This window comes from Hyperoodon ampullatus, assembly GCF_949752795.1.
Source record: "Hyperoodon ampullatus genome assembly, chromosome: 19".
NCBI classification, from domain to species: domain Eukaryota; kingdom Metazoa; phylum Chordata; class Mammalia; order Artiodactyla; family Ziphiidae; genus Hyperoodon; species Hyperoodon ampullatus.
In genome coordinates this window covers 41,230,120-41,298,000 of record NC_136932.1, presented here as the reverse complement: position 1 = coordinate 41,298,000, position 67,881 = coordinate 41,230,120, and the positions used below count along the sequence as shown (strand labels likewise).

Below are 67,881 nucleotides of genomic sequence, written 5' to 3'. Positions count from 1 at the left end.
CAATCTCCAGCCTCTCTCCCCTCCCCGGAGTAGTTGGCGGGGGTGGTGGAACTGAAAGTTCCAACCTTCTAATCACAAGGCTGGTTCTCTGGCAAGCAGCCTCATCCTTAGGTGAGATCCAAAAGTCACCTCCTTAACAAAGGAAAGACACTTTTAGGGCTCTCATCACCTAGGAAACTCCAAGGGTTTTAGGAGCTCTGTGCCAGAAACAGGATGAAGACCAAATATATATTTCTTATTAGAAATCACAGTATCATACTTGGTTTCCTCTGAGAAGGAGGCAGTCAGTCTGTGCGGGATTCACTGGCTGTGTGACCCGGGCCACTTCCTGTACTCTCTGAGCTGCAGACTCCCCAGCTATATTTAAGAGGTGTGTTGAATGTGATTTTTCTAACCTAGACCTCATGTGATTTCTCACGGGCTGGGTCTAGGTCCACAGAAGCCCAGCTCCAGGATCTTCCTCCCTACAGTCCTGGGGAGGACCCCTGTGAGATTCAGCTCCCAGGAGATGGGCAAGGGCTTCCCAAGAGTCATCAGCTACCCCCACCTCTCCCACCTCAGAGTCCTCAGGCTGGGGAGAAAGATCAGAAACCTCATTTATGCCAGTTCCAGAAACTTGCGTTGGTACCAGTGGGTGCCCATCTTGGTGTTGGGCAGTGACTCCAACCCTGCCCTTGGACCTCACAGCCCCAGAAGGAACAGGGAAACACTTGGCTGGGCCAAGTGAGGCACACCTATGGGCAGAAGAAGGGGTTACATCCCTCAGAAGCTTTGAGGAGTCAGCCTAGGAGCTGGTAAATAGCCAGAGAAGGTGTGGGGAAGGGAATCCCTGGTGGATAGAACAGGCAGAGGTGCAGGGGGTGAGGCAGAAGATATGTGATGAATCACGGAGAGGTGTGGTGTGGTCAGGAAGGAGGGGGTATGTGTATTTTGGGGGAGAGAGAGGAAGCAGGAGAGACTGGCTGGGACCAGAGGGCTCAGATGCCAGCTGAGGAGCTGGAGCTTGAATCCTATAATCAGGGTAGTTTTTTCTGACTCAAGTGCTTTCTGGGGTTTGGGTTGCCAGGCAGGGCAGGGTGGTGCTTTCTGGGACTGAGTTAGACAAAATGCCCCACCAGGAGTTTATACGATGTTATCATCCAAAGTGTTTTGAGGCGAGGCAGGAGCAGCGCGGGCTGGCAGACTCTGGGAGGAGGAGACCAGTATCTGTTCTGCAAGCAGCCCAACCCCAGCTGTACTCAGCTCCCACCCCTTGCCTCTCTGGGGCTGGTCACTCAGACCTCACTGTGCTGAGGTCACAGGTATAGGTTTCTGAGATCCCAGGCTAGGCAGGAGGAGTGGTCAATAGAACACACCTTTCTGGCCAACAGGGCACTTGCTGGGTGATCAGTCCCTGAAACTCTGGACTCACTTGTTGGGAATGTTGATTGGGGAACACACTGCTGAGCAGGACGAGGCCCTCTGACCTGATCTGCTCACATCATGTGTTAATTGCTCTTCCTGGACACACGCTGCATTCCAGCTCCCAGGTGTCATCCAGGTATGCAGGTGTGCTTGGTCAGTGTGCATGTGCCTGTGCGTGCTCATTTCTGTGTTGGTGTGTGAGCATGTGAGGAGGTGTTTATAGGGTCTGGATGAGAAAACTCTTCTTCCACCCTGACCTCAGGCTTGGAGGGTTAAACACGTGCATCGAGATGGTCACCCCAATCCTGGCTTGTCCCCCTGCAACACCAGACATCAGTCTGTTTCATTCCCTGAAGAGTCTATCTTTCCTCCATGCCTGGGTGGGCCTGTGAGCTTTCTGGTTTAATGCAGCTGCAGGAGGCAACCAGAGGTCGTTGGAGCCAAGGCTTATCGGACACAGGGAGGTATGGGACTGCACGTGCTCCTTCTGTGTGACCACATCAGTTAAGGTTGTAGGGTGGTGTGCAACAGAAACTGACTGATATCTTAAGCAAGAAAGGGATTTGTTGAAGACCTCAGGAGCTCACAGAATCTATGGGAAGATTGGAGATTCAGGAGCCAGGGCTCTGGGGCCATCTTATTGGGACATTTTCTCCCTATTCTTTTTCCACCCTACTCAAGATTTAAAGCCCTGGATGAGAGAGTCCAGTTGGATCCTATGCCCATGCCTTGATTTATAGCTCCATTAAGACCAGGAAACCAGGGTGCACTTAGGAAGGGAAATGGACATTGAGCATCAAAATAAAACACCAGTGAAAGAATAAAAGACCGGAAAAAAAGAACAACACAAAAACCAAAGACTGTGTCCATTACAGTGATCTTGGGCAGGCCACTGGCCTTCTCTCAGATGCAGCCTCTCATGGGACAGGGAAGAGGCTGGACTCAGTGTCCTTCAAGGGATTCTTCACTTCTGATAGTCTGAGTCCATGATCAAAGGAGATTGGAGCGTCTATAATTCAGAAAGTGTTAAGAATGTTCAAAAGAACAGGAACTTCTGTGTTAGTGGGGCTCAGAGGCATCTGTTCTGAGCAGGAGAGAGAGGCAGAGACGAGGCATTGTGAGCAGAACTCGTGAGGCAGGCCCAGGCTGGGGGGGGGTGGAGGGGCTCCAAGAGTCCCCAGCTTGGCAACAGCAGGAGCAGAGAGGAGGTGTCCTCTCCCTACCCGTGGGTGGTGAGCTGTGGAGAACGTATTCAAAGGGTGGAGGGAAATGGCACAGGGAAGTTAATGGAGGGTGGAGTCAATCAGGGAGAAAATGCCTTTACCAGAAGGGCCCGGAGAGGAATCTGGCTGGTTCTGAGTCACGCAGAGCAACAGATCCATGATGCAAATCAGCGCACACTTACTGAGCACCTGCTAAATGTCATTTACTCATTCAGTCACAAACATTCTCTGAGCACCTCCTCTGTCCTGGACAGTGGAAGTGAATCAGACAGCGTATGGACCCTTAAGGCTCACGATCTGTTGTTGGGCTGGTGGGGGGGAGTGGTGGACGCATGTACAAACATAATCAGCACAGTGAGTTTGGTGTGATGGAGGAGGGATACACAGGTTACTCAAGTAACCTAGGGGAGGAAATGACAGTGTAAACAAGCAGGTCAGGGAGGGCTTCCTGGAGGAAGTCATGGCTGTGCTGGATTTCTGAAGGACTCATGGGAGGAGTGACCTAGGTAGACGGCATAGGCAGAGCAGGACTAAAAAGCCAGGGGAGGGGGCTGCCCAGGTGACGCTCTCCGTGGTCCTGAACCACCAGTGTGTTAGTAGGACAAGAGCTTTTGTGTTGAGGGGAGAGCAGGGACTAGAGACAACTGCCCCCAATTCCTGCCACTCCTCTGGGCTCCAGGAAGTGTCATAACTATGAGCGAGTTCAGGGAGATCAATTTTCAGTGTAGACGAGTGTAATTTTGAGAGATGGGCAGTAGGATCTGAGGCTGGAGATTGGCATGGGTCATGAAGGGTTATCGGAGATCATGTTAAGGAATTTAGATATGTTTTAAAAATTTATTTTATTAAGTATAGTTGATTTCCAATGTCATGTTAATTTCTTCTGTACAGCAGAGTGTTTCAGTTATACATATATATATTCTTTTTCATTTTCTTTTCCATTATGGTTTATTACAGGATATTGAATAGAGTTCCCTGTGCTATACAGTAGGACCTTGTTGTTTATCCATTCTATATATAATAGTTTGCATCTGCTAATCCCAAACTCCCAATCCATCCCTCCCTCACCCCCCCTCCCCCTTGGCAACCACAAGTCTGTTCTCTGTGAGTCTGTTTCTGTTTCGTAGATAGCAACTCAGATATTTTTAATCCTGTAGGCAGTGGGGAGCCATGGAAAAGTTTTGTGCAAGGTAGTGGTAGGGTTGTATGTGTGATTTAGAAAATTACTGGCAAAAAATATGAAGAAAAGACCAGAGGGGAGACTTCCCTGGCAGTCCAGTGGTTAAGACTCTATGCTTCCACTGCAGGGGCTGTGGGTTCGATCCCTGGTCGGGGAACTAAGATTTCACATGTGGCTGAAAAAAAAAAGAAATGAAAAAGACTGGAGGGGAATGTTGGAACAGGCGGTGTTCATCTTTAAAAGGGTCCAAGTGAGACATGGAAAGGTTTGAGCTAAGTCCATGAGCAATTGGGACACTGGGAGATATTAAAGAGAAAAAATGGACAGGCCCTAGAGGTGGGAGTTGAGGGAGAGGAAGGAGTCCCAAATGGCTCCCAGGTTTCTAGCTCAGTGACAGTGTGGATGCCGCTGCTATTTGTCAAGAGATAAATGATCCTGGGTGGGAGCAGGTTTAGGGGAAAGACGGTGAGTTCAGTCTTGGATGTGCTGAGTTCAAGGTGCTGGGGGATATCTAGGGAGGAGAGTGCAGGAAACTGCATGTGGACCTAGTGCTTGGAGATGAGGCCACATCTAGAGATGGAGGTTGGGGTGTCCTAGGGAGGTGGATAATTGTTGAAAGCCCAAGCATGGGTGAGAGGCTGCCAAGGGAGAGTGTGCCATGTGAGCAGGGAGGAGACTGAGGCTGAGCCCTGGAGACACTCCTGTGTAGGGAGATGGGCAGAGGGGAGGTGGACTGAGCTCTCAGGTAGCAGCCGTGGGGGAGCCAGTGTTTCTCAGAGTGTGTCCTGCAAAGCTGTAGTCATCTTATGAGATGTTCTGTGGTCTAGTACACATGGGGACATGGCAGCCTATACTTCCCCATGGGAGACTCCCATGTGTACACTCCAGAGTGTACACTCTCAGATTAAACACTCTGGAAAGTTCCTCAGTTAGGAAACCTAATTCTCTGTGTTTATCCCACCATTTCCCAAACATACTTGCCCTTGGGACACTGGCCGCTAATGAAATGTGCCCCATTTGTTTTGAAATTATGGTCTAGACCTAATGAATGAGTATCAGAAGGCCCTTTAGCCATCATTGAGTTCAGCCTCCCATCACGTTGATGAGAAAGCTCTGTCCTGGAGAAGCTAAGAGCATCGCTATGGGGCAGTAGAGGAAACACTGGATTAGAGGGTAGACACACCTGGGTTTAGTGCAAGCCTCATCATTTACTAGTGACCTTAGGTAGATGACTTCTCTTCCCTGGGTCCCTTTATCTGTGAGATGAAGATAAGAACCCTACAAGTTCTATAGCTGATGGTCCCAGAGGCTCTCAGGAGGCCACAGTGACTTTCCCAGGGCCATACAGCCCAAAAGGGCTTATTTTCCTCCCCATTACCGTGCCTTTGGTGGCCCCTTGTCCCACCTAAGGACCCACTCTAGAGAGTGCCTTTGAGTTAAAATCCCAGAAAAACCCACAGACTGGGAATGGTTGGCTTGCTTGGTGGCAGCTTAGAGGTCCCCCAGATTTGAAAGGCTCAAAACTCTGCCAATTCTCCCCTGCTCCGGAGCCTACTCAGTGGTGGAAAGGCAGTGCCACGGAAAGGGAACGCTCCCCTTCCCGGCTAAGGCCTAAAACTGCTCCCTGGGCAGAGCTGTGGCTGAAAGGATGAGGAATTTTGGGGAGTGGGAAGGGGACCATGGTGTTGGGCTTAGAGCCGTGGTTCTGCCTTCTTCACTGCTGGACAGTCCCCTAGCTGGCCACATCCCCCTGCTGGGCACTGTCCTTTAGCTGGCACCATCACACAGTTATGAAAGTCAGTGCCAGGGCTCAGTCCCAATCCCATGGAGCTCCTAGGTCTGTCCTTCCCTGTTGAATCACCTGCCATCCTGGGCCACCCCGTGGAACTTCCCTCATCCAGCTTTGCAGGCCTGCGCTCAGCAAGCTGGAAAGAGGCAGCAAGGCAACTTTCAGAATGAAATCTATTTTCCTAACCCTCCCGTCACAGTCATTCATACCCAACACGTCGAAGCCTATTTTTAGTCACTTTGCAGAATTTAAAATACACCTCGAAGGCGCCAAGAAGCACCAGCTTGGGGATTAACTCTGCTCACAAGAGACAGTGGGGCGGGAGTGGGGACGGGTGCCTTGTGCTGTGTCACCCGTTGGCTATGCCATGACTCACTGTGGCCGACACCTTCACGAGATGCACCTGCCCATGAATGTGGGATCTGGAGCAGCCTGCAGTGGGATCTGAGCTCCCAGCCCAGGCCGAAGTTATTGCACCAACCTGGGTCAGCACCAGCCCTGCTGCCAACTAGCTGCATGTCCATGGTAGGGTCATTTATGGGCCCTGGAACCTGTGTGTGAATAATTCTGGTTTCCCAGGCTCTGTCTAGTTCTAACATTATGTCCTCAGCACTCTGTACAGGATTTTCATTTCAAAGCTGCAAACAAATGAATGGCGGAGGGAGCTTACCAAAACCACAGCCCCTCTGAGATGGGTGAGAGTGGAGATTGTGGCCCTGAATACAGAAACTACCTGACCACTCTGCACAGGAGACAGGGCTCCCCGCTCCCCCAAGGGAGGACCTGGGGGACTTCCAGACCCTTTAAACCCTATCCTCCTATCTACCCCCAGAGAGAGAAACTGAGACCCAGAGAAAGTTAGGGGTCTTGTCTAGGGTCATGTCACACACCAGGGCAGAACTGGGCTGGGACCCAGCCTCCTGTCTCCCATTCAGGGCTTTGTCGTGTGCTGCTGAAGTGTGATGCTTGCGGTTGCCCATTGCCGTGCCCTCAGGAGAGAAGACCCCCTTTCAATGCCCTGTTTCGGGGGTGGGGGAGGGGACCGGTTGGAGCCCTGGCTCTCTCTACCAGGGGCTGCCTTTCTGAGGGGCAGGGGTAGGGTCTCGGTGTGCACACAGGAATGGGCCCGGCAGGGGCTGGATCTGAGCTTCCCTGGAGAGGTGGGCTACATAGCCTTCTGTGACTGGTGGAGGCCTGGGTCCCGGGCCAACCCCCCACCCGTCACGCTTCTTGGTTCTTACGCAGCCCTCCCTGAACTGATTAAATCATGGCGGGTGAGTAGCTGCTGGAAAGGCCACGGGCCCTCCTACCCGCGCCCCTGACTTAACCGTCTGAGACCCTCTCTCCAGGATGTCCGTATGCCCTGAGCTCTAGCCCTCAGCTCTCTCCCAGAGTCTCCGCCGCGGTAGGGAGCGAGGAGGGCACTGAGTGGGTGCTGGGAAGTCCTGCTTCCCGGACGCTACTCTTAGCTCCGTAGCTCCCCACAAACGCCCGCCGGGTCCTCGTCAGCCTCGGCGGCCGCGCGGCTCCACAGTGACTGCGCCCCCGTCGGGCGGGAGGGGCTCTGCGGCCCGGCCCTCCCCCTCCGCCCCCCGGGGGCAGCACGTGCGGGGCGGGGCTGTGGCCCGAGCCCGGGGCTGATTGGGCGCGGGCCTGGTGGGCGGGGCCGGGCCGCAGCTGTCAGAGCAGCGGCGGCGGCGACCGCGGCGCACCGGGCTGAAACGGTGGCAGCGCCGCAGCCGGGGTCGGAGCGCAGGAGCCGACGGGGCCCGGCCGGGATGGTGCAGCGGCGGCTCCTCGGCGCACACACGCACTGAGTGGGCCCAAGCTGGGCCCCGCGCCCCCCGCGCCCCCCGCCGCCCCGGTCCCGGCCGGCATGATGTGCCTGGAATGCGCCTCGGCGGCGGCGGGCGGCGCGGAGGAGGAGGAGGCGGACGCGGAGCGGCGGCGCCGGCGCCGGGGGGCGCAGCGAGGGGCCGGCGGTGGCGGTTGCTGCGGGGCGCGGGCAGCGGGCGCCGCTGGAGTGGCGACCGCCGACGATGAGGTGCAGACGCTGTCGGGCAGCGTGAGACGGGCCCCTTCCGCACCCCCCAGCACCCCCAGCACCCCCAGCACCCCCAGCTGCGCAGCCGCTGCCAAGGGCCTCGGCGCTCAGCAGCCCAAACCAGCCAGCTTGGGCCGCGGGCGGGGGGCAGCCGCTGCCATCCTCAGCTTGGGCAACGTGCTCAACTACCTGGACAGGTACACCGTAGCAGGTGAGCGAGTGCCCCACCCAGCCCAAGAACCAGGACCCTCTGCCTCGAGGTACCTCGGGGAGCCTTCGGTCCCAGGCCCCCTATATCCAAGCCTTTCGTGGGGTCCCTAAGGGCCCTCCGTTCAGGCACAACTGGGCAAGTGATGCCCTGAGATCTACTGGTCCAATCCAGGGACCGGCCCCCGCACCCCTGGGCCAGGGGTTGGGGGAGTCCGCACCCCTGGAGTAGCCCGCGCGTCCTCGCCAGCCCTTGACGTCCTATCCGTTGTCCTCTTCTGCGAGAGAGTCTCCTTTGCGTCTCTCTGCGTTCTGGCCTCCGCGCCCCCATCCGCCCCAGCCTCAGGTTCCCGGGCCTCTCCTCCCCTTCCCCCAGCCCAGGCTGTCTGTCGGTCCGTAGCCGGTCAGTTCCTTCCTTCCTCCGCCGTCTCCACTCCCCTGCGTGCGTGCGGCGAGTGCGCGCGCCCCTTGCGGGTGTGTGCCAGGGGAAACCAAGTGTGTGCTCGCGGGCGGCGCGGATGTGTGTGTGAGCGTGTGAGCGCGTGGCTGACAAAGGCTTGGGGCTGCGGGGAGCGGAGGGAGGGGCGGGGCGGGTCCGCGGCGCCTGGGGACCCAGGATGCGGTTTGCAGCTGGCCCTGGCTAGAGGCCCGAAGACGCCTCCCCCTGTTCTGTGTCGCTTGGGGCCTGGGGTAGGGCGCGGGCCACTGGGGCTGCCTCCTCCTCTGTGAGCATCTCCGGGAATCAACCTTGGGGAGGGGCTAGAGGTAGATAGAACAACTGAGTTCTAGCCCCGGATTTTCCCCCTTGTGCTTGTTGTGTGACCTTGGGCCGGTCTTAGCCTATGTTTAGGTCTGTTTCCCCGTTTGTAAGGTGGTTGGTCCTCAGGCCCTTTGGGGATGAAAGGGCGTTCTGGGATTCCAGTCTCCTCGCTCCCCTCCCATAGTTCTGGGGCGGGGGGCGGGGGGGAGGTGGTGGTGCCTGTGAACAGGGGTTTTTCCTAAATTGAGCTGCCCCTCGGTGGGAAGGGTGCAACCTTGAGAGAAAGAGACTTTGGCCAGGCTAGCATGTGGGGGCTCTCTGCCATGGGAGAGCAGTGACTGGATACCTGACATCCTGGCATGCTGGCCTAACCATAGCTTAGTAAAATCTGGAACTAGAAAAAAAAAAAAAAAAAAGAGGGAGGAATTTTGGACAGACTCGAAAGAGAACTAACTTTGTACCCATGGAGAGAGGCAAGCTCTGGCTTAAACCATAAAACATATGCCACCTGGGTCCCCTTCCCTAGGACTCAAGTCTCCCCCTCTGTTGAATGGGCTTTTGTGTCAAGTGGAAGGAGGAACTCTAATGGGAGAGCAGAGGCTTCCGCCTTCCCCCACTCCCACTTTCAAAACCCTTTATCTCTCTGACCCTCCCTGCGGGGAGTTGGAAGTGGGTACCAGTGGCACCAGTTTCCAGGTCGAGCTCAAGGGGCTCTTACTTTGGCCTGGTGAGCAGGAGTACCCAGCACCGCCCAAGTGCACCAGCCCCATGGCACACACATGTGCCATGCTGCCTGGGACCTGGGAGCTTAGGTGCCACCCTAAAGTCCCTAAAGTGGGGAGAAGTCAGAGAACACGGGGGTGCCTGTAGTTAGTGCAACATCGACTTCTGTCCGTAGATGGGCAAGCCGAGGCCCTTGTCCAAGATGGCCCGGAGAGCGCGCGACAAAGCTGCTGTTCGATCTGCCTGTTTCCCACCCTCTCAGCTGGGCAATGAATGGCCTGCTTCTAGTGCTGTAACACACTCCAATTTGTTTTTTCATGCCCCTGACCACCCCCTCTGATATTCTTAGGGAAACCGACTCTGCTAGGGGCTGAGGTGCGACGGTGGGATCAGGGAGGGCTGGTGCTTATCTGCCCCCACCCCCACTTGCGTCCCAGAGTCAGAATGCGAGAACAAGATAGGAAATTTCTGGTGAATTGGTAAGGGGGGGTGGGGCAGTAGGGAGGAAGGCCCGGAAAGCTCTGTGCAAACACCGCCTGAGCTGTGCATCCCTCCCTGTCCCTCCAGGGTGGGAGCTCATGCACCACCCTGCCCCCAACACACAGCATACACAGATTTCCTCTCCGGATAAGCCTGGCTCCCTCCCTCTCTCTTTATGGTAGATTCTCCTACCACCACCCCCTTGCTGCCAAGTTCAGTTTTCAGGAAGATTTACTGTTTCTATGGCAACTATTATGGCTTGATGTATCTTGGGAAATTGGGGGGACCACAGGGGAATGGTCATCCCTGGCTCCCTTCCACCTGTTGCTGGCTGTCCAGCTGGGACAGAGGAGGGTAGGCAGACAGTCCACTGCTCAGTCATCTTTGATATTTGCGCCCACCTGATCCCTGAGAACCTCACCATCTGGCCCTGCCTCCCCCATCAAAAAGTGGGTGAGTTCCCACTCTCTTCCTTTAAATCTTTCCTGTGCATTTCTGTTTTCATGGTATAGACCAGCTCTGTCCAAAAGGGATATAATGCAAGCCATGGATATAATTTAAAATTTTCTAGTAGCCACATTAAAAAAGTAAAAAGACTAGGTGAAGTGAATTAATAATGTATTTTATTCCACTCAATATATCCAACATAATTCAACATGTAATCAATATAAAAGCTACTCATGGGATAGTTCGCCTACTTTTCATACTGAGTTTCGAAACTCAGTGTGTTTTACATTTACAGCACACGTCAGTTTGGACTAGTTGCTATTCAGGTGTCCAACAGCCACAGTGGCTCGGGGCCACCACAGTGGACAGTGAAGGTCTAGAGTCTTTGATGCCAGAGTTCACATCCAGGCTCTTCAACTTCCCAGCCATGTGACCTTGGGGATGTCTCCTGAGCCTTCTGGGTGATCATTTCCTCCCCTCCACCTCCCAGGGTGTGTGGCATAAATGAGAATATCTCTTAAGCCAGACTCCTAGGAGAGCTTCACAAATGTCAGCTCCCTGCTCTTCCATGGCTCTGCCCAAGCTGTGCCCTGGCCACTGTGCCCTCCTGTTTTTCAGTTTCTGACAGTTCCTTTCAGGAAGCGTTGGCAGACCCCTCCCTTCTTCACCAGGGCTGATCTCCATCCTGGGAACTCCAGGAGGTTCTGCCTCTGCCCTAGCATTCCCAGCGCCACCCCCAGTTATCTGGCTAATTATGGCATCTCCTCCTCGTTCTCCTCTCCCTCCTCCCCCTCCTCCTCCTCTCCTCCCCCTCCTCCCCCTCCTCCCCTCCTCCCCCTCCTCCCCCTCCTCCCCCTCCTCCTCCTCCTCCCCTCCCCCTCCTCCCCTCCTCCTCCCCACTCCTCCCCCTCCTCCCCCTCCTCCCCCTCCTCCCCCTCCTCCCCCTTCCCCTCCTCCTCCTCCCCCTCCTCCCCTCCTCCTCCCCCTCCTCCCCCTCCTCCCCTCTCCTCCCCCTCCTCCCCCTCCTCCCCCTCCTCCTACCCCTCCCCCTCCCCTCCTCCTCCCCCTTCCCCTCCTCCTCCTCCCCCTCCTCCTCCTCCTCCCCCTCCCCTCCTCCTCCCCCTCCCCCTCCCCCTCCCCCTCAGAACCCCCCTGAGGGCAGCAGGCCTCAGAAGCAGGTGAGAAGGACCAGGTTCCAGCTCTTGCTTTTCTTACTGAGCATTGTTTCAGTTGGATGAAAGTGATGTAGCCCGGAAACTGCCTCTAAACCCTTGCCCCATCCTCCTTGGGTGGATGAGGACACTGACACCGGGAGAATGCTGGAACTTATCCAAGGTCACATGACGGGACGGAGCAGGACCAGAACGCTCCAGTGTGGTCTTCTCTCAGGGGGAGGACAGAGCATACCCCCTGCTTCTGACCTGGAAACTCAGAGACTCTGCTGGCAGGGGCAGAAGCCCTCTGGGCAGATGAGTTTCAGCTCAGTTTAACAGCAGCAGTTTGAGCTCCCCTAGGGCACGTGGCTCTTGCACCCTCCCCCAAGCCCCTGTGAGCCTGGCAGCCACCCACTCTCCATTCAGAGCCCACTCCTGGCTGCCAGGTCAGGAGAAGGAAGAAGCCTCTCAGGCGAGGGTCCTGAGTCTCCTCTAACCAGCTCTACATCCTGGTGCCGGAGCTGCCTGTGCTCCTGGGCTCCCATTCTTCCATCTGTAAAATGGAAGCAGAGCTGAGGGTGTAGGTGGCAGCATTCTGCTCCTGGAACCAGGCCCAGCAAGAGGGAGCTGGGCAGGCCCTGTTCACGTTTGGTGAGTAACTATTTGAAAGCTGAGATCCTCCCCCAACTTCTCTGGGACACCTGTTCTCTTCATGAGACATAGTTTCTTTCCCTTTGATCCCGTACCCTGGCAGACCAGGCACTTGAAATTGGGCGGAGCAGGGGCTGGTGAGGAGAGGCAGAGCCCTGCCCTGGGGGAGTCCTTTTCTGCCAAAGAAGCTGAGACCGGTATCCATGGCAACCACTCACTAACACAAACCCAGAAGGAGAGAGGAGTACAGGGAACCAGCCTGGAACACAGGCCTGGCAGGGACTGGGGGCTTCCCCAAACACCTGGGCTCCATGCAGGAGGGGCTGCCAGGCATGGGCTTTTAGCTCTTTTTCTGTCTGCTTGGTTGAGGCTGTCCAGAGCTGACAGTTGGGGAAACAGAGGCTCAGGGCCTTTTACAGAGTCACCTGAGTGTGTAGAAGCCAGGTCAGTCCCCAAGCTCCGTGTCTATCTTTGTGGATAGACACATGTAATATCAACACCACTCCGCCCTGCCCCCTCAGGTGGCTTTGTCCCCTTGAGTGGCCCTGCCCTGGTCAACACCAAGTCAGCACTACGTAAGGTCTATAGGGCGGGGTGTCCCAGGGCCACATTCCAGAATGCCTGTCTGGCGGGTCAGCGTCCAGGTGCACCGCTGGGCTGGCCTGGAATGCCAGTGCCCCAGTGACTAACCGCCAGCAGCCCATTTCCTTGCTCCTTTTCCTCCTTGGCCACTTTCTGGCTGGTTCTAACAGCATTTCTGCTGTGCCGTTGACCTGTCAGAGAAGTGCTTTGAAACCCACTGCCTTGATTTGGGACTCAGGGCCAGTGACTGGCCCAGGCTGTGCCTTAGTTTTCCCTTTGTGAATGGGGCCGGAAGGCTGCAGGCTGCAGGGTACAGCCTGGTCTGAGAGTGAGGCTGCTCAGAGAGGAGGAGTTCCGCGTCCTTTCCCCAGACAGGAAGTGGCTTTGTTTCTGCCTGGGTGTGGGGGCCTGAAATCCTGAGGGCAGAAGGGGGATGAGAGCAAAGGAGGCAAAGAGGACACTGTCTTGATCCCCAGGCCCCTGGGGCTGGGCTCCTGGTTGGGCCCTGACAGTCTCCTGGGCTGAGCTTCCTACTGCTGGCTTTATCAGAATTGCTGTGTGACCTGAGGCAGATCCTGACCCTCTCTGAGCTGTGAATCCACAGTAGATGATTTCGTTCCTCTTTTTCTGTGGTGGTCAAGGTCTTGCTCTCAAGGGTAGTATGGGGCACATGACTTGGTCTCAGGGACTCTTGTTTTCTGGAGCTCGGCTCTGCCTGTACCTCCCTTTTCCAGGACGACCCAGGACTGTTCCCTAGATGCTGCAGCGGCCAACCTTAGTTTTGTTTTTGTTTTTCTGTTTTTTTTTTTTTTTGCGGTACGCGGGCCTCTCACTGATGTGGCCTCTCCCATTGCGGAGCACAGGCTCCGGAAAGCAAAGCTCCGTAGGCTCAACGGCCATGGCTCACGGGCCCAGCCGCTCCGTGGCATGTGGGATCTTCCCGGACCGGGGCACGAACCCGCATCCCCTGCATCAGCAGGCGGACTCTCAACCACTGTGCCACCAGGGAAGCCCCCCAAGCTTAGTTTTTGCTGCCGGGTCTCAGTGGTGTCTCTGCCCTCCTTCCAGGAAGTCTTCCCCACACCCCCCCACTCTGCCCACCTCCATCACGGCAGCTACCCCCATATAGGGTGGCTGTCTTCCTTCAGACTCACGTAGCTGAGCCTGGTCATCTCTGTGTCCCCAGTATGTGTGGGGGGCTGGCACAGGCTTGGCTCTTGTTGGCCGACTGAGTGGCAGAATTGAGTTGACCCAGCCCTGCCTGTCCCCAAAGCCCATCCTTCTGGGCTGAAGGGGCACTGGTAGGTTTGAACGACCCTGGACAAAGACCAGGCCCCTGTGGCCGAGGTTGGGGCTTCTCTCGTGGTGGCCGGCGCTGCCCTTTTGTTCTCAGTAGGACACAATGAGCTGGAGGCCTCATGTCTCTGAGAAGGAAGTGGGGGCAGAGATCAGTGTGGTCCCTGTCTGCCCAGCCCGCAGCCCTGACAATGGGGCTCCCTGGCCCCATGCTGGGCAGAATGGCTCCTGTACATGCAGGAGGGCACTATGGTGGCTTCGTCTGGTCTCTTCTGCAGGTAGGGCACTGGAGGCCAAGGGCTGGACCCAGGTCACACTGCGAGGTGGGGTGAAGCAGAATGCTGGTCTGCTCTGGGCCTGGCCCTCTCTTGGTAGTTGGGCGTGGTTGGTGAAAGGAGCCCTAGGTAAGATACGGCCGAGGGCAGAAGCATTTATATTAGAGCAAGAAAGAAGCAGGACTGATGCACTAGCCGGAGCTTGGAGGCTAGGGGTGGGGTCCCAGCCTCCTGCCTTGCCCTCAGTTCTCTGCCTCCATAGAGACCTTGCTGGGGTCTACCCTCACAGCCTGGTAGCTCCGTGGGATCTTCCAGGTCCCTTCACTGCCCAGCATGGACTTGCAAATGGGGTCCCAGGCAGCAAGGAGCACCATTATGCTTTGTAAACTGTAAAGGGCCGTGCCTGGGGAGGGAGGGTGTTACTTGGTCACACACTGTTTCTAGCACCCAGGTGAGGGCGGTTGGTGTGGATGTTGAGAGGGGGCTGGCTGCAACCTCTTTTCTGGTGCTTTTTGGGGTGAGGTGGTGAGCACAAGCCAGGTTGGGATGCTTAGGGGTCCGCTCGGCCTAGCTCCTGCCTGGTTCTGTTTCCTTCGCCTTCTGAATCTCAGTTTTCCAGCTGAGAAGCGGGAGTGGGGGTTGCTGGTGGCCTGGGCCGCTGGAGCAGCACACAGGGAGGAGGCTGAGGGCTCGTGGGCTTGAGCCGAGCCGTTCTGAGGTCTCTTATCTCTCCCCACCCTCTCTCCCCCCATACCCTGGACTTATCCCAGGTCTGTGGCCACACAGGCCACACCCTCCGTGGGTCATGATAAGGGTGTGGCCACCTTGTCCCCGGCCCCTGTTGGTCTTGGGAGTCCTTGAGCCAGAACAGGGCCGGGGAGGCTGAGATGGGAAAGGAGTGGCCCTGCAAAGCCCCCAAATTGCTAAGGCCGAGTCTGGTTCCAGGAAAGCTGGCCCCAAATGATAGACCAGAACCACAGGCCAGAGGCCCGGCTGCCTGTCCCCGCCCACTCTGGGCAGAGAGGCTTGGTGGGAATGGAGGTGGGGGGATGGGGAGGGAGGGCTCTCTGAGCTCTGGGGGTGGTTCTGCTCGCCTTGGGCTGGTGGGGTCTGTGGGCAGGGCTCTGGGTAGGGAAGGGTGCTATGGGGTGCTCTTTATGGGGACAAGTCTGGAGTTTAAGTCTTCTAGGGAGGGGGTGGGGCCTCTCTGAGGGGCTGAGGCTGTGGGCCAGGGGTCCCGTTCTCATGGTCCCTGCAGAGATGACCACTAAGCTGTCCTGACAGATGACCCAGATCTGTAGGCAGGCATGGGGGTAGGCGGGTGAGCACATGTAGAACAAACACGATTAAGATTTAGAACGGACCCAGCAGGGATGTATAGGGATCCTAGGTCACTCTCAGATGGGCAACTTGAGGCTCAGGAGAGGGGCCAGACGCTCCTGTAGGTCACTCAGTTTGTCCCTGGGGGATGGGGGGAGGGTCTTGCCCTGTGGAAGCTCTGGGGCAGGTAGAAGTGAGTGTGCTTGACAGCCCGGGTCTCTAGCTGAGGAACTGCCTTGGCCCGTCCCCCTTAGGCTTGGGAAGGAGCGGGTGGGTGCAGGCGGGGCCGGGCTGCGGTTTCCCAGCCTTAGCCATTCAGAGCCAGGTCAGCAGAGCCAGGCCCTCAGGCCCCTATAATTACCGGGATGGGAGTTGTGGCCCTGCATTGGAGCAGGGGTGAGACTTCCAGAGTGAGCCAGCCCTGAGGCCTCCACAGGGGAACCAGGGTCCCTCCAAGAAGGACCAGCCAATGGCAGGCATCACCTATCCCTTCAGATCCCTAGGCTCTGTCTTTCCAACACCTGCCCCCATTTTGGAGAAAAGAATGCTGAGGTGGGAATTCCCATTCTCTGGGAACTGGTCACAGCTGGGGCTGTTGCCCCATGATGATCTTCATGATCTATGATAACGTTTGTAACATTTATTGACTACCTACTATGTGCCAGGCACCATTCTAAGCATTTTACATGGATCAACCCATTTAAACCTCACAACAACCATGTACAGCAGATCTTAAAATTAGACCTTGTTACAGAAGAGGAAACTGGCACAGACAGTTTAAGTAACTTGCCTAAGGTCACAAAGCAGGGAAGGTGGAGAAGCCAGGATTGGAACCCCGATGGTCTGGCTCTGGAGCCCATGCTCTTGGAAATTCACCTATGCTGCCTGCTGCTCTGAGAGAGGTGGGGTAAACGTGGGGGGATGATGACTGTTTGGGGAGTGAACGTGAGCACCAGGTGGCCTGCCCTGGATGACAGGGCAGAAAGAGACCTCGGGATCATGTCCCAGCCTTGCATCTGAGGCTCGTCTGAACTGGGGGGTCCTGAGGTCAGTGTGGGTTTCTTCTTACACCTTGGCCTTTTTGAGGACTCTGTGATGTCAGCAGGTTGGGTTCTGGACCTGACTCTTCTAGGGGCTATTGAAGGACCAGTAGTGATGGGGGATCACTGTATCTGTGACCAGCCAGATGGGTGAGTCGGGCCAGATTCCATCCAGCTCTGGGGGTGCCTTCAAAGTTACAGGCACCTCCTCAACAAGAGCCCCAAAGGAGGGAGTTGGGTGCAGCACCCTGATAGACATGACCTTGGATCTGGGCCCTGGATGAGGTGGATCTTAGCAGGTGGAGATGAACAGTCCAGGAAGAGGGCATGGCTATTGTCAAGGCTTGGAGGCCTGTGGGCCATGATATCTGAGTCACAGGGGCTTCAGACCAGCCAGGCCAGTGGTTTCCAATCACCTGGGCAGAGTGTTAATAGATTCCTGGCTCTGGCTTCTAGACAGGGTGATTGTGCAGACCTGGATCACAGAGGCCTCAAATGCTAGAAGTCTGGGCTTAATTTGGGTGGCAATAGGGAGCCACTAAGCTCTACTGGGCAGCCACCCTCCATGACCTAATTTGGTTACACTCTCAGAACAGTGTCTGGCGTGTAGTAAGCACTCAGTACACGTTAACACCCATATTATTGTTGTTAGCAGTAGTATTACTGAACCAGGGACCTGGGCCAATGGATTTTGAAGACCTCGTGGGTGACTCTGGGCCCTAGCCAGAGTTGACAACCACTGTGCCACAGCCTTAGCTCCTTGAGTCCAGAGATTGTCTTGTGGTCTCTGAAACCCCAGCCCAGGACTTAATAGGAAGTTGATAAGTGCTTGTGTGATCAGGCTGCAGGAGGGATGCTGGATGGGCTAGTAGAGGCTGGAGGCAGGGAGTCCAGGGAGGAGGCAGTTGGTGAAGGAGAGAGAGAATCGTTGGGGCCCATTCATGGGAGGCAAGGGGGGTGTCATGGTCGACTCCCAGGTGTCTGGTCTGGGGAGTGGACCAGGTAGGTGGCGGAGCCGTGGAATCGGGGTCCAGGTGGCTGGGATGCTGAGAGATGATAGAGCCTGTGGGGTTGAGCCACCAGAAGGCAGTTGGCTTCAGGGGGGGATGGAGATGAGGACATCGAGTTGGGGAGGGGTGAGAACTCTTTTAAGAACTTCAGCTGTGGGAATTCCCAGCCGGTCCAGTGGTTAGGACTCGGTGCTTTCACTGACACGGCCTGGGTTCAATCCCTGGTCAGGGAACTAAAAAAAAAAAAAAAAACTTCAGCTGTGAAGGGGGGAGAGAGAAAGAGCGGCTGGCAGGGGGATGAGCCGGACTGTTTTTACCACCAGAGTGAGAGAGAGGCGAGCACGTTTGTGCGCTGATGTGCAGGAGACAGGAGTAAGGGAGATGCTGACAGCACGGCTCAAGCAGCGGCTGACCCGGGCCAGCTTCCTGGGAGGCAGGAGGGGCAGTTGGCCTTGGACAAGAGGAGAGCCCCTTGGAGGCTTGAGAGGGGTGTAATTAGGGTCAATGGGTAAGAAAATTCAGGTGCTCCTGCTTTTCCAGAATGTTTTCTTGGCTCAGGGAGGAGGACCCTGTGGGCAGAGGACGATGTGGCTGTGGATTTGGGGCGACTGCCTGGAGAGGCCTGGATCGGGAGCTGTGGCCGTGGGACAGAGGGGGGCTGTGGGTGTGGTGGGAGCCCCGCCTTGCCTGCCCCGGGCTGGTGGGGCTGGTGGAGTGGGCGTGGTCTGAGCTGGAGGAGGCTCTGCTCCTGGGCGTGAGGCCTGTCCTGTGACCCGCTAAACCTCAGCCTCCAGGAAAGAGGCTAAAAATAAGGCTGCGGTGAGGAAGGGAGGGGGTGTGTGGGTCCAAGCCTGCCTGGAGCCCAGAGGAAAATCTGAGACAACGGTCCGGGCTGCTGTGACACACGCTTCCCGTACCAGTGGCCAGTGGGATCTCACCCGCCTGCAGCCATGGCCCTTGGCAGTCCTTGAAGAGGGAAAACAACCGAGAAAGGCTCAGGCAGGGCCTGACCTAGGGTCTTACGGCCTGTATGAGGCCCCGTTCCCTGGAAGGGTTTCTCTGGCCTTCTGCCTGGAACTCAGGCCTTGGACCCAAGACTAGGTTGCTGGGGGGTACTGGGGTGGGGACATCCAAAGCTGCCCGCGCCTTGGTGTCTAGACTGCTCAGGAGTTCCCAGGGACCCTGGATGCCCATCTGGGTATGGTGAAATATTCCTCCCCTTTACGAGGAACTCTGTTCAGTAGAGGAAGTCAAGGAAGGCTTCCTGGGACTTCCCTGGCAGTCCAGTGGTTGGGACTTAACCTTCCAATGCAGGGGGTATGGGTTGGAGGCCTGGTCAGGGAGCTGGGATCCCACATGCTGCAGGGCCAAGGAACCAAAGTATGGAACAGAGGCAGTGTTGTAGCAAGTTCAATGAAGGCTTTGAAAATGGTTCACATCAAAAAAAAGAATCTTTAAAAAAAAAAAAAAAAAGGAAGGCTTCCTGGAGGCAGAGGCAAATGCTGGCCCTTAAAGTCATGGTTGGGGGAGTGCGTCCAGTCAGATGGCTAGGATGTGCCTTGGGGAGGAAGCAAGAGTGTTTTGATTTGCTGTGGACCCATGCCACCTTTATGATGACCATTTTGATATGGCTTCCCTCCCAGAAAGTGGGCCTGTGGTTGCTGCAGATCCACGCCCTCCTCTGGGCCGTGGGTGGGGACCCACAGTGCAGGGCCCAGGGGGACTTTTACCCTCCTACCATCTCCTGACTGTATCCATCCTTCCGTCTACCCAACGCCTAAATTGTGATGGTCCCTGTCCTGGGTTCTGGAGATGACTTGCCATGGTCCCAGCTCTCAGGGGGCTCCTGATCTAGTGGGGGGTGAGGCAGGCCCCTGCCCATCCACCTATGCATCCACGGCACAAACAGTCACTGTGTGCCGGACCCCGGGCTGGGGGGCAAGAGTGAACCACGCAGAGGCTTGTGGCAGAAAAACAAGCTTTGGTTTTTGATAATAGACCCGGTTTCAAATCTCACCCCTGACATCTTATGTGCTGTATGACAAGTTATTTCATTTCTTGGAGCCTCAGTTTCCTCATATGTAAAATGGGGATGATAGTCATAGATAAGCCTGGGTAGCAGGGATAGAAATACCCTCTGTAGAGCCTCACGTAGTACCTGGAACTTAGCAGGAACCAGCAACTAGTGGCTCTTTGCTCCCGGCCACAGTGGATCCAAGGAGCTCATATCCGTGTCCCTCTGTGTCTTCTCTGTAGAACAAACTAATCCTAGTGTGACAAGTGTTAAAACAAGGATGGACAGGGGAGAGTGGGGGCAACTAGCTTATGGAGGGTGGTGGGAGGGGGAGGAATTAGGGAAGACTTCCCAGAAGAGGATGCATCTAAACTAGTCTTGAACGTATGGCAAGAATTAGCTCAGCCAACAAAATCGCACCAGGGTAAGAAGAGGGAGTGTGTGTAGTCAGGGGCCCATGAGTAGTTTGGGGTAGCTAGGGTATGGGGTGCGGGGTGGTGTCCTGAGAAGTGAGGCTGGAGGGTGGGGTTGGCGGGGCTGAACCTGCAGCCCCATGGCCTGCTGAAGGCAGGGGAGCCACAGGTGAAGGTGATTCTGCAAGAGAGGGATGTGATTGGATCAGGAGGCTACAGAGGCCCTGGCTCAGGACTGGGAGCGGGCTGTGAGGCCGGGAGGTGAGCGTGGGTGGTTCCCCAAGGTCGGGCCCAGCCATGCCACCCACAGGGCCTCATCGAACTCAGGGCCTCTGAGGCCGGGTCGGGGCACCTCGGAGATCCCACTTGGTGGACCTGCCATCCGCAGGCCCAGGACCGGCCCCTGGTTTCTGCCTTCAAGGTAAAGTCACAGCCCGCCCTGGTTATTAAGTCATTAGCTGGGTCTCACACAGCCTCTTCATTATGGGTAATTATGGTGAATCCACTCTGGGTATTAACAAGGAGGAGACCAGCTGCTCTTGGCTGTCGGGCTGCTAGAACAGGAAATCCCTCAGCATCCCATGCCTGGGTCTTGGGTGGGGGGACAGTGGCTTTTTCCCCAGCCCCAGCCACTGGACGGGACCCTCGTACTGTGTTTGGAGATTCCACTTTCACCCATTTCCCTGTTGTGTGACTGAACATGTGGCTTACCCTTCTGTGCCTCAGTTTCCTCATCTATCCAGTGAGATGATAGTACCAGCCTCATAGGGTTGTGTGAGGGTCAAACTAATGAAGCACTTAATGCTCAATAATACAAACCATCATCATTTTAAATGCTGACATCATCATCATCATTGTGTGGAATAGTTCTGGGAGTCCCCCGAAGGCAGGGTCCTGGTCCCTTCCTCTGTCCCCTGCATGGGGAGCTCCTGAGACAGGCCCTGTCTCCTTTCTCCCCTCTTCCTTCTCAGTGCAGACATGCAGGGGTCAGGGGGACTCTGGCCTGTGGCCCAGCCTCCTGCTGTCCTCAGATAAGCTGAGGCAGGGGCCCTGGGAGCTGTGGGGCTGGGGGTTGGGCTTACCCAGGAGCCCTGGTTGAGGGCTGCACGAGGTCAGAGGGGGCTGGGCAGTTGCTGGCCTCTATACAACCACGGCTGGGTCTGTCCACAGCTGTCAATCGTTTCTAGTTGTTCTGGTTGCTGCCTCCGCTTTGATGTAAAAAGCCCTAACAAGAGCGAGAGCGCAGAGGTGGCTGGGAGTTGGGAGAAGGGCAGACGTGGCCTCGAGGGCTCCGCTTCCCGCAGGGAAGCAGGCCCGGAGCCCTGCCTGCTTCCCTCTGCCTCTGGGCTCCTGCATCAGAAAATTGGGAGTCCTGGTTTTTGTCCTGAGGACAGCTGGGGGAGCACGTTTGTGCACACGTGCAGGTGAGCGGGTGTGTGTGTTGCCTGTGAGCCCTCTCCGCCCTCCCCTTGGCCAGGGGGCTTCTCCTGCAGCTTTCAGTGGCTGCCCACCCACTCTCCGGGCTGTGGGCTTTGTGGTCTCCCCTGACGGCAGGGTCCACGTCTGGGGTCCCAGCACTTAGTCTGGGGCTGAGCTGCAGATGGGCAAGAGGCCCAGGCTGGTAGGAGGCTTGGCTGCCCCGCTGGGCCGAGTAACCATGGAGAAGCCTCGCCTGTCTGCGCCTTGGACCCCACACTGGCCGAGTGAGGGGATGTGGTCCTATCCCCAGTGTGAGCACCTCAGGGTAGAAGCTTGGCCTCCAAGGCTTCTAGTGGCCTGGCTAAACTCGGCGGGGTGGAGTTCTGTAGATGGGGCCAGGCTGGGCCCTGCAAGGTGGAAAGAGGGCTGGGCTGGGGCTGAGGGTCGCCTAGGCGGGGTGTGCGAATGGGGGCACCCAGGCGTCGGGCGTCGCCAGTAAGCATCCTCTGTCTTCTCCTCCCAGGTGTCCTTCTGGACATCCAGCAGCACTTTGGGGTCAAGGACCGAGGCGCCGGCTTGCTGCAGTCAGGTGAGGCCCACCTCCCGCCCTGGCCCCCCTTCTGCTTTCTAATACCTGGTGGGGATTCCCTGCCTGTCTCTTCCCTGGTCCTGAGTCGCTGGAAAGAGCGTGAGTTTTGTGTCCAAATCCCACCTGTTGCCACTCACAAAAGGCACCACTTCCCCGAGCCTCTGCTTCTATTCTTGTGAAACAAAGCAAATAACACCTGCCCTGAGGGCCTGTGGGTGAGATACAGGAATGCAGGCAACCTGGGAATCACCTCTCAGTTGCCAAAACAGGAAACTCCAGCTGGTCAGCCCCAGAGCATCTCGCAAACCCAGGGCAGGAGCCTGAGAACCGGGGTCCCAGACTAGCCCTGGTCTTGAGGTTCTCGGCCCCTCAACCCCCGGGGCCCAGCCTTGGGACTGGTGGAGAGGCAGGGCCCGAGCCCCCCTGGGCCAGGGCAGCGTGGTAGGTGATTAAGCAGTTATGCCAACCTCTGCCCCTCCCTCCAGGGTCCATGTCAACCTTGTGGCTGCCCTGCCTGCTGTGTAGTCCTGTAGGACCTGAGCTCCTGGCCCTCCACTGGCTGTGGCCCTGCCGGCTGTGCCCTCTGCAGGACTCTCAGGCCTGGGCAGAGACTCAGAGCCAGTATTACATCCCAGGGCTAGTTCTGACTCGGTCCTGACCTTGCTGTTTGGCCAGCTCCCTTGGCCCTGATTTCCCCTTGGTCCTGGAGTCCATCTGGCTGTGAGGCCCAGTTAGATGTGGCTGCGAAGGTGCATGGTCTGCATTCCACTCTGGGAACCCCGTCCCCTCCCGGGCTCCCCTGGGAGGGAGGGGCGGAGGGGCTGGCTCTGTCCAGGAGCCTGCCTGACCTGTCTGGGTGGCATTCCACCACGCACTGTGCCAGGCCTCCACGGCCTCCTTGAGCCACAGCCATTCAGCTAGGCTCACTGCCCATCCTCATTTCCCAGATGGGGCCTCTGGGGCTCAGAGAGGGGAGATGAAAGCTCCAGGGTTCAGCCCGAATACGTGAGAATTAACCGAGCTAGGACTAGGGCAAGGCTGTGCCGTCCAGCTCCTCCTAAGGGCGCCCAGGTCCCTGCCCCTGCAGACATCATCTCCACCCGGGATGTGAGCCCAAGCCCCTCTGCTGGCTCCTGCCCCCCGCCCCCCTTGCTTGGCCTCCCTGACTAGGTCAGAGCAAGTCATCCTGCCCTCGGGGGCCTGGGACAGGTTCCTCCAGCCTCCCGGGCTCCGTGCAATGCAGTGACCAGCACTTACAGCTGGAGAGACAGTTCAAGCCGGATGGAAGTGTGGGAGGGATCAGGCTGCCGAGTGGTGAGGGCAGGGCGGGAGGGAGCCTGGCTGCCCATCCCCCTCCTCCGTGGCCCCTGCGTCACTGGGGACCCAGCCCAAGCCTCATCCCCCTCCTGCTCTTGGCGTTGCTGACTGATCTGCTCTGGCCTCCTCCATTCAACTCCCACTGATCGAGGTCAGGGCCAGTGCAGCCGCCCAGGGAGCGGGTGGGAGGGCTGCGAGGGTCATAGCGCTGCCTCAATTATGTCCCAGGCTGTGTCCTTCTTATCCCTGGCGACCTGGCCGGAGGGGGATACATCATCCACAGCATCATCTTGTTTGAGTCTTCCTCCTACAAGCCCCCTTTGGTCAGCTTCACTTTCCAAATGGAAGGACAGAGGTCAAGAGAGGGGAAATGACTTGTTGAAGGTCTCATGGTGAGAGAGTAGCAGGCCTGGCATTGGGACTTCTGCGTATGAGGTCCTCTTGGCGCGGGATGGGGGCACAGATGGCCGCTGGATTGGTGAGGCTTATCCCAGGCGTCTGAGTGTCTAGCACCTCAGTGTTCTCTGGGCCGGTGCCTCTGGGCCACGGTGAGAGTTCCCAGCGCTCTCCGAGACCCTCTGGTCATTACTCTGTGGCCCTCACCCTACCACCTACCCTGGGCACAACTGGAATGGCTCCCCAGAGTGTCCTTGCCTCTCTGGCCAACTGAGCCAAGAAGCCAGGTGGGCTAGACCAGGATGTGACTCAATGGGCTACCAGGCAAGTCACCTGATTGGCCTCAGCCCCAGGCACCTGGCTCTCCTCTGATCAGGTCAGAGCCAGGTGTTGCTGCTTGCCCAGATCAAAGGGCCAGGGCTGACAGCTGGGATGCCTGCTTATGTGTGGGCACCAGGAGCTGCTGGGCCGGGAGACAGGGATGGGGGGGTGCGTGGGGTGGCTGAGAGTTCGGCCTGGGCCTGCCCCTGCTGTTTCCCCTCGGGACCAACTCAGGGCTGGGGTTCGTGGCATCACAAGGAAGTGTCAGGATGGGGGGGCGGGGACAGAGGAAGAACCAGCTCAGACTGAAACCAGACAGCGCCTGTGCTTTGGGGCTGAGTCTCCTTCTGGCCTTGCTCCCTCCTCACTGTGGCCAGCCTGGCAATATCCTCCCGCTTCGACAGAGACTCAGGTTCTGAAGGCAGAGCTGGGCGGCCCCGGTGGCTCTCCCCCGCAGGACCCTCCTGTTAGAAGGGAGGCCCGAGAACCTCCCTCCCTGAGGCCTCAGTGGCCAACCTAGGGTTTATATTCTGAGCGGAGTTTGAAGGTGGAGCAGTTCCCATTCTTCCCGTAGGGGCTCTGAGTCTGGTGGGCTTCCAGGTACCGATGGGGCCGGCTGTTCTGGGTCCTCCCCATCATCCTGCCGGCCTGCGCCTCCATCCTCCCCATCCTGTGGGTAGGGAGGGTGCTCGGGCAGAGCCTGACCCCACCCACCCCACGCCTGCTCGAGCACCCTCCCTGCCCACAGGATGTGGAGGATGGCGAGTCTCCTCCAAATAACAAGTTGGCCGGATCCGGACTTTGTAAAAATAGCCCTGGTTCAGCCCAGGCTGAGGTGGGGCTGGACATGGGCTCCAAGGCCACAGTCTGGGGGCTCAGGGCTCCCCCAGTGCAGACCTCACCCTCTTCTGCTCCAGGGCCGCCTTCTCAGCAGCTCCGTGGGTTCGGAGTGCAGGTGGTCCGGGGGCTGCCTGCAGGGGTGCAGAACTCTCAGTGGGAGTCGTTTCAAGCTTTGGGTGCTGGCCTCCTCGGCAGGCCCACGGGAGCAGGCCTTCAGCCAGCACCATGAGAGGTGGGTGGCACCTCAGGGATGCTGCCCAAGCCCTGTCTCCTGGATGACCCCCTGCCGGCCCTGTGAGGAGCGGCGCATCACCCATCTTGGAGAGGAGGGAGTGAGGCTCAGCCCCAGCTTCTCCGGGTGAGCCAGGGGCTCTGACTCCTCCCACTCGGCCCTCCGGGGCCCTGCCCCCTGCCCTGGCTCCCTGCCCGCGGCTCCATTGTCCCAGACCTGTGGGCTCAGCACACGTGAGCTGACGGAGGGCTTCCCCACACCCCGACCACAGGATGTCCTCGTGCCGGGAAAGCTGGCCCTGCTGAGACCAGGGGTGGGGCAGCCAGTCTGCCCAGAAAGCTCTCCTCAACCAGACAAAGACTGTGGGGTTGTGGGTGCTGAGCCCAGGAAGCTTCTAGGCCGGGCTGGTCTTTATTTTCAGCAGAGCTTCCTGCTGGCTGGAGAAGGGTCTGCGCCCCCATCTGGGACATGGGTCACCTGTCCAGGCCTTTGCCTGTGCTGTTGCTTCTTCTTCTTTTTTTTTTTAATTAATTAATTAAATAATTATTTGGCTGCGTTGGGTCTTCGTTGCTGTGCGCTGGCTTTCTCTAGTTGCGGCGAGTGGTGGCCACTCTTCGTTGCGGTGCGCGGGCTTCTCATTGCGGTGGCTTCTCTTGTTGCGGAGCACGGGCTCTAGGCGCACGGGCTCTAGGCACGCGGGCTTCAGTAGTTGTGGCACGTGGGCTCAGTAGTTGTGGCTTGCGGGCTCTAGAGCACAGGCTCAGTAGTTGTGGTGCACGGGCTTAGTTGTTCTGCGGCATGTGGGATCTTCCCGGACCAGGGCTCAAACCTGTGTCCCCTGCATTGGCAGGTGGATTCTTAACCACCACGCCACCAGGGAAGCCCCTGTGCTGTTCCTTCTGCCAGGAATTTTTTTCCCTCCAGGCCCTACCTAGTTGTGTTCAGCCCTCTCTGCTGGCCTGTGACAACCCTGAGGGCCGGGAGAGGCCCTTTCTCTTGGCTCCCCAGAGCAGAAGTGAGGGCTGGAAAGATGGATTGTGTCTCCCTGATGACCTTGGATTCCCTTGTCCCCAAGGGGAAGGCCCTGAGAGACAAGAGAGTCCAGGGTCGGGAGGGTTGCTGTGTCATCTTGGGCAAGTTCTTCCACCTTCCAGTGGCCCCAGCTGTACAATGGGACAGACGGTAAAACTCAGGTTGGCACTTGGTGACCTTTGGCAGGACAGGGGTGGGGATGGGGTGTGGCTACCCCAGCAGGAGTCCATCTGAAGTCCCAGGTGCCTCTGCCCACCCAGAAGAGCAGGCAGAAAGCCAGCGGGGAAAGCACTAGGGGGGCTGCCTTCCGCTTCTGCTGTGGACAGGAGGATAGGGATGGACCAGGATGGCTGAGGTCTGGCTGAGGCCTGGCTCACCTCCTTCAGCCCCTCTGCACCCACCCAGTGGGGGCTTGGCCAGTGCTCCTCCTTGAAGGGGGAGAACAGTGTGCTGTGGATCTCTACTGCCCTCTAACTAACACCAAACCTGGTACTAGGGGTTAGGGCCCCATCTCCCTCAGTGCTGTCATCTCCCACTGCTTCCTCTTTCGATCACCTTCCCAGCCTGCAGCCTCATGCATCTTCCTGCTGTCCCCGACACACCCTGAACCTTCTGTGACCTTTGGAACATCAGCTGGGATCTTCTGCCTTCCCAGCCTGGCCGCCTGTGGTGTGATTTAGAGCAAGGACTCTGGAGTCAAATTGGGGTATAAATTCTGGCTTAGCCACACACGAGCTGTGTGATGTCACTCCTTTTAGCCTCTACTGTGTCCTCTGTAAGATGAAGATAATAGGGAGAATCAAACGAGATCATCTGTGCTTATGTCCAGGGCACATCCCTGGGCCTTGCCTGTAGTAAATGCTCCATGAACGGTAACTGCAATTATTATTAACAATAAGCATTATGCCTCATTAACCATTATACAGTCTTATAAGATTTGTAATTTATATTTTAGTATACTTGATTTTAAGTAGTATCATCACGGTGAACTCCTACGCAGCCTTCAATGCCCTGCTCCGCCATCACTGCTTCTATGAAGCCTCCCTTCATTGTCTTGGTAGGATTTGGCCCTCCTTGCTGGTTTCCTGGCATTTTAACTCTTTAAGCTGGGCAACCCATGGACAGGGTCTGCTCCTTGGCCAGACAGGGGGGCAACTCCTATTCTGATTCTTCCCACTCCTTACCTAATACAGATAGGCATAGAGGGAACAATTCTTCCTTCTCCCCTAACATGTGTAAGTCCTGATGAGACTGAAATCTCTTTCCGGCCCATATCCTGGTCTGATCTCAGGCAGGTCCTGGGAGACAGACCCAGCAGGAAAAATTCTTTTTCTAGATAAGAGGAAATAATTTCTACCTTGACTGATCTAAACAAGGGCCCAGTGTTGACCAAGGCTGACCCACTCTGGGCATGGGCAGGGCCTGGCATTAAGCACCTTACACGCATTATCCCGTCCAGTGCTCAGAGCAAGCAGGGAGTTGCTATTTTTATCTTCATTTTACAGATGAGGAAGTTGGCGCGCTGGAGGTGGCTTAGGTTCATGGGAGTTGATTGTTAAATTTTCAGGAATTGTGTGAGCTTGTTGTTAAGCACAACCGTTATTACAAACTAAATTATATAAACTTACAATTAAACAAATCACAGCATAGTACAGGGAGATCGGCTTGGTGCTTCGCGATGACCTAGAGGGGTGGGATAGGGAAGGTGGGAGGGAGACTCAAGAGGGAGGGGATATGGGGACATGTGTATGCACACGGCCGATTCGCTTTGCTGTGCAACAGAAACTAACACAGTATTGTGAAGCAATTATACAATTATACTTTGTATAATTATACTCCAAAGAGCTATTAAAAAAAAACCCAAAGGTAATAAACACTCAGAATTCATTACCCCCTAATTATTTTGCTACCTTTCACTATTTACTTTCTTAAGGTTATTTATGTCTGTTGGATCTAGGTGGTAGAAATACTCTATGTACAACTCTGTGACTGCATCTCTCTTCCCAACTCTGATTAGTGACATCACATTGGTAGCTTGAAATCAGGCCATGGTGGGAGTATTTGCACCATGAAAAGGGGCAAACACTACACATCAGGGCTCTCCCCCCACTGCCTCATTTTTGGAGAGCCAGTTGCTAAACATTTATCAGCGCACCACTGAATTGAGCGACAGAGAGGTTGTGACCTTCCCAAGGTCACCCAGCTGGGAAGGAATAGAGCTGAATTCAAGACCAGGCACTGCGTCTCTGGTGCCCAGATTTGTGCACCTCTCTGCTGATTCTGCCCGAGGCCCCAATCACGCAGTTGGGATTAAGAGATTGCCCCCCACACCCATACACGCCCACCGTCCTGCTCCCTGGGATAAGTGAGGGACGCTGCACCAGCCCAGCCTGCTCTCCCCTCCTTGCCTCCTTCCTCCCCTCCCTCTATCTCTTCTCCTAGGGGCTCAGGTCTGTGAGGGAACAGCCAGACCCTGTGAATGTTTAGCTTGGCCGGCCGCCTTATCTGCCCACCCGGCCTTTGTCTGGCCATCTGCCCATCAGCTGTGGGATTGCCTTCCAGGAGGAGGAATCAGGGGCTGCCTCACCGCATGACCTAACAACTACCCTGCGTTGCTGGACTCTTTATCCCCCCTGGGACCTCGAAGTCCCCTCCCATACTGGTAGTGCCATCCCCACAGGGTCCTCTAAGACTCTGCTGCTCTATTGTTCTGGAAGAACAAAACCAGGTCACATCACTCCTCTGCTCAGCATCCTCTGGTGTTTTCCTTTCTCACCCGTAGAAGCCACAGTCACCACAGTGAGCCACAAGGCCCTACCCCATCTGGCCTTTGCCCCAGGGTCCCTCTGCTCCAGCCACTCTGGTCTATTTGTTGTTCCACAAATATGCTAAGCACATTCCTGCCCCAGGGCCTTTGCACTTGCTGTTCTCAACCCAATATTTGCATGATTTGTCTCCTCATCTCCTCCAGGTCTTTGCTGAAATGTCACCTCTGACCTTTCTATTTAAAATTTTAACATCTGTTTTCTTTTTCTCACACACTTTTCCTATCTCCTGTTTCTGCCCTTTTTCCCTCCTTAGCATGTGTCATCCCTGGACATACTATATTTTTTATTTCATTGTTTCTCACTAGAATGAAAACTCCAAGAGTCTAGGAATTTTGGTCTTTGTTGAATGGATGAAAGGATGGATGAATGAATGAGTGAATGAATGAATGAATGAACAAATGAATGACAATGTTTCCAAATGTCAGGAAAGTCTCTGCAGTCTGCTGGGAGTGAGGGTGGCTGTGTGATCTGGCAGGTATGAGACTGGGGTTTCCAGGTCCAGTTCTGTCCCAATTTGCTGTGTGACCTTGGGTAGGTCCCTTTCCCTCTCTGAACCTCTTTTTCAAGTATAATAAGGAGAGTAGCGTGGCAAAGTATAAGGGACACTGGTTCTGGAGTCAGACAGGGGGTCAAATCCCCACTGGGACATTTACTACCGGTGGGGCCTTAGGCAAGTCACTTCTCTCTGAGTGTCTCCCCATCTGTGAGGTGGGATGGGGGTCGGAAAGATACACAAGATGCTGTGTGGTGAGCCCCTAGCACAGCCCCTGACAAGTAGAAAATGTTCAGTGAATAATCTTTACTCTTTTAAAAAGTACCCGAAGGGCTCACTGCCCCTGGGCGTTGAAGAGGATGGGGTCGTGGAGTCTCCTAACCCAGAGGCCTGTCCCGCCTCCCCAGGGCCCAGGTCTGGCCGAGGTTGCCCCTCTCAGGCAGCGGCTGCTTCCTCAGCAGGCACTTGGCCTCTCGCTGGGTGGTCTGGGCGGGTGGGCTCAGCCATGAGACCCGTGTGCCACACCTGCGGCTCTTCTCTCCCCACACAGTGTTCATCTGCAGCTTCATGGTGGCTGCCCCCATCTTTGGCTACCTGGGTGACCGCTTCAACAGGAAAGTGATCCTCAGCTGTGGGATTTTCTTCTGGTCGGCCGTCACATTCTCCAGCTCCTTCATCCCGCAGCAGGTAAGGCCTGCCCGGGCTTTCCACCCGGCATTCCTGCTCATCCCGTCCGTGTGTCCTGGTTCCTCCAGTGGGTGGCAAGTCTGACTGACCTAGTCTAGACTGGGGTTCCAGCCCGTTGGGTCCAAGTATGGTGGGATGAGGGGGGTCTTTGGGTACTTCTATACACTGGCCCTACCGATTGGGCTTTCCCCGTGCTGGCCTTGAACTGAGGGACTCACAGCCCTGTATGGCATCCTGACTCTCTCTGAGCTGCTTCTGATTTGGAGAGGATGCAAGGATCAGGGGGCAAGTCTGGCCAAGGAGTCCGGACCCTTGGGTTCTAGTTCTGGCTCTGCCATCATCTTGCTGTGTGACCCTAGATACATCACTACCCTTCTCTAGGCCTCACACAGTTTGCTCTTTGTCCGACCATCAGCCAACTCCCTGGGTCAAAGTCCTAGGGAGACAAACATTAGATCAGTGTAAGGAAGATCTTTCTTTCTTGTTTTTTTTTTGGCCACAATGTGCAGCTTGTGGGATGTTAGTTCCCCAACCAGGGATTGAACCTAGGCCCTCAGCAATGAGAGTGTGGAGTCCTAACCACTGGACTGCCAGGGAATTCCCAGGAAGGAAGATGTTTCTTACTTGGCTCCCACAGTTCTGGATTTGAATATCCCAATTCTGTTGTCCACTCAGCTTTGTGATCTGGAGAAACTTAACTTCTCTGAGTCTCAGTTTCCTCATCTTTAATTGGGGATAATACTTCTTAGTATGAAGGGTGGTTGTGAGAAATAATTGAACTCATGAATGTCCAGACCCTGACCCATGGCAGGTTTCAACAAATCATTATTTCTGTTCTTTCTTCCAATGAGGAGATATGTTGTTCTGAGAGGTAGTGAGTGTCCCGTCACTAGGGGTCTTCAAGCAAAGGACAGACAATCACATGATGGCTACTATAGAGGGAGATAGAGGAAGAAGGGGAGGGACTTCCCTGGTGGCGCAGTGGATGAGAATCCGCCTGCCAATGCAGGGGACACAGGTTCGAGCCCTGGTCCAGGAAGATCCCACATGCCGTGGAGCAACTAAGCCCATGTACCGCAACTACTGAGCCTGTACTTTAGAGCCCGCATGCCGCAACTACTGAGCCCATGCGCCACAACTACTGAGCCTGAGCTCTAGAGCCCGCGTGCTGCAACTATGAAATCTGCGCACCTAGAGCCCGTGCTCCGCAACAAGAGAAACCACCACAATGAGAAACCCGCGCACCATAATGAAGAGTAGCCCCTGCTCGCCGCAACTAGAGAAAGCCTGCACGCAGCAATGAAGACCCAAAGCAGCCCCAAATAAATAAAATTAAATCTTTAAAAAAAAAAAAAAAAAGAGGGGGAGAAGACCAGGATTTGCCTTCAGGGAGCGTTCGGCCTAGGGGACAAAGGAGGACACCCTGGCCTTGGGAGCACCCAGGCCTGGGGATGGGAAGATGTGACAGGAGCTCCCATGTTCAGAGCCTTCAAGATAAGCAAAGTGCTGAAAGTCCTCACTGAAGAGAGAGCAGTCTCTGACATCCATGTGGTCAGGGACGACTTCCTGGAGGAGGTGGCAGTTGAGCTGGGCAGGCAAGACAGGGAGGTTAGGCCTTTTGGTGAAGATAGCACAGGCAGAGGGAGCAGCCCCATGGAGGCAGAAATGGTGGAGTGTGTTAATAGATTGAGGAGGAGAGTGCTTTGGCTGGAAAGGAAGGCAGGGACCAGGTCATGGAGAGCCTTGAATGCCAGGTTGGAAGGCCTGAGCTTTCTCCTGAGGGAAGTGCTGGACCCTGGAAGAGTCTGAAGAAGGGCAGTGGTGAGTCAGATTTACACTGATCGAGAGGAGGTTGCAGGTGAGGGCAGAGAGAACTGGCAGGTTTGGGGGATACAAGTTTGCTTCCTGGGGCAGCTTCATAGAGAAGGGTCAGGCCAGGTAATAAGCTCCAGGCCTAGGACTTCCCTGGTGGCGTAGTGGTTAAGAATCCACCTGCCAATGCAGGGGACACAGGTTCGAGCCCTGGTCCGGGAAGATCCCACATGCCACGGAGCAACTAAGCCTGTGCGCCACAACTACTGAGCCTGCGCTCTAGAGCCCACGAGCCACAACTACTGAGCCTGCGAGCCACAACTACTGAAGCCCGTGCACCTAGAGCCCGTGCTCTGCAACAAGAGAAGCCACCACAATGAGAAGCCCGCGCACCACAATGAAGAGTAGCCCCTGCTAGCCGCAACTAGAGAAAGCCCGTGTGCAGCAACAAAGACCCAATGCAGCCAAAAATAAATTTAAAAAAAACAAAAAAACAACCCAGGCCTAGAACGTCAGGTAGAGCCTGATGGCCACAGTCAAAAATGGGGACTGGACCAGAAGAAGCTTCTGGACCCCCTCTGGGTCTTGTTCTGCCCCTGACCAGGCTCATCATCTGACCTCTGGGGCTGCTTCTGGGATTGACCAGTGAGTACAGGACCACGATGTCAAGGCTGGGCCCCACCCTGGGTGTGTGGAAGGAAGGGAGAGATGGGGAGAGAAGATGAGCAGAGGCAGAGAGAGAAACAGACGGATCCCCCCCAGTTAATCTATGAGTTCATTGCAGTCACAATCCGAGTGCCGTGGGGGTGTTTGGTGGACCTTGGCAATGTGATTCTGAAGTAAATCTGGCAGAGAAAGTGCCCAGGAACAGCCAAGAACATTGTGAAAACAACAATGAAAGGGCTCTTGTCCTATCAGTTATCAAAACATGGCTATTCTAATGAAAACAGCAGAGGGGTAAACTAAAAGATCAAGGAAACAGAGTCGTCCTTTCTATGGGAATTGAGTGAAGGATGAAAGTTGCATCTCAAATAAATAGTTTTGGGAGTATTGACTCTCCATCTGGATGGAAGATAAAGGATGGTCTGTATTTCTAACCATACTTCAAAATAAATCCCAGCTAGGTGAAAGTAAAGTAAAAAGCAAACCATAAAAGTCTAGAACTATAATTCAACAAGAAAAAGACAACCCGGTAGAAAAAAATGGGCAAAGGATAGTGACAGGCATCTCCAGGGGAAGATCCCCCCAAAGGCAACATGTGTAGGAAGAGACGGTTCTCGGCTTCTTGAGTAATCAGGGCCCTGCAAATTGAAACAACAGTGAGTTACCATTTCACACCCCTCAGGTTGCCGGCAATTAAAAAGGCTGACAATACCACGTGTTATTCAAGCTACCAGTGGGTGTGTAAATTGGTAGAGCCTCTTTGGAGAGCAAAGTGGGGCAGGATTTTGTAAAATTCTGTGCACACCCCACAGCCCAGCCTTCTACTTGGGGGTATATGCTGAAGGGAGAAACTCCAACTCGTGGACACAAAGTGACAGGTGCACGTAAGGATGTTTGCTGCAAGTTTTGTAATAGAAAAAAAAAAAGAGAAACTAAATGACCTCGACTTGGGGGACGCCCAGATAGAATGGGGTGTATTCATACTATGAGCTTCTTAGCAGCAAATGAATGAACTAGATCTATATTAACCAGCTGAAATGGGTTTCCAAAAGGTGAGGGAAAAAAAATCACGTTGTGGGACAAGACGCATGGAATGGTCTTTTTTAAAAAATATTTATTTATTTATTTTACTTTTGGCTGTGTCAGGTCTTAGTTGCGGCACGCACAATCTTCGTTGTGGCACGTGGGCTGCTCTCTGGTTGTGGCTCACGTGCTCAGTAGTTGTGGCATGTGGGCTCCCAGTCCCCCAACCAGGGACCGAACCTGCGTCCCCTGCACTGGAAGGTGGATTCTCAACCACCGGACCAGCAGGGAAGTCCCAGGGATGATCTTTTTATGTTTATGTTTTGAGAGCACACAGGGGACACTAAATGTTGTTCCTTGGTATGTGTATGTGCAGGCAAAGGTAGAGAGGAAGTTGTGACAAATGCACAAGATAGCCAGTTCCTGGGGGAGGAGTGGGGATCTATGGGATCCCTTGTCAAAGAGGTCTTATCTGCCTGCTCTTGTACGGAGGAGAATAAGGAAATCACTCCCATTCTCTTTCTCTTTCTAAAATATAACAAACATAAAAGATAAAAGAATATTTTGTATCATTCTGGGATGGACTAGCCTTCTTGAGCAAGATGTGAAAGCCAGAAGCCATTAAGGGAAAATCAACAGCTTGGACCGCATCAAATTGAAAAACACAAAATAAAGCTTCTGTACGATGAGACTCTCCATAAACAAAGTGGAAAGAAAAATGATGGAAAATATTTGTGACCTATCTAATAAATGTCAATTCCCATGATATATAAAACACTAACAGAAACCAATACAAGAAAGACAAAGAACCCAACAGAAAAATAGGCAAAGGCCGTGGGCTGATGCTTCTCAGGGAAAGAAGCACAGGCAAGGGGCCAGGAGAAGGAAGACTCAGAGATGGAGGGTGAGAGAGTGAATGAACTATGGAAACGAGAGGCGCAGAGATGGATGGGCAGGACCAGCGACAGAGAGGGCCGGGAAAGAGATGTGCAGAAACAGGGAGACCCGGAGGAGGGCTGGATGTGGGCAGTGCTGGCCCGATGGGTGGTCGGGGTGGGGCTGGGGAAAAATGACCAGGCTTGGTTCTCAGGCCCTGGGCAGCTGGGGGGATGGAGGGGCTGGGTCCACATCAAAGGGGTAGAACCACTGGCAGCTGGCACGGCCCCACCCTTCCCAGCGTAGCTGGGCTTTGCTCTTTGATGTGTTTATGGGGGAGGGGCACTGAGCCCACTGGGCTGCCCTGCCCGCTCCCCATTTACACTGGGTCCTCAGTGCTGCCAGGGTCAGCCCAGCTGCCTGGTCAGGGGATGGGACACAGAGTAGGGGCGGCTTGAGGCTCCCAAGAGGGGGCCAGAACCCAGGGAGGAAGTCTCCCAATGGGTCGGGGTGGCCGTGGAGACACAGGCTTACGTCCCCCGCCAAACCTACAACTCTCAGCCCCTGAAAGTCCAGCTCCATCCCAGCACTGGGCCAACTAGACCCAGTCCGACCCACTATTCAGAGGCAGGAACTGAGGCCCCGAGTGGCCTGGGGTGTAGTCGTTGCTGAGGCAGGGGTTGGGCTCCACCCTCTCTCCTGTCTCCTGGGCCCTGCCGCGGGTAGGGAGCAAAGCGGGGAGCAGGGATGCGCAGACAGGGGAGCAGGCGGCCCCCCCAGCGCTCTCCGCCCTCCCCCACAGCACTTCTGGCTGTTGGTCCTGTCCCGCGGGCTGGTGGGCATCGGTGAGGCCAGCTACTCCACCATCGCGCCCACCATCATCGGCGACCTCTTCACCAAGAACACGCGCACGCTCATGCTGTCTGTCTTCTACTTCGCCATCCCTCTGGGAAGGTGAGGATCCGGGCCAGGTCCCTTCAGATTTCTGACCACTCCCTCTCCCTGGAGTTTGGCCCTCTGTGACCTAAATACGTGGGCAGGCAGCCTTGAGAAGCGCCTGGACCAGCTCCCAGGCTGGCTGGGGCGGCGGGAGGGGGCGGGGGCCTCCTAGACTGGTGAGCATATCCCCTGCCCCCGATGCCCTGCCCATCCCTGCCTGACCGTCCTGTCCTCTCTGCAGCGGCCTGGGCTACATCACTGGCTCCAGCGTGAAGCAGGCGGCCGGAGACTGGCACTGGGCCTTGCGGGTAAGGACACCCCCAGACCAGCCATTGCCCAGGGTCACCCAGAGATTCAGGGACAGAGCCTCAGCCGCCAGGCTTCCCACCTCGCGGGCCTGGGCTCTTCTCCATCAGTTCACTTGGCGGTGTGAAGGGTGCCAGACTCGCCCCACTCAGGGGCCCCAGTCTGTGAGGACGAAGGAAATTCCACGTTCACGGCGGCACTTCCTGCTGTGGCCCTGTGCTGGGGTGGGGCTGAGACGAGACCTCTGTGTGAGGGCCCCGGGGTCTGGAGCCACTTCCTGTCCTGCAGGAGGATTCGGCACAAGTCTGCCAAGGCCCCAGGACAGTGCAATCAGAGGAAACAGAGATCCCCAGTCTTGTGAAGGAGAGGAAGCTTAAGACAAAGTGTTTTTTCCTCAAAAGCAGGAAGGAAGCAGCCTCCGTGGAATTTTTTGATGGGGGGGCGGCAAATGGAGAGGAACTCCCCAGACCATGGGCTCCCAGGCCTGGTGGGGGTGGGTAGAGTTCCCTGTTCTCAGGAGCTGGTGGAGGAACTGGTATATTGGAATCCAGACTCCCAAGGTGTGCCCTTTCCATCTGGAGAGAGGCCTGGGGCCTTGGAGATTCTGTTCTCGACACTGGGCAGGATGCAGGGAAGACCCAAAGGGGCTCCTGAGCCTGTCTTCTCCTGGAACGCACACGGGATAAGCTACCTGATATATTAGCCGGAAGCTTCATGCGCAGCCGTCCCTTCTCAGTGCCCCACCCCCACCAGGGTGAGGAGCTGGCCTGGGAAACCTTCCCAGACCCGGGGAGGGGGGCAAGAGTCCCCAGGAACTCTCCTCCCAGTCATCATTCCACGTCTGCCCGCCCACCTGTCTTCCTTCTGTTCCATTGATCACCCATCATCCATCACTCGTCACCCATCACCCATCCACTCATCCATCCTCCTGTCCTTCCATGTGTTCATTCATCCACCCAGCAATCTATCCATCCAACCGCCCGTCCGCCCGCCCGTCCGTCCATCCACCTCTCTATTCAGCCATCTGTCCCCCCTCCTCCATCCATCTGACCATCCCTCCCTCCCTTTCACTTTCAGTCCTCTCTCCCCTCCTTCCCCTGGTCGGCACAGCCCGTTTTGAGCCCCCAAGCCCCATATGCTAGCCTCACCCCCAGTGGCTTTGCCCAGTCAGGAAGGCTGGGCAGATACTAGCCCAGAGGAGGAGCCCGGGGCCCAGAGAAGGCGTGGCTGGCCTGCTCCCCCTTCCAGGTGCAGCAGAGACAAAGACGCCTGGGCCCTGGTGTCCTAACTTGGTGCGCCCTGACCCACCAGGTGTCCCCCATCCTGGGCATGATCACAGGAACGCTCATCCTCGTCCTGGTCCCGGCCACTAAGAGAGGCCACGCTGACCAGCTCGGGGGCCAGCTCAAGGCCCGGACGTCATGGCTCCGAGACATGAAGGCCCTGATCCGCAAGTGAGTGCTGCTGGGAGGGGTCCGGTGGGAAGAGGGAGGGAGGGGCGCCGAAATGAGAGGGCCCCAACTTGCAGGCTGGCCCACGCAGCCTGCTCGGCCAGACTCCCTGTCCACAGTGCTGGGGCCACTAGTGGTTATGATCCCTGAAGCCAGAGCCCTCACCCCCAGAGCCCGTAGGCAAGGCATTTGAGGCCTTCTGTCTCTGGGGGAAGGAGTGAGGGAGGAAAGCCTGCCTCCTGGGCCCGACCCTGCCAGCTGCGGGGATGCTGGCCCCCGCTCAGCGTTGCTGCCCCGGCCTCTCCCCAGCCGCAGCTACGTCTTCTCCTCCCTGGCCACGTCGGCCGTGTCCTTCGCCACAGGGGCCCTGGGCATGTGGATCCCGCTCTACCTGCACCGCGCCCAAGTCGTGCAGAAGGCGGCGGAGACGTGCAGCAGCCCTCCCTGTGCGGCCAAGGACAGGTGCGGCCAGGCGGGCTCAGTGGGCGGGTGGGGATGGCGGCGGGGTGAGGGAGGCCGCCGGCCCCTCTACCCCGGCCCTGCCCCCTAACCCGTGCCGCACCGTCCTCTGTCTCCGCAGCCTCATCTTTGGGGCCATCACCTGCTTTACGGGTTTTCTCGGGGTGGTCACGGGCGCAGGAGCCACACGCTGGTGCCGCCTGCGGACCCAGCGGGCTGACCCGCTGGTGTGCGCTGTGGGTATGCTGGGCTCCGCCATCTTCATCTGCCTCATCTTCGTGGCGGCCAAGAGCAGCATCGTGGGGGCCTATGTGAGTGCGGTGGGAGTGCCAGGGTGGTGGGGGAGCTGGGCTCTGGAAGAGGAAATGCAGTCTGACTTGGGGCGGGGGGGTAGGACCCCCCCACGGGGAGGCTCCCCCAGGGCGAGGCTCCAGTCCTCAGTCTCCCCCTGCTCTGTCCAGGGCGGTGGGCCTGGCTTGAAGCCTGTAGATAATCCACAAATTCCCCGTGCGCCTGACCGCCAGGAGCCGGGGAGAGGCTTCTGGGGGCTCCCGGCCAGCAGCCAGGGTGCAGGGAGCAGCCTGGGGCCAGTGGCGGGTAGAGCGCCCCCTGATGGTTGCTCTGGTCTCTCCCGGGCAGATCTGCATCTTTGTAGGGGAGACGCTGCTGTTTTCTAACTGGGCCATCACGGCGGACATCCTCATGGTGAGGCAGGCCAAGGTTGCATCGTGCTGACTGGGTCCTCTCGACCTCTCGGTGCAGACGGGGAGGGTGGGTGACGGGGTGGGAGAGCTCACCGGGCTTGTGAGGGGAGAGAGGATCAGAGACTTGGGGGTCTGCATCGGGGCAGGGCCTGGACTCAGGGCTGAGCAGGCAGAAGGGCAGGATGTGGGGACGGGGTGCCGAGGGCGATGTCTGGAGGCTCAGGTCTGCGGCCGGGAGGCTGGCAGTGCCAGGCTGGCACTGGAGTGGTGCTGTCTGCCAGCGCTCCACCCCCAGGGTCTGAGCTCCCGGGGACTCTGCCCTCCCGGCTCAGCCCGGGTTCCAGGCGCGCCTGCCCGAGTGCCCGTGGCTGGGTCGGGCAGACAGAGACCGTCTTCACGGGGCCAACAATGGGCTCCAGACCAGGCGGCCAGGGACAAAGAGCCATCTGAGCGGCGGCAGGGGCTTGTGTCCTTGGGCGGGACGGGAGCAGCCTGGGAGAAAGCAGGAGGGGGCTGTGGCCTCGAGAACGAGCGGCCGTCTGGGGCAGGGGTGGTAGAGGGGGTGCTGGCTGGTCCTGTCCTCAGGGATCCTCCACGTCAGGGTCGGGAGAGAATTGGGAGAAGGGTATGCACGGGACCGGCAGTGGCGAGGGTGGGAGGTGCCAGGGTGGGCCCTGGGGCCAGGGGGAGGAAGGACTCCTCATGGGGCCACCTTCAGGGCACTTGCGGTTTGGTGCCAGAATGTGGGTCAGCCTAGATCAGTCTGCCTGGGCATCGGGCCCTGCTAGCTCCCCTCCAGGAAGCCTGCCTGGCCCCGCCCGAGCTTCCCTGTATCTGTGCTTCACCGGGGGGGGGGTCTCTCTCCAACACCCACCCCCCTCACCCAGTCCCTGGCTAAGGTGTGATGGGTGGGAGGTCTGAGTCAGCTCAGTGCCAGGCGGGGGTCACTGCACATGTGGGAGTGAAGGTTGGAGTGAGCTTGCCTCAGTCAAGTGCCCTTGGCAGTAGGCAGGACCCCCTCCTCTGCCCCCAGCCCCAGGGGCAGCCCCAGATGCTGACAGGGTTTGGGCCCCAGGGAAATCATGTCCCACTTTATTAAGTGTCACAGCCAAGTGACTAATTATTCTTGGAAATGGGGCCACGCAATCCAGGTCTCCCCTCCCCGCCAGTAACTGGGTGCCCGGTGGGCACTAGCTGCTCTCAGACTGTCCACAAAGGCTGGGGCTCTGACTAGGTGAGGAAGCTGAGCTCGGGGGCAGGGGGCTGTCCAGGGCACCCGCTGAGGTGGCTGCTGCCCGCCCCCTGCTCCTCTGCCACCAGCCCGTCTGACCTTAGCCCGCCCAGCTTTGGAGCTGCAGCCCCTGTGGGTCAGGGCCTGCTTGGTCTGGCGGAGGTTCCGGGGGCCCAGCAGCTCTGGCAGTCCGTGCTGGGGGTGAAAGTGGAGGCTCTGCTAGGCAGGGTCCTGCTTCACCACCATCACCCATCCCAGCCAGCCCAGGCCTTGGCAGGTCCCCACGGAGGTGAAACCAAGATGGGTCTTTAGCTTGTGGGGAGGTGAGGGCAAGACTGAGGCCAGGTTGCCACCTGCGATCCCTGTGCCCCGGGGTGTCGGTTTCCCTGGGACCGGTGCACTTGGCTCCCCGCCAAGGGCCAAGTGCAGACGCTAAGGCAGCCTGCTCTCAGGAGCTGGGGAGGAGGGTGTGAGGGCCCAGGAGAGCAACAAGTCAAGACTCCGGGGCAGGAGTGAGCCTGAGGCCATGGGAGCTTCAGAAGTGTCATGACCCCTGGGATGAGGCCAGGTGGGCACAGCTGACTCCGCTGGCCTCTGACCTGCTGCCTCTTGCACAGTATGTGGTCATCCCCACCAGACGGGCCACCGCTGTTGCCCTGCAGAGCTTCACCTCCCACCTGCTGGGGGACGCCGGAAGCCCCTACCTCATCGGCTTTGTGAGTACTGGGGGCGGGGGCGGCTGGGGCGCAGGGCTTTGGGAGGTGGCCCCGCCCTAACAGCCACCCCCTCCCCTCGTCCCCCAGATCTCCGACCTGATCCGCCAGAGCACCAAGGACTCCCCGCTCTGGGAGTTCCTGAGCCTGGGCTACGCCCTCATGCTCTGCCCTTTCGTCGTGGTCCTGGGCGGCATGTTCTTCCTGGCCACCGCACTCTTCTTCCTCGGCGACCGCGCCAAGGCTGAGCAGCAGTGAGTGGGGGGCTGGGGGTGGGCCTGCTGGGACAGGCGGAAGCGGGAGGGGGGGTCATCTGGCTGACAAGTCCCCGCCTCCAGGCCTTCCCGCCCTCCAGATGCTGCCTCCATCACAAGAGGGAGACCATGGTGGCCCCGGGGCTCTTGTGGTGGCTCTAGGGGGGTTTGTCTCCGGAATGAATGGTTTTCAGGGTTGGGGCTCCGCCCCTTTTCCCTCTCATTTTCTGACTTCTTTCTCCTCTCTTTACTCCTCTCTCTCTCCGTCTCTCCTCTCCCCACTCCTGGGCTCTCCCACCTCCCCCTGGGGCTGACGAGGTCCCTGCCCAGCACATCCGGTCCGCCGGCCCCCGCGATGCGATGCGCCAGAGCAGTGCCCGGGCCAGGCCCCCGCTGATCTGCCACCTTGACCCCCGCCCGTCTCTCCCCCAGGGTGAACCAGCTGGTGATGCCGCATGCATCTGTGAAAGTCTGAGGCAGTGAGTGTGGGACCGGGGGCTAGGGGTGAGACTCCCTGCAGGAGGGAAGAGGCAGGGTTAGCGGAGGGGGAGCACTCAGCTCGCCATGGAAGGGTATTCTGGAAGCAGGAGCAGCTCCTACATCACCTCCGACCTGAGCACATCCCGACCCTGGGTTTGGTCCTCTTCCTCATGAAATGTTGCCGGGATTGACCAGTGGACCCATGGGAGGGGGGCAGGTTCCCTCTTCCACTAAATCAGCTCCCTCTTCCTTCCTCAGAAGGGCTGGGGGCATAGGTCAGGGTGGGGACTGGCCAGGAGCTCCCTGCTCGGTCCTGGATCCTGTCCTCCCGAATCCTCCTAGAGGTGCCAGGGCCTGACTCCTACTTCGACCTTCCTCTGGGGGCTGCAGCTTCCCAGCAGTGCGAAATCCAAGGTCACTGCCCCACGCCTTGGCTCCAGTAGACCCACACCCTTCACTGCCACCAGAGCCCAGAGAAAGGCCTGTTTCTCCTCATAGGGAGGATCGTGAAAGAGGGAAGCTCTGGAATGGGCTCCACACCTGACCTCTGACCCCCTCCCTCCAGGTGCTACTGGGACAATGAAGAACCCTTGCTCCTACCTAGCCTGGGAGGTGTCCCCCGACGCCCTGGCCCCGTAGGGCTGTCCCGAAGCTTCCCATGTGACCCACAGCTGGGTGCCCACCAGCTCTGGTCTGGGACTGCTGAGTGGCCTTGGCTCCAAGAAGCTGTGTCCTCAACTAACCTGGAAGGCTGTGTGTGCTGGAACCATACCCTGGGACAGACCCCCAGGCCTGGGTCTGGGCTGCAGGGGCCCTGGGGCCCACGAAGAAGACAGCCCACTGTGGGTATGTGGGCAGAGGCTGGCTTGTCCTCAGTTTATGTGATCCTGGGGCAGTCTCTGCCCTCCCCAGACTCTGGGGCCGGGGGGCTGGACCTCCCCACGCAGCTTGCTGGGCAAGGTGCTCTCTGCAGCTTTGAAGACACGACAACCCCTGGACTGCACAGAGAAGAGGTGGCCCAAGCCTCAGGGCGGCACTTCTGGCTCTGAGGCTCCCTGAAGGGCCTGGTGTGTGAGGACTACAGCCTGTCAGCTGCGCCTCTGACCTCTTGGACGTTGGACTCAACCTGGCAGAGAAGCACACCCAAGTTGCTAGGCGCTTCCCAGCCTGGCTGGTCGCTCTGGAGGACATCTGTCTCTGCTGCCTTGGGCTGGCTGTCAGCTCGGAGATCTCCTAGGTGGGGGACCATCCTGACAGGGAGCTGGCATCACCAGGAGTGAAGGCCCTGGTGGCAGCTACACACCACCTGTGCCCCAGGCTTGAGACCTTTGGGGGTTCCCCATGCCTACAGGGCTCCTTGGATCCACCATAGCACCCCCGCCCCCCAGAAGCCAGGAGCTGACTCTGGCCTGCAGGCTGGGCCCTTTCCAGGGGCAGCGCCCAGGGGACAATTCCCAGAATCTGTGGGGCAGCAGCCAGGGCTCTGGCTGTCAGAGGAAGCAGCCCTCCATTAAGCTTCCTGGCCCAGGGCCGAGGCTGGTGGAGGCTGAGGCACATCGGGACAGGCCAACAGCCAGAGCCACCTCCACGCAAGCATCAGCTGCTTTCAAAGGCAGCGCTTTCCAGACACCCCCGCCCTCAGAGCCACACGCTGGGGCACAGCCGCCAACCTCTCACCAGCCCCCCAGCTTCCCCGGTGGAGCTCATCACATCCTCTCTGCTTCACACACTCCCTCCCGGCACCTCTGCTGGAATCAAGGTGGTTCTGGTCTCGATGGCCCCGTGTGGCCAGCAGGAGACCCTAAGAGCCAGCCAGCTTAGTGCTCTCTGCCCACAGTTGACTGGCTGGTGTGGCTTCAATGGTGGGGAAGTTAGTGGAGTAGCCCCTCCCCACCAAGCTCTGGGGCACCCTGGGCGGGGGTGGGGGCTAACCAAGGGGTGGGCTTCCCCCAAAGACCAGCCTGGCCTCCATTCCCACCCCGGCCTCAACTGGGGCCCCAGCAATGTTCTCTTGTTGTACAAGAACCAGGTCCAAGTGTTGCTTCCTCTTCCCTCCGGAAGCCAAACTGCTCCTTTATTTTTTAGAGCTGCTGATTGTGAATCTCAGAGTCTTAAGAGAGAAGCCAAATATATTCCTCTTGTAAATGAAGAAATAAAGATATTTAAGTCACTCCCCGGTGGCTCCCGCAGGAAACCAGCCTCAGGGGTACGAGGCATGGACACACTTGTACCCCACCCGCCAGACACCAGAGCCCTGGGCCTGGCCACACCGCTCGGGGAGCCAAGGTCCCAAGCGTGCTCTGTGCCTGAGAGCAGCGGCAGGGCCCAGCCCAGGGCTGGGGTCTCTGAGGCCAGGCCCACTGGGGCGGGACCTCCTGGCAGGCTGGCAGCAGACCTACCACCCCCGGCGCGGAAGGCAGAACCTCACACAGTGGCTTGTGTATTAAAATCGCGGTGAACAAACAGGCGTCTCTGGGGCGGATGGGGACACTCACAGCTTTTTCGCCTTCCTCAGCTGCCCCTTCTTCTTGGCCCCGCTCTGGAGGAGGCTGGGGCTCCTGCTGGCCAAAGACAATCTGGCCTTTCTCCGAGGCAGTGCGGACTGCGGCGACTTGCCTGAAACCCCCTTTTGGGGCAGATTCTTCTGACGCTTTTTGGCAGCAGGCTCCTTGGGGGACTCGGGAGACACGGGGGTGGCTCTGCTCACCTGGGACAGCTTCCGATTTTTCTTCTGCAGCTTTGGGGTCTTGGCGGGGCTGCTGGGGCTCGTGGCAGGGGGGTCTGGGGTCGGGCTCGTGGCAGGGGGGTCTGGGGTCGGGCTCGTGGCAGGCGGGTCTGGGGTCGGACTCTCGGAGGCAGGCATCCCATGCACCTGGGACTGGGCTGGGGCCTTGCGCTTGATCTTCCTCTTCCTCTTGCCAGTGCTGGGGGGCTGGTCCCCACCGGCGGCTGCGGGCTTGGCTGCCTCCTCCTGCGTGGCGCCCGCGGACTTGCGTTTCTTACGCTTCTTGGTCTCTGGCAAGAACCCCTTTTTCTTCCGCTTCATGCTAATGGGGCTCGGCGTGGCCTTAGGGACGTCCTTGGCATCCTTCTTCTCTGACTTGGGACGCCTGGGAGGAAGTGAGCAAAGGAAAGAAGTATGTGGTGAGGGCAGGGTTGACCTCCGCGTCCGTGGTCCCCAAGCTGCCCAAAGCTCCCACACTGCGGTGCACACATCAGGACGTCTGCAATGTGAGGGTCTTCCCAGCCCCTCCCAAGGTGGGGGCCCCCTCTCCAGGAACATACTGGACTCCGAGGAACTTCATGGCCTGCCAATAGAGATCATAGAGGCGGCTGGACCCGGCCGAGTGCGCCCCCTGCTGTAGCCCCTGCTGCAGCCTCGGCTGTCGGCTCTGCAGCACGCCCAGGACAGCGGTCAGGTCCATGGTCAGCTTCTGCAGAGGGGCAGGAAGGCTGTGGCTGCAATACTCACGTGAGGCACGGCCTCTCCCTGGCTTCTGGTCCCCGTCCTCCCGCCCTTGCCTGGTAAGAGCCTCTCTGTGAGCCCAGCCCCCTTCTGGACCCTCAGCCAATCCTTCTGCCTGTACATCCCTAGTCTCTCTAGCCTTGCAAGGAAAAAAGAGCCCCAGGTGCCATGTTCTGTTCTCTTCCCACAGCCCAAAGGCCCGCCCACCTCCGGGGTGCCCCATGCAGTGACCTCAGGGTTGCCAATGCCTTTCCTCCTATCTGCCCCTCCCCGTCACGTACTGAATGGGTTGTTTTTGAAACCCACTGGCTTCCAGAACATCCCCCTCTCTCCTGGCTTTTTACTACCCCTCTGAGCGTGGCTTCTCAGGTCCGCCTGCCGCTCTGCAAGGCCCTGGCCCTGTCTGCTCCCTGCAGCACCCTCTTGGAAGCTTGTCCCGCACTTGGGCTTTGATCAGTGTCTATGCTAAGGACCCCCAAACCTCTCCCTCTGGGACAGACTGGAGGAACCAGAGCCTTGCCCACAGCGGCCCCTTGAGCGTCTCACGCTCTCCAGCCCTGGCCCGCCTCCGAAGGCCCGGAAACCCGGGCTCCGTGCTCCCAGCTGCGTCCTCCCGTGGTCGCCAGCCCTCCCAGCCCCTTCTCACCCCACCCCGGCCAGGCACTGGCTACGGCACCCTCGCCCCTCACACGAAGCCCCGATTCCTGACCCTGGCGTCCAGAACCTTCCCCACCTGGCTCCCCACCTGCCCCCTCCCCTCTGTTCAGACTGCCGGCCCTGCCTGCACGGCGCCCTCCCTCCCGAGTCCAGGCTCACCTCGTGATGGATGTTCCTGAAGAGAACGTTGAGCAGCTCCAAGGAGAACAGCTCCTTCTGGCGCCCTGACTTGGTCTCGGCCTCACCCAGCGTCCGCAGGGTCTAAGGAGAAGGCAGCCAGGCTGAGCCCCTCGAGCGAGCTGCCCAAAGCCTTTCTGTTGCCCACATGAAGAGATTAGGGCGCCGAGGAGAGAAATGTCTCCCTGGGGGGACCCCCAACCCGCCCCCAGGCGCAGGGTCCAGCAACCCTTGCCCCTTGGTTCCCAGAGAAGCACTGCCAGCGGGTGGGGGAGCGGAGCCCCGTGGCTGTTACCTCAGTGACCTTCGCCAGGATCTGGTCCAGCAGCTGCTCCCACTCGGGGTCCTTAAAGCACAGCCTCAGCTCCTGCGTGGGCAGGGTCTTCTGGAGCAGCAGGCAGGCCTGGGCCTGGGGTGGGGTGGGGGGAATGAGGTCACCAGGAGCCTCGGCACGCTGGGCCAGGGCTGAGGGAACCGCGGGGGGACCCCACGAGCTCCAGGAGCCTGCTGGGCACTGGAATAGGCCGCGCGGGAGGCGCTGTCGCCACAGAAGCTCTGGGCTCGGCCCTCACCCGCTCCTGCCCCTTCTTCTCAGGCAGGTGGGAGAACCGAGGCCTGGGGGGCAGCCAGGGCTATCAGCCAGCTGGACAGGGTTCCTGGCCCTCCACTCACTCAGTGCGTCTTTCTCCTGTGTCTCCAGCCCCCTCGTCCCACCCCCACCCCCAGGCCTACACCCATCAGCCCGGGGCTTCCTCTCCGCAGGTCAGAGCATGGTCTTGGAGGAGCTCGTGGGCTCGGGCCACACAGGAAGGGCCCCCCCACCCCCAGCTGCTCTGGGCCTACAGTAGGGGCGGGGCTGGCCAGGTTGGAGGGGCAGGGCCCACCCAGGGCAGCATTCCTGGGCCTCACAAATAGCCAGCTAGCCAGGAGTGGAGCGGGTAGTTCAGACAGGCCCTCAGCTGGGATCTGGGAAGCCCCTTACCTGATGGCGGGGCCGCGTGTGGCTTGCCACGTGCTCGACCACGACGGGGAGCAGGCCCTTACAGAGCATCTGCGGAGGGAGGGACGGGCTGTGAGGTGGGCTGTGAGGACTGGGCCGAGCAGGGGCCCAAGGGGGCGGCCTGCCACTACAACTCACCGGGTGCCGGGAGAAGAGACTGAGGAACATGGGAGCTGTAAGCGGGCTGCTGCGCTTGGTCAGGAAGGAGCTCAGTGCCGATGAGTAGATTGGGGTCACGAGGCTCAAATCCAAGCAGCTGGCAGCCTGCACCACATGAGAGAGAGCTGGTGTGATGCCAGGGAGAGGGGGCCCTGGTATGGGAGCAGAGCCTGGGCTGCCTTCAGAAGGCTGAAAGCTGGGTCCCGGGGAAGGCACAGCCTCAACTTCCCATCTGTGAAATGGGTAGATGGTCCCGCTGCCTCCTGGGACTGGCTCCCACCGGCTTGGACTTTCCAGGCTGAGCCTTCCCAGGCCAGCGCCTGCTCACCTCAGGGCCCTGGGGCTGGGTGCCGGCGTCAGTGCCGGCTTTCTCCTTCTTCTGGGCCTTGCAGGTGGACTTGCCCACAGTGTTGCCCTTCAGGACCCGGAGCAGGTAGAGGGAGGCATTGAAGTAGTAGAGGGAGACGGAGGAATCGGCCTGGCGACCGGCCTGCTGCACCAGCCGCTCCAGCTGGGCGTACAGAGTCTCCACGCGGTCGCCCACGTTGCGGCAGTAATGCCGGGAGCGGCACAGGTGGTGCCTGGGTGGGGAGAGCCGGGGGCGGCCAGAGCTGGTCACGATGTTACCCTCCCCCACCCCGACTCCGACCCACGACAGGGCCAAACCCCAGGGTAGGGACGCCAGGTCCCATTTCACAGGCAGGAAACAAACACCTAAAGAAAGGGGTCTGACCAAGGGTACAGGGGCAGGCCCGGGGCCACGTGCAGATGGGCTCTGAAGAGAAGCCGGAGGGAAACCAGCTCCCTGGGTGAGGCTCCACCACGGGCCAACACCCCGATCTGGCCACAGCCCCATCTACACCCATCCCCCGGGGGATGGTGGCTTCCAGGCTCTTTTTAAGACAAAACCCAGGACCTATGTGCTCAGGACCCTGCGGGCCTGGGCGGAGTGGGAGGGAGAACTAGCTGAGAAAGTGGGACCCGGGCCTGCAGCGGGCGTGGGCCAGGGCTGCGCTGTCCACTGCCCCTCCCCACCTGATCTGTGCTGCACGCTCGGCACCTCAAGTCCTTAGGCCTCTGTCTCCACCACCTCCTCTGCTCTCTACCTGCCACGCTGCACCGACTCTCTTGCTGGGCTCCCTGCTCTAGCGCCACCCACTCGCCCGCCTCCTGGCTGCAAATGCCTCCAAGGCCTCCCAATTCTGCGAGGGCCAGGCCCTCTCGAGTCTGGCTGCGCCTGACCAGCTCCCGTGTGGACACACCTTTCTGCCGCGCCTGTGGCCTCTGGGCCTGAGGAGCCCCACAGCTCCCTGCACTGCCTAAACTTCTCCCAGGTGGCCTTCCCTGGCACCTCCAGCCTGGGCTAGGTGCCCCTACTGTCTCCCATCCAGCCCCTGCCACAGGCCCAGAATGTCGCCGCTGGACGCCCTGTCGGGTTTCCCAGCCTCGGTGACCCCGAGGGCAGGGATGGGACTGGGGGCCCCATGCTAAGGGCTGCAGAACACACGGGCGGGGCAGAGCTGCGTGAGACTTCCTAAATGATGCGGGTCCTCGGGGATCCTGGCTCCTACCCTTTCTACCCAGGGAACCCCAAAGGCCCAGCTCCCCGGGGGCCCGCCCGTGCTCACGTGAAGATGCGGGCCGTCTTGTGCAGCAGGTCCTGCTCCTGCTTCGTGCTGCTGGTGCGCATGCTGCGCCGGATGATGTGTAGCAGCGGCTCGAGCAGCTCCAGGACCAGGGGGTTCTCGGGCTGCTTGGTCACCAGCACCTCGATCAGGTCCAGGACCTGCAGCCGGGAAGGGTGGGCTCAGCCAGGTGTGGGGACGGGAGCAGAGGGAGACTGGACGGAGGGTGGGGCTGGGGCCGCCTAGCGGGCTCACCCTGATCTGGAAGTCCCGCCGGAGTGCCTTCTCCTTCTGGAGCTTGTTCTTCTCGTCCCTCCGGGCCTGGATGCGCAGCTTCTGCTCGGCAAAGAGGCTGGCCAAGCTCTTGTCCAGGGCCATCATGGCCTCATCCCCCAGCTCGTCGTCATCCTCGCCGTCAGCTCCGCCCTGAGGAACAGATGCCCCGTGAGCGGCCCGGCCTCGTGCAGGAGACGCACACGGACGCAGGGCCCCCAGCCCGGCTCCTGCTCACCAGCGTCTTCCCTGCCTGCAGCACCGCCATCAGCTGCTCCCGGAAGCCCTGGTCCACGTCCCCGTCCCGCTCCTCCTCGTCGCTCTCCTCGTCACTGCTCTCCTCCTCGCTCTCCGAGTCTTTGTTGCCCGTGTCTTCACCCTCGTCCGAGCTCTTGTCCTGTGGGTGGGCCACGTGTCACGCCTCTCCACCGCTCACCGCGTGTCCGCCCACCCCCTGCCCCTTGCTGGCAAGTACCTCCGCATCCCCCAGCAACTGCTGCTCGGAGGCGTCTGTGACCACCACGTTGTCGTCCTCCTCCTGGCTCTCCTCGGGGTTCAGCACCTGCAGGGATTCCCAGATGGCTGACACATCTGTTGCCCCGGCCCCTTCACCCGCCTCAGACCCCTGGGCCCTCTCAACTGCCTTCCCTGACCACGGCCGTCTGGTCTCGGCCAAAGGTCCCCATTTCAGGGAGAAAGATGGAGCCCAGGAGAGAAAGCCACTCCCCTCCAGTGCCTCCTTGATAAACCCGATCAGCCCTTGGCAAACCCAGGGTCAGGGTGCAAAGCAGGAGACCTTGAAAGAGGCCCCCGACCACACTGCAGGTTACAGTCAGGACGAGGTGGCAATGAGGCAGCCCTAGTGCAGCCCAGTGCTTGGAGAGCCCCATCCCAGGACCCATTTCCCCAAAGGCCCCAACTTACATCCAGGATGAGTTGCAGGGCACGTGGAGTCAGGTGGGAGCAGATGTGGCCGAACACACTTCGGGCCACCTGGCGCATCAGGTGGCTGGGCTGGGCCAAGAGGGCCAGCAGGATCTCCACCAGCACCTCCACCCACGGCGGCTCCTGCGGGTCTGCAAGCAGGGAAAGGGCTGAGTCTGGGCAGGGTGCCAGCGCCCCATGCCGGGTCCCTATTGCCTGCTCCCCCCACCCCCCCGGGACGATGACCCACTGGTGGCCTTGGAACGGGTCCGACGGGGCTTCTCCCCCAGGCTCTTTTTGATGCAGGTCTGGATGTCGCCCAGGAGGTCACAGCTCTCTGTGGGGGACTGTGCAGGACAGGACAGAAATCAGGAGCCAGGCCCCATTCCCAGCCTTTGCTGAGCCAGAAGAAGGGGTGGCCAAGTGGGAGGAGCTGGCATCTGAGGCCTAGAAGACTCCAGACTGCCCTGGCCAGTCACCCTCACAATCTGGAGCACAGGCCCCCAGCCAGACCCCAGGGGCAGCCTGAGAGCCGATGACCTTTTACACATAACACGCAGGCACAGGGTCTGAGAGCCCTCAGAGACCGTGAAGCCCAACCTGCCCACCGATGCCAGAGCAGTGGAGATCCTGACAAGGCTGGACTGGTCAGGCTCACAGGGCGCCAGCAGGTCCCAGCCTCCTGATTTGCAATTCTAGATTTCTCCTCCCACACCAGGCTCGACATTGCTACAGAGAAAGACCTGAAAATCATTGATCTTAACAAATTTAAACCCATCTTGCTGGGGGAATAAGCTCAGACTCCAGCCACCGACCGGTGAGTTGAAAATAACCTGTGTGACTGTCGGTACCAAAAAGGCAGACTTTCCTCCATACTGCAGCAGGGCAGCGTCAGTGTTTGGGGCAGGGGTGGTGGAGCGAAGGCCAGAACAGGGCCCAAGCCCTGGCCACCTGTGCCTCCAGCTTCCAGGCTGTGGCTGGGTACCTTTTACCCAAGTCAAGGTCGGAGGTCCCAGCGTCTGGGTAGGCCCCTCAGAGGCCCAGTGCCAAGCACTGGAAGGCGCATCGAGACCGATCGTTACCCACACGGCTCGTCTACGAGCTGGGCTGAGTGCCCAAGACCTGGAAGCAAAAACCTCAGCCAAGAGGCCAGGAGGGAGTCCCGTCTCCTCAGACTACTCAAGACCTGAAGCAGCCCCACAAGAGCCAGCCCACACAACGCAAGAGGAAAACCTTCAGAGAAACCAGGGTTCAGAGCCGGGAAGAAACCACGAGGGTCAAAAGAGCTGCCAGCACTAAACTCCAAACGTGGTCAAAATTTCTTGGTGGAAAGAACAGAAAAAGAGACAAAGCTGGTTCTAGAGGACCCGTCATGAGAAAGGGTGTGAGTGACAATGTGAGGAATGCAGTGACGGAGCACGGAACACCACGTGGGGAGCACCAGACAAAACCACGCTACCCTCAACCCACTCCTTATGGATTCTGGATGTGTGAGTTAGACAGAAAAATCAGGACCCCACTTCCAATTGACCACCGACAGACAGAAGAACTGCCCCCATCAGTGACCGGTATGCCCAGAGCCAGACCCCCTCTTCTCCTTTACATCCATCACCTCTGGTAAGGCAGTTTTGGGAGGTCCTGTGGGATAGTGGAGTCAGATCCCTGTTTGAGTCCCAGCCAACAGCTATATGGCCTAGGGTAAGTTACTTTACCTCTCTAAGTCTGTTACCCCACCTGTCAAAAAGACGTGCCTGCCTCAAAACCGTGGGGATTACAAACAAAGGACACTGCATGGAAAGCTCAGGGTGTAGCTGGTGCCCAGTAAGTGGATGGAGTGATTTTTTCCTTGGGCTGTAATTCCAGCCAGGAGCAGTCAGCCTAGGAAACCTGCCAACTTCAACACTCCAGAGCCTCTCCTGGCCACCGCGGACCCCAGGTCTGTAACCCCTTCCCTTCCAGGCTGCCATACCTTGAAGAGGTGTATGCCCACCAGGAGTAGCAGGTGCTGGAAGGCAGTGGCCTTGGCCTCTGAGGACTGGGCCTCCAGTTCTTTCAGAGTCTTCAGCGTCCTGGGTGAGACAGGCACGCCCTCAGGCACTGTGGCCAACGTCAGTACCCCAGAGTGTCCCACCCATGCTGTGGCAACTGCGCCCTCTCACCGGTCCCAGGCCTGGCGCTGCTGCGTGGTGAAGGCCACCAGGGAAACCACGTTGCGGCTGTGGCTCAACAGCAGGTCTGCAAACTGCACCAGGTGGTAGGTCCAGGGCTGCCCATCCTGTGTCTGCCCCGGCGCCTGCCGGAACTGTGTGCTGAGAGTCTGCAGCAGGCTGGTAGTGGCAGGGTCAGGGTCACAGGCTGGGCTGGTGAACAAGGCCACACCCCACCCCATCCCCACACTGTGACCCACTGGAACTCACTAGGCCACAGCCTCGAACTGGAAGGAGCAGCGCCCCGAGGCCACCTTCCTACCCACTGCCCACCCTCAAACCTCTCCCAGGCTGCCCAGCGCCCACCTGAAGAAGGCAGTGCCCACCACCTCCCGGGTCCGGCTGTCCAGGGGGTGAGAGAAGTGCTGCTCGGTCTCAGGGATCTGGGATGTGGGCTTCTTTGTCTCGAAGAATGAGTGGAAAAAACAAAACCTGGGGAGGGAGCGAGGGAGGTGGGGGGAGGGAGGGAGAATAACCCGTGTGACCCTCAGTCAGTGACACCGTTCTGACCAGCCCATCCTCGGGCCCTCACCGAGGGCCTGGTGCCAGGTGCCGACGATGAAAAAGCAGACATTTCTCAGGTCTGGATCCCCAGCAGAACAGAGCCCAGCCTGAACTGGGGAGAGGACCAGCATCCCTCCCTCAGAACCAAGATGTGAGGCTGTGTGGCCTCAGCCAGGGCACCACTGCTTCTGCCTCTCTTAGGGCTGCAGGGAGGGCGGGAGGGGTGCCTGGCAGATGCAGAGGCGAGCCCCCCCAAAACTGCCGACGCGCAAAGGCATCTGGGGAGGATGGAGCCAGCCCAAGCCTCTGAGGACCCCCCCTTCCGAGGGTTCCCCCAAGGAATTCCCCTGAATCTCCTCCTGCCTAAGGGGCAGGGACGACTTGACCCCCAGGCTCCTGGCTCCAGGGGGACCCAAACTAGGACCAGACAAGAGGCCGCTGCACCCGTGGGGAGTTCGGATTCAAGCACATCTCATGACGGTACCTGGCCACCTCCTCAATCAAGGCCTCCTCCTTCTCCGCGTGCAAGTTGTCCACGACGCTGACCAGGCGGAAGATGATCCACTTCCGTAGCCGGAACACGGCTCGCTCAGGCCTGTGGGCAGGAGGCAAGTCCGGAAGCCGTTTAGAGATGGCGAAAACAGTGCTCCCTTGCCCCGTCTTGGAGACAGGAAAACCAATCAAGATCCCCCAACGCTCTTATCACCAGCACGGGGCCACGTGTGAGAAAACCAAGGCCTTTAAGAGCAAAGGCTCGGGGGCTTCCCTAGTAGTGCAGTGGTTAAGAACCCCCCTGCCAATGCAGGGGACATGGGTTCGATCCCTGGTCTGGGAAGATCCCACATGCTGCAAAGCAACCAAGCCCGTGCGCCACAACTACTGAGCCTGCACTCTAGAGCCCACAAGCGACAACTACTGAGCCTACGTGCCACAACTACTGAAGCCCACGCGCCTAGAGCCCGTGCTCCACAACAAGAGAAGCCACGGCAATGAGAAGCCTGCGCACATCAACGAAAAGTAGCCTTTGCTCGCCGCAACTAGAGAAAGCCCATGCGCAGCACCGAAGACCCGACACAGCCAAAAATAAGTAAATTTATATATATGTTAAAAAAAAAAAAAAAAAGAGCGAAGGCTTGGATCTTCCCCACCTCTCCCGGCTTGGGGAACCAGGGTACCATGCAAGGGAGGGTCCAGGCCTTTGGGGGCAGCAGGCCCCTCCCCACCAGGCCCACTCACCCGTGGAACAAAGCGTCCTGAGCTTTCTTCTGGTTGTTGGTGCTGAAGTCCACCAAGCAGTCCAGGTTGGGCTGGAGAAACATGTCCCGCAGCCAGGCCACATAGCCCTTGAGGGCGGGGGCGCTCAGGAACTGCGTGACCCGCCAGAAGGTAGGCACGACGGGGAGGCCCTGGTTGGTGACGGACGTGAAGCCCACCACCAGGGCCAACTGCCGCTCGGGGTCATCTTGGCAGCCTTTCAGGAAGGCCCCCACGTACTCGTTCATCTCTGGAGCAAACTTGAACTGGCTCGGGAGCTGCAAGAGTTGGGCACAGCACTGGGGTCACCAGCCAGGAGGGATCCAACAGCGCCCCAGCTTCTTCCAAAACAGGCTATACTGAGGCCCAGGAAGCACCCTCCCTTGTACCAGCTGGGTTGCCCAGGCACCCCAGAGTTTAATCTCTGTAACAACCCTTTGCCCTGGGCCCCTCTAACTGTTCTGCAGATGAAGAAAACGAGGCACAAGAAAGCTTGCAAGTAACTTCTGAGGGTCACAGGGCTCCAAGTGGTGCAGCTGGGATCCGGCTCCAGTCAGTCTGGCCCCCCAGTCCGTGCTCTTAACCCCTGCTCTGTATTTTCTGAGCCTGTCCTTCACCCAGAAGAGGGGAACAGCAGCTCTCCAAAGCTGGTTGTAAAGATGAAATGAGCTACTAACAAACCCAGCAGCACTTCCTGTGAACAGGAAGGTCCCGCTCCTCTCATCTCGCGGGCAAGCAGGAGCAGCACAGAGAAAGGAAGCAAGCTGAGCAAGGTCACACAGCCAGCTGCGGTGGAGTCAGGACGGGAACCTGGCAGACCCAGGTCCGGGATTCCGTGCTCTTAAGCACCAGTTGATTCTCCTGTGGAGCACTTAGCTTAGTGTGGGGTGCACAGACTGCTCAAGACAGCATCGGGGGGGGAAAAAAAAACAGCATCAGGCATGATGGCTGTTCTTGCTGTAACACTAGCTGGGGGTGGAGGGAGGTCTGGACAGACTGCTGGCGGGGTATATAGATACAGAGGCGGGGGGAGCGGTGTGTAGATAGAGGCGGGGGGAGCGGTGTGTAGATACAGAGGCGGGGGGAGCGGTGTGTAGATAGAGGCGGGGGGAGCGGTGTGTAGATACAGAGGCGGGGGGAGCGGTGTGTAGATACAGAGGCGGGGGGAGCGGTGTGTAGATACAGAGGCGGGGGGAGCGGTGTGTAGATACAGAGGCGGGGGGAGCGGTGTGTAGATACAGAGGCGGGGGAGCGGTGTGTAGATACAGAGGCGGGGGGAGCGGTGTGTAGATACAGAGGCGGGGGGAGCGGTGTGTAGATACAGAGGCGGGGGGAGCGGTGTGTAGATACAGAGGCGGGGGGAGCGGTGTGTAGATAGAGGCGGGGGGAGCGGTGTGTAGATACAGAGGCGGGGGGAGCGGTGTGTAGATAGAGGCGGGGGGAGCGGTGTGTAGATACAGAGGCGGGGGGAGCGGTGTGTAGATACAGAGGCGGGGGGAGCGGTGTGTAGATAGAGGCGGGGGGAGCGGTGTGTAGATACAGAGGCGGGGGGAGCGGTGTGTAGATAGAGGCGGGGGGAGCGGTGTGTAGATACAGAGGCGGGGGGAGCGGTGTGTAGATACAGAGGCGGGGGGAGCGGTGTGTAGATAGAGGCGGGGGGAGCGGTGTGTAGATACAGAGGCGGGGGGAGCGGTGTGTAGATACAGAGGCGGGGGGAGCGGTGTGTAGATAGAGGCGGGGGGAGCGGTGTGTAGATAGAGGCGGGGGGAGCGGTGTGTAGATAGAGGCGGGGGGAGCGGTGTGTAGATAGAGGCGGGGGGAGCGGTGTGTAGATACAGAGGCGGGGGAGCGGTGTGTAGATACAGAGGCGGGGGGAGCGGTGTGTAGATACAGAGGCGGGGGGAGCGGTGTGTAGATAGAGGCGGGGGGAGCGGTGTGTAGATACAGAGGCGGGGGGAGCGGTGTGTAGATACAGAGGCGGGGGGTGGGGAGGGTTGGCCCTCATGTAGCTCACTTTACGCAGAGAGAAGGGACACCCGGGTCCCAGGTCCTCCCAACAGCAGCTGTGCTTGCCCGTCCCAGGCAGGACCACTGACACGGAGAGGAGAGCAGCCCTTTCTTCCAGAAGCCAGCTGACCCCTGAGGAGGCCCCCCGCCGCCCACTTCTTGGCAGGCAGCCCAGTCACCTGGCCCTTACTCGCAGGGCTGGGCCACAGGGGGCAGCACCCACCTTAGCAGTGACCATGTGCTCCCCGTAATGGCGGATCAGGTCCCCCTGCATCACCAGCTGCAGCTGCTCCTTGGACAGCAGGGGCAGGGCCGCGCCCAGCAGGCGGAAACACAGGTAGCTAAGGGGGCACAGGACAGAGCCTGGTCAGAGCCCTCGGACCCCTGGCCCATCCCTTGCTTAACAAACCAGGGAGAAGGGATGGAGAGAGGTCAAGCACTCACGCACCTGGCCGGCCAGAACTGCTTCTTCAGGAGCCCTTGTTCCACAACTTCCTTCCAGAACCGTGGGAAGCTGTCCTCCTGGAGCGCCAGGCGGAGCAGGTCCAAAGCCACGGCAGGCAGCTTGCGTTCCTTCTTCACAGAGGTGGCCGCCATCTTCATCACAGTCACCAGCCTGCAGAGGAAGGCGGAGGAGACTCAGGGGGCACTCCCTAAACAGATAGGGCCAGAGGCCTGGGGCCACATGGACACCCGACCCCAGGCCATGGTGCAAACCCGTGGATGGAGAGGCAGCCCCGAGGCCCAGAGAGCCCATCTCCCCGCCTCCCTCACACCTGGGGATGCTCTCATCTGAGAACAGGTTGACCGGTCCCATCAGCTTCTCCAGCTTCTTGGGCACCTTCTGCTGGGCCAAGAGGAAGAGCTCCAGGTGCTCAGGGGAACCAAGTACTGAATTCAAGTCGGGCTTCAGGACTTTCGGCAGGACCTCCTGCAACGTGGCCTCTGGGATCTGGCGTGGGGACACGGGTTGAGGGAGGGGGCCCCCCTCATGGCACCCTTTGTCTCTCCCCATGGGGTGAGTTCCTTTGGGCCCTGTTCCACCTGCCAGGCTCCCGTGAGGCCCCTGTCACAGTGCCAGCCCAAGGAGGGACAGCCATAACCCACCTTGCCAGGCATCAGAATCAGAGGGTATTCCTTAGAAAGCTCAAATCCCCAAGTCCCTGAAGCTGGGTTTTAAACAAGCACTCCACTGATGCTAATTGGCCCTGGACCACCCTTTTAATTATTCCTCTCTTGGGTTTTGCAGAACTAGCCCATTTCTTATACAGGGTGCCCCACGTGAAGGTCCTTCTGGCTCTGTAGCCACGGCTGTGCAGAAAGCCTTGGCCTGGGATGTACCGGTTCCTGCCTTTTCCTCAGCAGCAAAGGATTCTAGGTACGAGCCCACCTCCATTCCCCACGTAGGGCAGTGGGGACCCCCGAGGAGCCAGCTCTGCCCAAAACAATGGTAGACACGTTGAACCCACCGGGCACATGCCAGGCACTGTTCTACAACGGCACTATCCAATATGGCAGCCATTGGCCACATGTGGACACCAAGCACTTAGAATGTACTAATCTGAATGGAAATATGCTGTAAGTGTACAATACACTGGATTTTGGACACTTAAAAGAATGTAAACTACCTCTATAGCTTTTTTGTACTGATTGCACATTAATACTTTAGACACAGTAACATGTTTTATTTAGTCTAATAAACCACAGGACAGTACTGCGTTTCTACGCGTAAACACACGTCTTCTCCATATTCCTCTACAACAGGCAGCGTTACCCCAGGCCCCGTACCTGCGAGAGGATGTCCACCAAGGCCTTCTGGGGCTGTTCCTGCAAGTGGTTGTAGTGCTGGCCCAGGACTTGCAGCAGCTTCACCGACTGCATCAGTGCCTCTGAGTCCTGGTACCCCCAGAGGCAGAGAGGGTGTGAGCAGGGCATGCCCTTTTCCCCCCACCACTCCAAGCCAGTCCACATACCCCAAAACCCCCAAAGCTCTTACCTTCACCAGCCTGCCTGACTGAAAGAGGGCTAGCACCCCAAACAGGTTTCCAAAGAGAGCAGGTCTTACCATCTCCTAGAAAAGGATTCCAGGCACTGGTGAGAAGGACCCAAGTGTTCCCCAACCCCGGGGCTGCTGACCTCCCCGGAGCCACTAACTCTCACCTTCTTAACCTTCTGCAGGTCGTATTTCTCTTGTATCTGCTGCAGGATGCTGCACAAGGGGATGTCTTCAAAAGCCTGTAACAGCTGCCAGGAGGAAAGGAGGGGTTCCGGGGGAGTGGCCCAGCCACATCCCAAAGGCCTCCGTCTCCTCCCACTTCTCCCTTCAACTCCTGCCCAGAGGCCTTGGACCCCTGCTCCCACCCCAAGGATGCCTCCGAAACTGCCTACCCGCCTCTGAGCAGGACTGATGATAGAACACAGCTGTGAACAGGCCTGAATCTTGCCTCCCTACCTCATGCCCAGCTGGGGTTCCGAAAGTACCTCCTTGGGCCGCTAGATTGCTCGACTGAGATTCCCAAACCCTCTGTCCCCACAGCCTGCTCTGAGCTCCCCCCAGGCAGATGCTCAAGGACCAGGTCTCTACAGCCCTTCCATTTGTTCAGACTCCTTAGAGATAGCCTATAATTAGTTGAGTGCCCCCTGGGAGAAGAGGGTCCCGAACCCTGCAGAGGTAAGAGAACCCACCCCAAAGCTTACTACCCCCAGTAAACGTACCTCAGAGGCTGGTCAACCCATGTACCCAAAAGCGAACTCAACCTTCCACTGCACCTGCCTGGGCTTCTCTGCACACAGGCCGTGCTCCTGCAGTTTTCTCCGCGTCCACGTGGGGACACCTCCCCCATCAACTCGAATGCCACCCCACCAACTTCTCGGCTGCCACTTCTCCTGCAGCTGGGATATCTGCCCTTCTCACTCCCCCACCGTTTTGACCAGCAAGGCTGGACCCCTTCCAGGAGCCACCACCTCACCTGCGCCAGGGCCAGACTGTAGCAGGGCCGGGCTGTTTCTCGTCCGACCCCGAGCCCAGTGACTAGGCGCTTCAGGGCGTACTTCAGCTCAGATGATCCCTGAGGAACCAAGCACATCCCCAGGTGGGCCAGTGAAAAGAACCGCCCGGCACCCAATCATCCCCGCTCCTCGGCGCGCGCTCACCTGGGCCTCCACGTTCGCGACCACATGACCTCGGGCCCAACTCCTGGGGCCCGCCGCTGCATCTCTGCCGGGATCTATACAGCCCCCTGCCCCAGGTCCCGCCACCATACCTCTGGCCTTGCGCGCAGATACTCCAGCAGCTTCTCCGTGGCCTCAAGCCGCGTCTCCTGCTGCGGCTTCGCAATGTCCCAGAAGAAATCCAAAAACTCGCGGCTGTGCTTGAGCAGGCCATGACGGTCGGCAGGCCGGGCGCCACTCTTCGGGGCCTCTCCCGGAGCCGGAGGCTCAGCGACGTCCATACTCTCCGTCTCCGCCATGCTTGTCGAACACGTGGGCTCTGAAGACTGCCTCTTCCAGGTCGGGTCGTGGCGCATGCGCACTGAATTGGGTAGGCTGGGGGCGGGGCGGCCTGGCTCTTCTGTTCTCACGGAGATCAGGAGTTTGGATTTTATTCTGATTGTGATGGGGAATCACCCGAGGGTTTTACGCAGGGACAAAGCTTGATCCTACTTACACTTTTAAACAGATTATCCTGCTGTGTGGAGGATGGGTTGTAGGAGAGCAGAGTAGAAGCAGGAAGACCAAGGTAATGTGAGAAAATTCCAGCCAATTTGGAGCTGGTAGTGGGTGATGGAAAAGAGAGGGATGTTAGGTTTGGGGCTAACATCAGCGGGTAGACTGTGGTATCATTTGAGCTGTGGGAAGAATTCTCTTCGTTGGGGGGAGCAGTGAGGGGGAGGTGGTGGGATTGAGTTCTTTAAATCAGAGATACCTCTTTACAGTGCGGCTGAGGAGTGCGACTGGCCACCCCTGTTTCTTGGCTTGAGAACCTGTCTCTGAAGGATTGTCGTTCAGAGACCCTGGCGCTCTGGGAAGCAGGGAGGTGAGGGCCAGCCCTGGCCTTGAAATTCCACACACGCAGCTCCAGCCCCTTTTGTATCCCCTGAGACACCCAACTACTCATCCTCTCAACCCCTTCCCTTGCTCTGCTGTTTCAGAAAGTGAGAATAAGTGGTTTACCTTGATACGTGTGGTGCCCCAGGAGTCAGAAGGTGAGCAGAAAAACACCAGCCTGGCTCTGTGTCCCTGGGTAGGGGTCTCCTGTGTTGCCCATGGGCGAAGTCCAGACACCAGGTGCCTAAAAGGCTGATACGAAAGTAACCAAGAAGTAGGAACGGCACGTGGCGTCCAGGAGGCTTGATCTTTGTTTCCAGCCCAGATGAGGGAGATCAGCGGAGCGTGGCCTGAAGGGGAGCACAGAGATGCCAGCAGTGCACCAGGACCTGCCTGCCCTGCCCAGAGGCCCAGAGCTTAGGGAGGGGCGTGGCTTTTTTCCACCTGTCCTTCCCAGAGCTGGATCTGAACTCAGGGCTGTCCCCAGGCCCTAGTGTTCTTTCCTCATTGTCCTCAGGTTCCTTAGCTGAAAAAACTCAAGTCCAGGCGACTGATCAGGCCAGAAGTTGAGGGCCTAAGCCAGCAGTGGGCACATGATTGATGCACACTCCTCATGTACTCCGTTGCTGCTGGGCCTGCTCTGCCCTGGCCTCCAGGCTTGAGACCCCTACTCCCACCCACCCTGCCAGGCACCGCCCCACCTTAAAACCCCTGAAAGGAGCAGCAGCCACTGGGGACACTGGAGACCTGGGCGTGCTCTGCATGGGCTGTCACCTGAAGCAGGGTCCCTCGGCCACAAGCTCCAGGGCTCTCTGTTGGTCCTTGCTGGGCCTGGGTTTGGGGCCCAGCCAAGTGGCTGAGCAGTGTGTGAGTCACGACTCTGGCAGCTGCAGGGGTCCCTGAAGGCACGAGCCCCAACACGCCGGCCTCTGTGTCATCTGAGCTGTCAAGAAGGATGAGGGGACAGGCCCAGGCACTGTTTGCAGACTCGGCCACCAGGTTGCTGAGTAGAACCCCGGCGCTTGGGGACAGGCGTCCAGAGCCGAAGGAACTGTTGAGCGAGGAGGTGAGAAGGAGCACAGAGCCGCTGCTGTCCACGGTGGCCAGGACACTGCTCCCGGGGCTGACAGCAGTTTGTAGGGGTGCTGGGCAGGGGGCAGGGCTGCACCCCCTGGACTGTAGAGCTGCCTCCAGCACTTCCAGGAGTTCCGGGCCAGCTGAGGGGCTGGGGGTGGTGAACAGGATGCCCTGGGGCACAGGTAGCTGCAGTGCTGGCTCCAAGGTGGGTATGGGCCTAGCTGAGGGGCCCTCCAGCCCCAGGTCTCCGACCAGCAGACTCAGTAGAGCATCTCCAGTAAGGTCTGGGGCGGGGGCAAGTGCAGCCCGGTGGAGCACAGCTACCAGTTTGGGGTTGGTGGCTCGGGCCCCAGGGCCCAGGGGAGTCCCATCAGTGTGGCAAAGTAGGGGACAGAGGCCCTTTGTGCCCTGGGCTGCCAGAGCCCTGGCTAGGGATGTGTCTACCAGAAAGCCCTCTTGAGCCAGCACAGTGGGGCCTACCAGCAGGTGTGGCCAGGGCAGGCGGCCAAAACATGTGTAGCAAATGCAGGGCAGGCAGAGCCGAGGGTAGCCCCAGGCCGGGGGCCAGGGTCTGGACTGGGCCTGACGTCAGGGCGGTAGAGTTGCCTGAGGAGCTACTATGGAAGAGGCCCCAGAACATGGCATCTGGGAGGAGACAAAGGGGTCACACAGGGGTCCGGGACACTGACTGGTGTCAGGGGCACTCAGTAGTCCCAGGTGAAGGGTCACTGACTTAGCCTGGGGTTAGTGGTTACTGACTAGGCCTGGAGACAGGCATCAATAACCAGGCCTGAGGTCAAGATCATACTGATCTGGGATCAAGGGTTGCAGCCTAGAGTTGGGGCTACTGTCCAAGTCCTACGTCCTACTCACCAGCCAGCCTTGAAGGCTAAGGGCCACTGACTGCCTGAGTTCCAAGTTACTGACCATGCCCAGGGTTGGGGTCGCTGGCTGGGGTTGTGGGTCACTGACCTAGCCCTGGGGCATGAGGATGCACCGCCAGACACAAAGCTGCTCCAACTCCAGCATCCACGACGTTGCCCCCGGCAAACAGCTCTCGACCCAGGTGGGAGCACGTGGTTGCAGCAAGAAAGGGACTGTCACCTGTGACCCTGGCCCCTTCCCTCCCCCGAGCTGCTCCTAGCACTGACCTGTAGGGCTGATGATGCTGCCATGGTGGTACACGCCAGGCCTGTGGGAGTGCCCACTGGCTGGAGGGGCCCCAGAGCCCAAGGTTCCTAGAGAGGCACTGCTGCTGTGGAGTTGCCTCACGGCCAGGGAGAAGCCAACAGCCAGCAGCAGCAGGGCAGCCACCAGTTGGGCCCAGGCCCTGGGCAGACTGCCAGCCTTGTTCCTGCAGAAAGGGATGTCCTGAGCCAGGACCAGGCAGGCATACGCCCAAGAACCCAGCAAACAATTCCCAAAAGGTTTGGTCTTGCTTGCAGGAGGAGTATAAGTTTGCTGAGGAGAAAGGGCCTCCTGGCAGAAGACACAGCATGTCTGGAGACACAGAGATGGGAAAGAGCTTGGGGGAAACTGAGTCTCTGGAGAGGAGGTTGGAGAGGTAGGTCCAGCCAGTCTGGAGGGACGCCTGAAGGGGGCTTGGCAAGCTTAAGGAGCAGGGCCTGGCCAGGTGTAGCCAGGACCAACCTACCCAGCAGGTGCCTCGTGCACCAGGGAGTGGGAGCTGGGAGCCTTTGGCAGAGCAGCCGGCAGGGCCGACTTGCTATCAATGTTCCTTCAGACGCACAGACCTTGGATTGACTGGCACAGGCCAGGCCTGGGGCTGCAGCCAGGGGTCCCCCCACTCAACCAGAAGTTTCCTAGAGCTGGCCAAGCAGGGGGTTATCTGGCGCTCCTTAGGGGCTCCAGAGGGAGGGACTTGCCAGCCTCAGTCCTGAGTTGCTGGGTGCCCAGACCCCTCCCTGACTCACCCAGAGGAGTCCTGGGGCCCCGAGAGATCTGGAATGAGCTGCTCCGATATCTCCCCCTCTTCCTCCTCAGATTCCAAGCTTGGTTCCCAGACCAGCAGCTTCTGGTAGAGCACAGGCCCTGCTGTGGGTTCCATGGCCCACAGTGCCTGCCCACCTTCCAGGCTGAGTCTTGGGAGGCCCTGCCCGAGCCTGAGCTGGTGGGTAGGAGGTGGAGGCACCCTTGGGGAAGGGTGGTATGGAATCTAGAACAGGTCTGGGCAGGGCACGGGGCCAGGGAGGCTGTGAGTGAGCCTGCCCCACTAGGGCACAGGGCCCGAGGGGCTCTTGTGGCAGGGGACCCCGTCAGGGGAAGGAGAAGCCCAGTCCTAGGGCCACAGCCCCTGAGACCCAGGGCACCCGCAGGCCCCTCCCTTTACAGGATGCAGCCTTTGGATCTGGCCCTGTTAAGGCTCTAATCTAGGGACGGGAAGCTTGAGTGAGAACTGCAGTACATTGGCTTGGACCAGGGCTCAGCATGTAACTAGTTTCTGGTATGGGGGTTTCTGGTCTCTGGCTTGGGTCAAGGCTCAGCCTGAGGCCACCCAGGGGTCTGGGTTTCCCTATCTGGGGAGCAACTTGCGTGGTGAAGGTACCTACCTCCCTGGGCACGTCATGCGGCCCTTATCCAGCAGGTGGCGCCGTAGGGCTCTTGGGGAGCTGCAGCCTGGAAACCAGGTGTTTCCATATTCCTTCACTCTGGGTTTCACTTCAAGCAGTTCTGTGGGAAAATCATAGAACTCCAAAGAGTGCTGCAGTCTCATCTGTTCTCCAGTCATCTCTCTGCTGACCACGCTCTGCTATGAGCGCCCCAAACCCTCCGCTGTGCTCTCAGCAGACCATCTGTCCTCCCACTTCACATAACAAATCAAAGCCAACACAAAGAGCCCTCTATATCCACCCCCAACTACAAACCCACCTTCCACCCCACTCCAATGGAAAAGCCTATTCCCTGCCTCTGGTTCTGGCCCCGACCTCTCCCACTTCTTACCTCCTGCTTCCCCAGGGACCTCACTCACTGATCCCTTCTCTCCTGTAGCTTCACATCTTCTCTGCTGGTTCCTTCTCAACAACATTTAAAAGTGTTGAGTCTCCAGAAATTCCTCTCCTTGGTACGTACCCAACAGACATGTACTAGAATGGTCATAGCTGCACTAGTTGGAACAGCCCCACATTGGAAAGCTCACACCCCCATTATCAGTAGCATGATTGTAGTCACACAGTGCAATACTCTGCAGCGGTCAGAAGGAGGGGGCTACAATTGTATGCAATGATATAGATGGATCTTACAAAGACACGACGACTGAAAGAAGCCAGGGACGAAAGAGCACATCCCATTTGCTTCCATCTGTATCAAGTACACGAACAGGTGAGACTAGTTTCTGCCATTACAGGTCGGGAGGAGGCAGAGAGGGCTTCTGGGATGCTTGGTGATTGTTGTTTCTCAATCTGAGGTTGATTGCGTGGGTTCCTGATTGTGAAAGTGCATCCAGCTGTACATTTGTGACACGGGCACTTTTCTGGAGGTATATTGCATTTCAATAAAAGGTTTTTTAAAAAGCTGGAGTATTTTCTCCATTAAAACCACAGCCACAAAAATCATCCTTTCATCTCACTCGGCTCTCCAGCCACTTCTTTCTCTCAACCACTCTACCTGCTTGTGAAGAGGCCAACTTTGGTGTGCATTGGGAGTTTTTAAAATCAGATTGCTGGGCTCCGTTCCCAGAGGTTCTGACTTCATAGGTCTGGGGTAGGGACCAGAAATTTGCTTTCGGAACTCCCAGGTGATGCTGCTGCAGCCAGTCCTGAATGAGCACTGATCTACAAAAGATACACACCTGCTGTTGCCACTTCCTTGCCTCCCAATTTTTCCCCCTCAGCCCACTACAAGCTGGTTTCCATCCCCAACCCACCAGAGAAACCTTCAGTTTCTAGATTTTCTGATTTCTTGGACCAATAACCTACCAACCAATTGGAGATAGCAGCATAGGGTGGCCAACTTTTTATTTTGCCATGGCTTGGGTGTGGGAGGGTCACAATTACCATCTGTGTTCATTTCATAAAATAATTTGATTTCACTTCCTGTTAATACAACATGGGAAGGTTATAGTGTCAGAATGAAGGTCAGGCCTTCCTTCCTAAGAAAACACAGCTGGGAACCTTGTGTGTCTATATGCCGCATCCTCAGACTGGCCTCTGCGCTCCTAGCACTGGCTCCCTTTGTCCAGCAGACATTCTTTGGCACCTGTCCAGCCAACATTCCTCTGTCCTTAGAACTATGCCCTGGCAAACTCTTGGGGATCAAGACCTCCACTGACTGGGTCTGGGGGACCTTTCCCTGTGTGGTCTTTCTCATTCCCATAGCCCTGGGCCTGGACAGCACTGCCCCACACCTCCGGAGATGCCTATTAGCTAAGCTCCAGTTAGATGCCAGATAGGCTTCGGGGGTGAATAGTGGTCAGGCCAAAGGGCAAATGGTGCCAATCATTTCAGTGGGAGTTGGGAATGGAACTGGCTTCCAGAAACCCGGGTCTGGTTCGGTCTACAAGCCTTGCAATTACCCACCTATGAGACCAAAGAAAGAGCCCAGAGACAGTGACAGAGATGTCAATGATTTATTGGGAGGCTTCCCTGGTGGCGCAGTGGTTGAGAGTCCACCTGCCGTTGCAGGGGACATGGGTTCGTGTGCCGGTCCGGGAAGATCCCACATGCCGCAGAGCGGCTGGGCCCGTGGGCCATGGCCGCTGAGCTTGCACGTCCGGAGCCTGTGCTCCGCAACGGGAGAGGCCCCAACAGTGAGAGGCCCGCGTACCGCAAAAAAAAAAAAAAAAAAAAAAAATGATTTATTGGGTAGGGAATCTTACAAGTCTGAAGCAAAGTCCTGGAGGGGCACCCCACCATGGATAGCGGACGGCGGGTGGGCGGGCAGGCGGGCGAGCGGACGGGCAGGCAGGACACGACAAGCTTCATTACTCAGGGAAGAAGGAGGCTACCTTTTATAGGGGGAATTGACGTCAGGTTGACTCATCAGTTACCAGGGAAACCAGCGGCTGGGGCAGGGAGCAAGTATGTAGGTAGTTACTGATTAAGCCCTATGATTAAGAGGATTGGGTAGTCATGTGAGTAGGGGGTAGGTTAAGCAGGGACTGGTCAAGCAGGGGATGTACAGAGAGCAAGAGAAGCCATCTTGAGTGGCCTGACCACAGAGCCTCAATCTACAATGCTAAGATGATAATGGATAAGCCTCATCCCTGCAACTATACACACACACACACACACGCACACACGCATGCATGCACAGGTGTCTCTGAGTGTAAGGTGTAGGACTATAGGTTGATTCATGCCTTCATCATTTCTTTTTTAATTATTATTTTTTTTGGCCACACTATGCGGCTTGTGGGATCTTAGTTCCCCAACTGGGGATTGAACCCAGGCCCTAACCACTGGACTGCCAGGGAATTCCATATTTTTAAAGTTTTTTATTAAAGTATAGATGATTTCCAATATTATACTAGTTTCAGGTGTACAACATAGTGATTCAATATTTTTATAGGTTATATTCCATTTAAAGTTATTACAAAACAATGACTATATTGATGATTTCATTCTCTTAAAAGTTCTCAACTTTATCTTAATGGTTCTGCACATTAGAATCACCTGTAAGCTTTAAAAGCTCCTAATACCCAGACAGACCAGTTAAAAAATTAAATCAAACTCTTTTTTTGTTTTGTTTTTTGGTTTTTTTTGCAGTATGTGGGCCTCTCACTGTTGTGGCCTCTCCCGTCACGGAGCACAGGCTCCAGACGCGCAGGCCCAGCGGCCATGGCCCACGGGCCCAGCAGCTCCGCGGCATGCGGGATCCTCCCAGACCGGGGCACGAACCCGCGTCCCCTGCATCGGCAGGCGGACTCCCAACCACTGCGCCACCAGGGAAACCCTAAATCAAACTCTTTAGGTTGGAGATTCATCAGTTTTTAAAAATTAATTAATTAATTAATTATTTTTGGTTGCCTTGGGTCTTTGTTGCTGTGCACGGGCTTTCTCCAGTTGCGGTGAGCGGGGGCTACTCTTGGTTGCGGTGCGGGGGCTTCTCATTGTTGTGGCTTCTCTTGTTGTGGAGCACAGGCTCTAGGTGCACAGGCTTCAGTAGCTGTGGCACGCAGGCTTCAGTAGTTGTGGCTCACGGACTGTAGAGCACAGGCTCAGTAGTTGTGGTGCGTGGGCTTAGTTGCTCCACAGCATGTGGGATCTTCCCGGACCAGGGCTCGAACCCGTGTCCCCTGCATTGGCAAGCAGGTTCTTAACCACTGAGCCACCAGGGAAGGCCCTCATCAGTTTTTAAAAAAGCTTTCCAGGTGTTTTCAACGTGCAGCCAAGGTTGAGAACCACTGCCTTATCTAGCCCGCTAGTTCAGTGATTTCTGCAACTGGAATCATTTCCAGGGACTTAAAAAAAAAAATAGCAATGTGCTAATCCCTCCCCCTCTCCAGTCCCACACCAATGGAGTCAGTATCTCTGGAAGTGAGCCTCAGTTATCAGGATAGTTTTTAAAGCTCCTCAGGTGATTCTAATGTGTAGCCAGGTTTGAGAATTGAGAATTGCTGCTTCTACTAATACCCTCATAGGTGCATTTACCAGGCATTCACTGGGTATCTCTTCTGTGCTGGGGGAGGGTGGTGAGGAGCCTGGGAACAGCCAGAGATTGGTTGTCCTCCAGCAGCCCAGGCTGCTCCTACAAAAAGAGGCAAGGAAGGATATGGGCCCAGCAGTCAGCTTTTCTCCAGTCCCCTCAAGCTGACTTTCCTGCTCATCATCTCTGGCTCAGACCTGCTGTGTGTGTGCATGCACATGTGCACATGACTTTATAATTGGACCCTGGGACATGCTGAGATTTGACTCTGATTATAAATTTGGAGGCAGTGAAGTGTGGTAGGGGTGGAAGAATTGGCTTTTCCTTGCAAGGTGACTCTGTGATGTGACCAGAACATTGGTATTAAAAAAAATTATGAAAATCAGCCCCGGTGATTATAGTTGCAGATATCACCAAAAAGAGTTTCTGAGCAAGTCAGGAACAGCCTCAACAGACAGAGGAGGCAGTGTTAGAATGGGTGTATGCCACTTGCTAAGATAACTGTACACTTGGGAAAGACAAATACCTTTATCTTTCAGGGATTATTAGATGCTGGCTCTGAGCTAATAACACCTAAATCGTTATTGCTGTGGTCCACCTGTTAAAATGAGGACTTATGACAGTTAAAGGGAAATTTGACCAAGATAGAGCTGGTGGAATTCTTCACTCATTCTGTAGCCATTTCCACACTTTCTCAGTACACAGTTGGAATAATATACTCTGCAACTACCATAATCTTTACATTATTTCTCAGATTCATAGAGTAAGAGCCTCTATTGTGGTAAGAGCCAAGTGGAAGCCTCCCTCTTCAATGCTCCCTCTATAAG

General features: G+C 57.7%; 3 protein-coding genes across 3 annotated transcripts; 1 reads left to right on the top strand and 2 right to left on the bottom strand.

The window, feature by feature from the left end:
• Window positions 1-7,472: 7,472 nt before the first annotated feature.
• SPNS2 (SPNS lysolipid transporter 2, sphingosine-1-phosphate) lies at window positions 7,473-41,072 on the top strand (the record flags this gene model as incomplete). Its single annotated transcript, XM_079724774.1, has 12 exons — window positions 7,473-7,851; window positions 21,955-22,020; window positions 30,030-30,166; window positions 35,343-35,494; window positions 35,721-35,787; window positions 37,097-37,239; window positions 37,546-37,698; window positions 37,817-38,006; window positions 38,335-38,400; window positions 40,248-40,346; window positions 40,434-40,597; window positions 41,030-41,072. The coding sequence occupies 12 exons, from the start codon at window positions 7,473-7,475 to the stop codon at window positions 41,070-41,072; spliced, it is 1,659 nt and encodes a 552-aa protein (XP_079580900.1).
• A 2,143-nt stretch (window positions 41,073-43,215) lies between these two features.
• Window positions 43,216-58,857, bottom strand: MYBBP1A (MYB binding protein 1a; the record flags this gene model as incomplete). Its single annotated transcript, XM_079725358.1, has 26 exons — window positions 43,216-44,187; window positions 44,363-44,511; window positions 45,360-45,461; window positions 45,673-45,786; window positions 46,360-46,428; window positions 46,516-46,641; window positions 46,865-47,117; window positions 48,165-48,322; window positions 48,417-48,587; window positions 48,673-48,831; window positions 48,910-48,996; window positions 49,359-49,510; window positions 49,609-49,705; window positions 51,328-51,427; window positions 51,518-51,685; window positions 51,872-51,997; window positions 52,554-52,664; window positions 53,306-53,601; window positions 55,554-55,671; window positions 55,779-55,946; window positions 56,107-56,282; window positions 57,119-57,226; window positions 57,327-57,401; window positions 57,491-57,574; window positions 58,300-58,398; window positions 58,594-58,857. 26 exons carry the CDS (start codon window positions 58,855-58,857, stop codon window positions 43,569-43,571), a joined length of 4,149 nt encoding a protein of 1,382 aa, XP_079581484.1. The 3' UTR covers window positions 43,216-43,568.
• A 1,222-nt stretch (window positions 58,858-60,079) lies between these two features.
• GGT6 (gamma-glutamyltransferase 6) lies at window positions 60,080-62,522 on the bottom strand (the record flags this gene model as incomplete). The annotated part of the gene is given in 4 exon segments (XM_079725271.1): window positions 60,080-60,965; window positions 60,967-61,099; window positions 61,606-61,808; window positions 62,389-62,522. Coding segments are annotated over 4 exon segments (1,356 nt in total).
• Window positions 62,523-67,881: the final 5,359 nt, after the last annotated feature.